This window comes from Dermacentor variabilis, chromosome 1 (genome assembly GCF_050947875.1).
Source record: "Dermacentor variabilis isolate Ectoservices chromosome 1, ASM5094787v1, whole genome shotgun sequence".
NCBI classification, from domain to species: domain Eukaryota; kingdom Metazoa; phylum Arthropoda; class Arachnida; order Ixodida; family Ixodidae; genus Dermacentor; species Dermacentor variabilis.
Window position 1 is genome coordinate 287,378,712 of NC_134568.1, and position 60,948 is coordinate 287,439,659.

General features: G+C 46.3%; 2 protein-coding genes across 3 annotated transcripts; both read left to right on the plus strand.

Moving 5' to 3' along the window:
* Positions 1–22,506: 22,506 nt before the first annotated feature.
* On the plus strand, positions 22,507–60,433 carry LOC142569399 (uncharacterized). The gene is made up of 6 exons (XM_075678610.1): positions 22,507–22,602; positions 48,208–48,419; positions 49,541–49,786; positions 55,428–55,518; positions 59,261–59,472; positions 60,049–60,433. Exons 1-6 carry the CDS (start codon positions 22,584–22,586, stop codon positions 60,295–60,297), a joined length of 1,029 nt encoding a protein of 342 aa, XP_075534725.1. The 5' UTR covers positions 22,507–22,583; the 3' UTR covers positions 60,298–60,433.
* LOC142566755 (uncharacterized) lies at positions 30,823–37,656 on the plus strand. Of its 2 annotated transcripts, XM_075677653.1 has the most exons (4): positions 30,823–31,114; positions 31,660–31,874; positions 33,470–33,619; positions 37,347–37,656. In XM_075677653.1, exons 2-4 carry the CDS (start codon positions 31,665–31,667, stop codon positions 37,377–37,379), a joined length of 393 nt encoding a protein of 130 aa, XP_075533768.1. In that variant the 5' UTR covers positions 30,823–31,114; positions 31,660–31,664; the 3' UTR covers positions 37,380–37,656. The 2 variants fall into 2 exon arrangements, with proteins under 2 accessions (XP_075533768.1, XP_075533761.1); XM_075677646.1 differs by lacking the exon at positions 37,347–37,656 and having other exon boundaries at positions 30,824–31,114; positions 33,470–35,458.
* Positions 60,434–60,948: the final 515 nt, after the last annotated feature.

Genomic DNA, 60,948 nt, shown 5'->3' on the forward strand with positions numbered 1-60,948 from the left:
CTCTTGGCATTTTCATCGATTTCTCGAAAGCGTTTGACCGCATCAATCACCAAACAATGTTAGCCAAACTCGAACACTATGGTTTTCGCGGAAAATGCCTTGACATAATTAGATCCTACCTCAGTTCTCGCGTCCAACAAGTAACAGTAAACAACGCACTATCAGATGTTAAACATATTTCTTCTGGCGTTCCCCAGGGAAGTGTTCTGGGACCTCTGCTCTTCCTCCTTTATGTCAACGACATAGTCTGTTTAAGTAAGATCCCAACATTTGTGATCTACGCAGATGATACCACTCTGTTCTTTCGAGCAGCACATGTACGAGATCTTGAACAGCAAGCTACAGAGTGTCTGCGCCGACTTCATGAGTGGTCTGAATCGAACTCGCTAATCATAAACACAGAAAAAAGTAAAGCTGTATTATTTAGGCCTCGTAACAAAATTGCTTCTACTCCACAGATCTGCTTAGAAATGGGTTCGTCGTCCATTCAAATAGTTCCCGTGGTCAAAAGTCTGGGTGTTTTCTTTAACGAAAATTTATCGTGGGACGATCACGTTGAAATGGTCAGGGGCAAGTTGTCAAAGGTTGTTGGTATCGTGTCCCGACTGCGATATTTCCTACCGAAGCGTGTTAAGCAAATGCTGTACAATGCACTGTTTTCTTCAGTCGTTAATTACTGTATCTTGGTCTGGGGCACCACGTCATTTACCAATATCAGACGGCTGCACATGCTTCAGAAGAGAATTGTTCGAAATATTGTTAATGTTTCGAGATTTGAACATACCGCACCGATCTTTGCGTCACTTGGCATCGCCCCCCTTCCCCAACTGCATGAAAATTTACTGTTAAGGCGGTATAAAACAAGTATAAGACAGAATAATACATTCATGTTAGACTTGGCAATGTTGAAATGCAAGGAACTTAAGTATGCTACCCGCACTGGCTTCACGTGGTTTGTGCCTAAAACGCGAACGAATTATGGTCGCCAAATGCTTAGATACATTCTTCCACAGACGTTAAATAACGCGCTGTGAATTGATGTTAATTTATGTACTGCTGACACTTATGTCATAGTGCTTTGTGCTTGCTTTTGTTTTTGCCTGTAATGTTCAAATACCGTTTCATTTGTGTCAATGTTGTTATTGCGTATGCTTTACACATGCTGTATGATACACTGCGATACTGTTGCCAAGTCATTGTAGGGTGCGTCGACCTCTGTCAAGCCTTTCTTCTGGCTTTTTGTCGATGCACCCAACATCCTCATGACGATGTTGAATAAAGAATTGAATTGAAATTGAAATCGTTTTAGGTGGCCTTATAACTTAATGTCGCAAGTTGTCCTCTGCTGTAGTGCTGACTTGCCGCGCTCGAAACAAATTTTTCTTTAATGTCATGGTAATCAAGAGTCGCTTAGAGCGCCCTAATATCTCCTACACCCCCCCCCCCCCCCGCCCCCCTCGATCGCATGCTCCTGGTGACATCTGCCGCAAGAGGGCGAGCGCGCACCTACGACCGTGCTCGCGCACGAGGCAGGAGCAGCGGTCGCGAGGGCAGTGCAAGTCTGCATATACTTTCTTTCTTCACTCCATCTGGGCTGAAAATGACTGTGCGCCTGCAGCAGAGTTGGCCCGAAATGACGCGATAAACGGGAAAACCACGTATATGCGGTAACGCGCAGACCTTGGCGCCCCCGTTATCACTCTTTCTTTTTTTTTTATTTTTTTTTGTCTCCTCTCTTTTAACCGGAGAAACGACGTTCCTTCCGGAGCGAGAGATAACTTTTTCCGCCCGGCTGATAGCGCGCCCGCAAGGTCGGCGAGGTGCCCGCCAAAGGTCGCCGCCAGTTACAGTCTGCGGCGGCTGTATAACAAGCTAACGCGTGACTCCTGGTCGCAGCACGCGTCGTTTGCAACACAGCCCAGACTATTACTGTCCGGAACTTGCCGAACGTCGGGACTTGGCACTCGACGAGTGGGATTATTTTCGTCTCCCGCTCTTGGTTTTCTTGTTCCTCTGTTACGTTCAGTCGCAGCAGGTTTCCAAGTGCGGCGGACGAAGAAAGCAAGTGCGAGGCGTTCAACCTGCACAGTGACCAGCGGACGAAATCATGAAGCTTTTCATTCGTTGGTGCTCTTTGTTATATAGGCCGGCCGCCTTGGCTAATATTATGTCCAGCGTCAGAATTAGCTGGAATTCGCTCTTACGAACAGTTCTAGCGTAAGAACACTTGTGAATACGGGCCCAGGGCCTGTATTCACAAAAGTTTCTTACACTACAATTTTTTTTTCTAAGAGCAAATTCCAACAAATTCTGACGCTGGACGTATCATTAGGCGAGACGGCCGTCCTATATAGCAAAGAGCACTTACGAACGAAACGCTAATTCGGCCCCTGGTCCTCAAAGCAACATGAAAAAGCGGGTGGGCGTAGACGACGTGGTGAAGGAGGAGGTGATGAGGCCAGCATGTATAAAGATTACTGTGCAGTGAGTTTACGTGCTTTGTACGACGTATTCTAGTTTCGCCTCCTCTTTTTGTTTGCTTCTTGAGAAGGAAAACCAGGTGTTCGGAGTGTTTCAAACGTCAAATTTAATGATGTCGTGGCACGACAGTGTCTCCATTTGCACTCTGTTTTTTCTACGGATGAAGATCACCGAAAATCAGGGAGGCATTCACAAAAAGCTCTTACTAGTTCGTAAAAGGGCAACTTCTAGCCAATCCTGCATGTTCGGCATATTATAAGCGGAGACGTCCGGCCAATGGCAAAAGGGACATGCGAACGAAAAGCATTGTGAATTCGGCCCCAAGTATGTTTGGCGGCACATGATCGCCATTTTAAGTGACGACCTCGCGTGTTCATGCGGGCCCTGAAACATGTCTTTCTTGTGCGAAACTGGAAACTATGACGCCAACGGGAAAAGTTCAGTTGAGGACAAACCATAGCGTCGCTGGGACGGAGGCACCGCATCTGCAAAAGCGGTACACGGTTTGGTGGTCGCTTCAAAATCTGAGGTTGCGGGTCACACCTTGGACACGATACTGTCATAAAGCTATGACGTCGGTGACAAATGTCTGCTGTCCTTCCTTCCTCTTCCTGTTTCGACAGCAGTGTTCAGAATCATTTTTGTAGCGGCGACAGGTATATGTATAATACAGGAAAAAAATCAAATTACAAGGCGTAAATCAAACAAAAAGCTGGACTCATGGCGGAGTGATGTTCATTAAAATTAACAATCGAACTAATTGTTCCTTACTTAATAATAAGTGGTTTTTGTTGGCGCAAGGGCTAGATATGGCCAAAGAGCGCCATAACTTATGGTGATGGGTTATCAATGCTTTGTGAATGGAGTGGACAATGAGTTGCAAATGGGAGATGTAACGTGGCGGTAAGTAGGCCTAAATAGGAGTCGCTGTAAACTATGTAAAATATGAGTATTAATATAATCACAGTGACTATGTGAGCTGTCAGCAGAAACGTTTCGTTACGAAGAGATGATATAACCATATGTTTAAGATATCACTAGGGCCTCAAGAGGGTCCTTTGCACGTGCTGTAAAAACTGTTTGCAGTGCAGCATCAGCCTGCAAGGCGAGGCTGCGCTACAGATAATCTTGCCAGATCATTTGTTAGGTCTGCTAAAAACTTTAAAACTGTTTTAAAATCGAAAAGTAGCTCATGGCTCAGAAAGAATGCTGGGTGAAGAGGGATGTGCTCACTGCATGCGGGATAAAAGTACTTTTTACTCTGGGCTTCTGTTTCAGGGCACTGTACAAGAACAAGGAGGACTGTAAGAATGTCGCCACACCGATCACATGTGGGAGGATTCCTTCTAGGAAAGCGGTAAGAGTGTGTTCCATAGGCATGTCCTATCCTTAACCTGCAAAAGAGCACTTCCTTGTGTGTTGTTCTTTTTTCGGATAACCATTTGCCTATTCCTGGTTTGATCACATGTAGCTTATTTTACACTTCCGCTTTCGAGGACAGACACCTCAAGGTAGCTTCGACACCTGGCACGCAGTCTCTCACTGACCAAGTGGAATTCGCCAAACTTAAGACTTACACGACTGCATCGACTAAACCCCTCCCTGCAACTCCGACCTCCACTCGGACTTCCTCGACGTGAAGCTACGCTTCTCTGTCGCCTTTGGTTAGGAGTTGCCTTCACAAAGGCATACTCTACATTAATTGGAGTGACTGACAGCGCAGCATGCGTGGTCTGCGGCACCGAAGAAAACATCGACCACCTGCTGTGCCACTGTCCACGATATGCCCCAGAGAGACAAGAACTTGCCAAACCTTTCCAAAAACTGGACACCCGGTCGCTTTTTGTGCAGGTGCTGCTGGAACACCGCCCACATCGCCCGTCGGCCGATAAAGCGGTGAAGGCGCTTTTGTGCTTCTTAAGGACGACGGGCTTGTGCGACCATCTGTGGCTATTAATGCCATTTCTGTGAGACCACACGCGTCAGCGAACTCACCGCAATTTCCTTCTTTCCTTCCCTCTTCTCTCTCCCCGTGGTCTTTGTTTTTCCCTTTCCCATTCCCCCCGTGTATGGTAGCCAACCGGACGTTATTCTGGTTAACCTCCCTGCCTTATGCTTTTCTCTTTCCTCCCTCGGTATCTCACTGGTCTTGCCAATATTTCCGCAACTCATGGCGCAGGAAAGGTTTTAGGTCTGTGGGATAGAGAGCTATGTTTGTGTCTGCATATTCAAAACCTACTCATGCAGCACTTTCGGCTGCAGCTACGTTGCCTTTAATGCCCCCATGGCCAGGTACCCAGCATACTATGATGACTTGGTTGCCCATGGAAGCTGAGCATAACAAGCTGTACAGTTCGCAAAAAAAACTAAGTTCTTGTGTTTTCGTAGACTCATTAGAGTTCTAACGACGCTCAATTAGTCTGCGAACACAACTGCTTTTGTAACATTCATTAGCTTTATGTGTTTAATTGGCGAGAGAGAATTTTGCGCTGTGTACGCTTCCGCTGCAAAAATACTTGTATGCGGATTTAGTGCACCAGATATTAAAAAAGACTGTCCTTTCTACAGGGCTTTCTACAGAATTTCTACAGAATTCCTGAAGGCACCTCTAGCAAGCCGGATACCCCGATAGTGAACTTGGTATAACAATTTTAAGGCACTAGGTGTTGCAGAGTTATAAACTATGGCTCCGTAGCCAAGGCGTAGCCGTAAAGGCTTTTGTATAAGATAAGGAGGCATCTCCTGTCGTTTCCCCAAGATATTCGTGACAAGAGCTTCAGAAAATTCACAGCCTTCAGGCACTTCGTTTTCAGATACTTCAGGTGCGGGAGAAAAGTTAGCGTGCAGTCTATAGCATAATACCCATAATACCCAAAATTTTATGTTCACGGCTCACAGATAGTCGTTCTCCCTTGATATCTATCACGGAGTCCGGCAGTATACCTCTTTTCTTCTAGAAGAGGACGCGCGTGATTTTCTGAGGGTTTAGTCTAAATCAATTTTCCCCGCCCACTTAGACAGTTTGTTTAGGCTAAGCTGTACCTGTCGCTCGCAGACAGCAAGATTACAAGACTTGTAACCGATTTGCACATCAACCACATACACAGAATAAAACATTGTGCGCGGTATGACAGTATGGAGAGAGTTAATTTTTACACCCGCCGTGGTTGCTCAGTGGCTATGGTGTTGGGCTGCTGAGCACGAGGTCGCGGGATCGAATCCCGGCCACGGCGGCCGCATTTCGATGGGGGCGAAATGCCAGAACACCCGTGTACTTAGATTTAGGTGCACGATAAAAGAACCCCCGGTGGTCGAAATTTCCGGAGCCCTCCACTACGGCGTGCCTCATAATCAGAAAGTGGTTTTGACACGTAAAACCCCATAATTTAAGAGTTAATTTTTACAACAAATAGAGTACAGCTCAGCACATCACCTTGCGGTACACCAGTCTCCTGCGTAAATGGATGAGATACGACGTTACCAACTCGAACACAGAATGTGCGGTTCGAGAGATAACGTTGAATCACGCTTAACAAGTTGCCTCGGACGCCCATTCCAGCCAGATCACTAAGTATTCCAAAACGCCAAGTGGTACGTGTCACATGTTTTCTCTATATACAAAAAAATACCTGTCAGAAAAATGGCGTATGCACAAACGCATCACGGATATTTGTCTCGATGCGGACAAGATGATCTGTTGTGGATCTACCTTCTGTGAAACCGCCCTGCAAGAGATCTAGTGTTTTGCTGCTTTAAGAAAACGGATAAGGCGCCGGTTAGTCGTTTTCTCAAATAGCTTGCATATGCAACTTATTAGAGCTACATACCTATAACTGGTGGTCGAAGTCGGGTCCTTGCCCTCTTTTGAGAATAGGAATTATTGTTCCCTCTTTCTAGGCAGCCGGGATTGTGTTTTGTGCGCTTTGTGGGTTTGAGAGTGCAAGTATTTGATCATGTTGTAAGCTATTCTGTCGCTTCCTGGCGCCGACTTGTTACAACTCAGTCAGGCCTGAAACTCCACCAGGTTAAATGGGCAGTCGTTTGATTAATTTTTTTTTATTTTCCCATCCTGGGGCAACAGTTCTGCTTGCCGCTGGTATCGTAGATGTGCATATGTTTAATGTGCCGAACTGGAAATATACTCGAAGTGGGCACCTAGAAAATCAGCCTGGTCTTTAAGAGTATTTCCCTGGGTGTTTAATTACTAGTGGTAGAGAATGGGTTTGTCGGCTACTTAATTTGTTAACTCTGTTCCAGGTCTTTATTTCGTCTGTGTAAGAGTTTATGCCTGAATTGCTTTTTTTTTAGCTTTCTCTTTTCGCACGTCGCCGCGTTATTCCACCTTCAGTATTTGTTTCCTTAAAGTTTACTAGGTTTCCTGCAGTTGGAGAGTAACGAAAGTGAACCCAAGCCTTATGTTGCGTTCTTCGCGCTTCCAAACAATCATCGTTCCACCAGAAAACACGTTGTTTGGAATGCGATCCTTGGGTTTCTGGGATGCATAAGGACGCTACGTTCACAATAAATGCTGTGAATTGTGCCACTGCATCGTCGATATGAAGTGTATGGATGTCATCCCAGGTTAGGTGCGTGAACTCTCTGTATTGATTCCAGTCGGCAGAGTCAACTTTTCCCTGGGAAACATGGGGAGAGGTTTCATCCCTTTTTGTTAATGTTAAAACAATTGGGAAGTGGTCACTCCCGTAAAACTTATTGATGTACTTGATGCAGTATTTAAATCTATAAATAAATATCTTCTGTTAATTGCCACGCTGTGGAATGTGGACTCTTTCCTGTTTACCAAGCAAGCACCTGTGGAGAAGAGCAAGTCTTCAATTAAGCGCCCTCTCGCCTCCCAACGAGAGTCGTCCCACAGAGTGCCATGTGCATTTAGATCTCCAACAATATATGGTTCAGGAAGTTCAGCGATGAAGCTCAGAAAGTCTGTTCTGAAAAGTTGATGATTCGGAGGGCTCTATAGAGAACTTATTGTGAGTAACTCCTGAAAGAGCACCAGTCGGACTGCAACTGTCTCAGGGGGAGATCGGATAAGTAGCTGCTAACAAGCAACACCTTTGTCCATTGTTACATCAACGCCGCCCGACGAGGCGAGTGCGTCGTCGAGGTCTTTGACTGAGGAATTTTATTTGTGTTGTTTTTAGGTGTGTCTCCTGAACACACAGCACTTTCGAATTGTATTTGTGTAGAAGTTCTTTAATGTCATTGAAGTTGTGGATAAGACCTCTCACGTTATAGTGTAATATTTGTGTATCGATATTGTTAGTATTTTTGCGCTGTGTGTCAAGAGGAGTCAAGTTGGCTTACGGAGCCTTTCCAGGCCCCGTAATCTGGGGTCTGTCTTTCTTGGAGCGGTCGCGAGAATCGCGCCGCTCCCGAGGCGCTGGGGTTGTGTTCATCGACTCCTGGGAGCCGCTGGACTTCTGATCACAAGAGCGGGGTATTTCCGGGTAGGTCCTGCCTCGCAGGGCAGGACCTGCGGACAACCGCAGGCAGGACCTGCGGACAGGCAGGATAAGCAGGGCCTTGGAGGCCATCAACCCAAAGGCCGATGGGTCCTCCTTCAGAGGCGGCGAAGCAGTGACGGCTGCTGTCACCAAGGGGAATGGTGGCACAGCCACGGCCATACTATTTGTGGGCCGAGCCGATGCTAGAGTCTGCTGCGGCGTTGCTCCCTTACGCGCTGCACCAGCATACCCTGCGGTATATAGAAATGAAACGCGCTTGGGCGCTTCTCGGAAGGAAATATTCTCCTTTACTTTGATAGTGACGATCTTCTTTTCCTTTTTCCATGTGGGATAAGAGCGGGAATATGCACCGTGTTCGCCATCGCAGTTCACGCAATGGAGCACAATGTTACAGTTATCTGAGGGATGATCGTGGTCACCACACTTAGCATAGGTTTGTCGGCCTCGGCAGCTTTGCGGACCGTGGCCATACCGCTGACATTTGAAGCATCTGCGTGGGTTCGGGATGTAAGGCCTTACGCGTATCTTTACATACCCAGTCTCGACTATCTGGGACAGTTCTTAGCTGGCATCCAGCTTCGTAAGCACATTGCGAAGACTCAGTATGCCTTCAGGCAGCAACTCGCTTTGTTTTACAGAATTCCGCGCGCGGCAAATCAGGCATAGAAGCTGTAGAAAAGCACCGTTGCCTACACGTGTTATAGTGCAAACGTGGAGTTCACTTGTACCAAAAATACGTATCAGATGTTTTGTTGGAATTTCTTTGTTCTCCCGTTTTATTTTTTCTGTGTACCTGCATGACGTTCCGGTCCTTCAAGCTCTCTGTGAGCTCTTCTTCACTCAGTTTCAAGAAGTCGTCGTCTGATACCACTCCTTGGCGTGTATTCAGTAATCGGTGTGGTGTCACAATGATTTGAGCATCACCAAATGCCACCAGATTTGAAATTTTTCCATGCTGCAGCTTGTCGCATACCTCAAGCAGGAGGTCGTCGCTAGTCATATTTGTCACTTCGTAGCCAATACCCAGTGTGTCGGTGGTGAGGCATTTAGCAAGAATGAATAGTGAAATGGTTCTGACAGTCTTTTCAGGGTTCTCAGTATGTATGGCATGGTATCGCGAAAAGTTTTATTTGCGTTGGACAAAAGGATTTGAAGTTCCGCTTTTAGAAAGAGGACGATCAGGTACCTTGGGGAACGAAGTTGATGCCATAAAATTTTTAATCAATTTCGGCAGTGATGCGAGCCGGCCACCACTGAGCCCAACATGGGGATATGACAGGCGTTCCTGCAACGCCAGCTGTACAACGTTCCGATAAACAAATACGACATAACCAAGACAGATTAGCCACACAAGGTTAATCCTTGCCACCAAAAAGAATTACAATACGAAGACAAAAGAAGACAGGACAAGTATGAAAGGAGAAAGTAAAAAAAAAAGGCGTAGAGGAAGAGGACAGGAACAGGTTACTGTGGACTTCCCCTGGGAGGGTCAGTACGGGAGTGCTGTCTACGTAAAGCGGAGGCCCAAGAGATGTGTCGCCTCCGCTAAGGAGCTTTAGAAGTCTAGACACTCAGGATCCCCTATTCCCCGGACTACGCCACGCACGGCTAAGCGTAGGAGGGTTCAACCCTCTTGTGCTCGGATCCATGGTGTCGCAACACAACAAACGCCTGCTTATGCAGATGCCCCTGAGGGGGATTATCCCTTAGTTAAATTCATTTTCAAGGGGTCTGGTACTTCCAGATGGAATACATTAGCTCTATGAGAAGACTAAACCTATTGCTCTGGGAGATATATAAAATCCCGAAAATGTTGTTTAATATGGGAAAAGCCGTTATTCCTGCCAAAAAAGTTACCAGCGCGCAGGCTGTAAACTTTATGGCGATTCAATAACGTGAACGTGCGAACTTAAGAACTTGAGCGTTTTTAAATAGTTGTATTTGTGTATTTCGTTGTTGTGTATATGTACTTGTTTGACGCCTGTTACCGTATGTATGTCAATATGTATTTACCCATTCTTGCTTAAGGTCTCATAAGAATAAAAAATAAATAAATAAAATTTCCGAAGAGTGCTATCAGCAAGTCTCAGGGAACAGCTGGAGCCTCACGATAGCTTTATGTGTTAAGCCCTAAAACCGCACACGTGTTATGAGTGACGCCTTGCATAGGGGAGGGCTTCGAATTAATTTCGTGCGCCCGGGGTTTTCTCAGCTTGCATCGCAATTCCCCAAGCCCACGGTCGTGATTGCATTCCGCCATCAGTGAAGTACGTATCGTGGCTGGTATCCAGATTTAGGCAGCTGCCACATTCAGCGTTAGTGCGTTGCAGCCTGCGTGAGCCTTTAGTCTCACTTTCACTTTCCCGTCTAATGACCTACTTTGCCACGACCATTTCTAGGAGCTGCATTGGGGCTCAATTTAGGCCAGCACTTTAATAGAGATTATACTTTAGAACGCAAACCGAAAGTAAGGCAATAAAATATACTACTATATTTAGGTTCCATGATATGATGTTGAAGGGATGCGCATGTTTAGTTCATATATTTCTGCGTGCAGAAGTTGTACATACATTCCTAAACGAAATGCCATACAAGTGTGTTGTCCAAGAGTTGAGTTCTTTGTGTTAGCTTGCAGGGCATGAGGACACACCGTCTTGTTTATTCTCAAAGTGTTAAATTGCGCACGCGCTTCACTTCTTTTGCCCCTCTGCAAGCCCCGTTATTCGAACTTACTGAAACCCTATTACCAGACATGTCCGCCAGAGGACTGACCTTTATAACATCTGTCTCTTACATTTCAATGGCTTGAACGAGCCTACCGAGTTCAACGGAACGGGAAGTTTACTACTTGCGCTTTGAAGGACGCCATATATTGGGGAGTCTCCACATGAACTTTGACCAGATGAGGCCTTAGCATGCACCGAAATTTCAGCACACAAGCGTTCATCGCATTTATTTATTAAAATTTCGTTTGATTCCATCTCCACTGCCTCTACAACCGGGACTTTGTCCACAGCAACCGAGCACCACGGTTCGTAACATTTATTTGCCAATAGCTATTCGAACTGACGGGCTAGTTTTTGCCAAAGAAACCACGATGTATGAAACGTTTGCGCAAATTTGCCAGATTGCTTCATTTTTCTAGAATTTCTCGTTCTTTTGGTCGTACAAGGCAATGAAATTTGGGACAGTTATATTAGTCACTGATCCCTGAAGACTCTGCCGAAAATAAAATGACTACCCTATCGGTGAATATTCGCCAGAAACCTGTCATGCTTCTGATACCCGTACGCACAAAGACACATTATTTGTAAGTTATTTACAAGTAAGCACAATGGAAGACATTTCGTTCTCGTGGAAGTTGACAAGTGGGAAGCTCGACAGCACTGTGTATACCCATGCGATGTTTACAGTTGCCTTGAGCCCATGTCAACTGCTACGTGCGTTTTATGTATGAGTCATTTCACCATTATGATGTGGAGCCGCGTGCCATGGGCCAGGCAAACATCTCCAGTAGCCATTAAACAATGTTTCTTCTTTCTGCGTGCTGCCGTGGTAAAGTGGACACAACCAGGCTCCCGTATATATCGGTCTCAGTTTCAACGAAAAAAAAAATCGTGTTTAATGAAAAAAAAAAAAAACTAAAAGAAGCGTTAACCCTGAGCACATCTAACAAATACGCAATTTCTGTGTATATTAATGCATAGATGAATAGAGAAAGCTCAATTAATTGCAATTGCAATGGTCTGCCACGAAAGAGGAGACGAAACATTGAGCTGTGGAAAAAAAACCTGATAATAGACAGCTGATAGCTGTGGCACGTTTGAAACGTTTGCCGTTCTAAAATGCGCTGCGCGTTAAGGATAGTCGGAACGCAACTGGCCAGTAACCGGTGATATACTTCAGCAAGCTGCATAGCGCTAGAGTTCGTTATGTGCTATAATTGCGCACGGAATTAGAGTTTCACGCAGGTCTGAGACGAAGGTTCTACAGAATGCTTTTGCCTTGACGACGGACAAGCATCCGTGTCACCATGTTTTGTGCAGCGAAAACTACACATCGCACTAAGCGGTACCTGGAAGTGAAGACGTGGGAGGCGCGGTCGCCTCCGTGGTGAGCGCCGCGCACAACGGCGAACTTGGCACAAGGAAAGGTGGTCCATCATCTTGTGCTCCGCCTGTTGCGACAAATCCGAGTCCATACACAGAGGCTACCGGGTAGGCATGCCCGTCATTCTATTCTGCCAGTCAAACTCTTACGTAATACACGTATAGTCGGTCACAGGTTAACAGTTCAGAAGCTGCTTTCACAAAAACAAACTATGTCCACTATTCGTGCCCCCGTGCTCGCAGAAAATAGTTCCATTAGAGGACACACAGGTACAAAAAGGAGGCGCTCCAGTGGTACAGCTACAACGAACACGCCTTGGTCACGCATAGTGTCGGCGGGTGGGTGGGTGGATATATGGAGGGATGGATGGGTGGAGGGATATATGCATGCATGCATGCATGCATATGCAACACGCAAGCCATTACAATTAGGCACCGCCTCGAAGCACACTTAAATTAGTATTAATCAGGAGCACACTCCGGATTAATTTTTGACCACCTGGGATTGTTTAACGTGCAACTAAATCTAAGTACACGAGCGTTTTTTGCACTTCGCTGCCCTAAAGACTCGGCCGCCGTAGCCAGGATCTCAAAAGCCGTGACCCGTGACCTCAAAAGTTAAGCAGAGCAACGCCATAGCCACTGGGCTGCCTCGGCGGGTTGTCACACCTCTAGCCCATCCCACTGAACGTTGCCGTCGTAATCAGCGTTCAGCATGCATCGTACACACCCTTTCCTTCGTTGCGAGGCATCAGACTAGCTTTGTGAGCACCTTGCATGGTTTCGGCTATCTGCCAGGTGCTGCCATACAAGTCCAATGAGGCTTCGGCAGGCCTTATCCGTGTACAGAAACAAAATGTACTGAATAAATTATTATTATTATTATTATTATTATTATTATTATTATTATTATTATTATTATTATTATTATTATTATTTACCGGCGCACTCATTGTGCAGTCACCCAAGGAAGAAGGGCAATTTCAGAAGCAGGCTTCTCCTGAAAAAGCCAATAATTGTTGTGAAGCCAGCTTTGCCAAGCGCCTATCATTTGCGCTCGCGTGCGCGGACATTCTTTTAGGCGCGTCGCAAGTGTCGTTCCCAACTGACCGTCAAAGAATGAAGAAAGTAATTTAAAAAGAAAAGTTAAAAAAAATCTTCGTGCTAGCGCGCAAACTATGCTCGGCGAAAAGACTGCGCTTTAGTAGACGTAGCGTATTTCACATGACATATCCACGACGCGTGTGCCTTGCTTTCGGAACGGAAAGTATTAGCGCCAGTGCGTTACGAGTCATTCCTCTGTCTCGCAGGCGATCGTTTCCGACGGTGCTCGCCTGGTGTTTCTTCGGGAACCCAGTGGCTCGGAGCCCAGCGGCGCCATGCAGGACCACGCTAGCTCTGCCTACTATATTTCCTCTAAATCGGCCATGGATCGCCTCACCCTTATGGCCGCTGATCGCATAAATATTTCCTTAACCACAGTCATACCGATTGTGATAACTGAGGCGCGTTTAAGTGATTAAAATTATGCCTCTAAACTTGCGTTCTGCCGTTTGTGCGGCATATGACAACGTTGGACGAAGCCACTTTACAAGTTGAGACGCTGAATTGCATTCGCAGCCCGCGGATCGACGTTTCGTTCCGTTTTCCTTAAATGATGGCGCGTCCTTCTTCTTCTTTATTTATTTATTTATTTGAACATTTTGTCTCTGGAGTTGAGTAGAATACCGACTGTGTAAAATGCACAGTGTGCTAACTGTAACCACTTGGCAATAAAGAAAAAAGCATTAATAACTTTCAAGATGAACAGATATTAGTGAACTAGCTCCATATGCAAGAATGAAGGACTCACAAAAAACTAATATTACACTAATAGGAAGAGCGTGTGTACTAATAGAGAACGAAAATATGCACACAAATAAACATTGTCACTGGCATATGACAATGACGTTGGAATGCATATATATATATATATATATATATATATATATATATATATATATATATATATATATATATATATATATATATATATATATAAGCGAGTTTATAATTCACTGTGATTTATAGAAAAGGAAAAAGAAACTGAAGACAACGAATTCGAATAGAAGAAATCTCAAGGCGAAGCATTCAGGGTGAAATTTAGCTTCATAGCTAAAGAATCCCTTCACCATTTTAAGGTCACAGTCAGAGCTCGCTAGAATCTCATCGATGCAGCACCACTTTGCGAATTCAGCCGCCTTTTTGACGTCGTTTATTCAGCCCTGCCAATACCAAAAGAGAAATCGTCTCATGCTTCACCTTCACTTTCTTTCGGCGTTAAGTTAGCTTCTACCCACTTCTTTCGCAAAAGAGTCATCTCAAAGACAACACGGTTTCCGTAAGGGCACGTGTCGCACAACGCGATCCTCCGCGCTGAAGTTCAGGGCGTGCAACCGGGGACCGGCACGCACGCTCCTCGTGTGGAGGGGGAAGCAGTTCTTGTGCACCATCAGACCCTTTTACACGAAGGTTCCTTTCTCTTTTCCTCAGCGAGGATGCGCCCGAAGGGAAGGAGAAAGACGGTGCTAGGAGTGCTACGCGTTTAAAGCGCTACCAGCGTGCGCGAGGAGGAGAGTAGGCGCGCGCATTCGGCCGTCTCCCTCTATCGGGCGGATGCACCGCGGTTGCGCACCTCCCGCCGTTACGATGCACCCGTTACGGAACGCGCCTAGTGGCTTCGCTCCGAAAGCGTCGTACGACCTGCGGGTCACGTGTCCCTGAGAGCCCGAAGCGAGACGAGGGAGCGTCCCTACATTATGCAGCCGCCGCACGAGGACGATTTCATCCAAGCTACACCGATGCCTCCACGAGGCCGCTGCCAAGCGTCTCGGCAAAGCACGACCACCAGGAGAGCGAAGGTGTGAGTGGCTCCAGCGGGCGCTGCTGAACGTGTTTTCTCTATCTTGATGTGTCTGTTCGCCTCTGCTGATGTTCACCCCGCACTCGTCCTCCCCTCATGGTGTCGATCTTCACGTTCACCGATAATAGAAGCAAGCGCAACAGCCGAGATTCAAAAGAAAAGAAAAGAAAGAAGGACTGAAAGGAAACTCGTGTATCACTTTTACAAAGACAAACTGAATCTTTCCTTTTCAAGCAACTGCCTTCTTTTTTGTATCCTATTTGTTGCATACGTTATTGCGAGGCTGCTTGCGACAACTATCATACTGTAGTTTTTTACGAACAAACATAACAAACCTAATGATTACACTTATTAGAACGCAACCTTGCTAAATGAAAAAAAAATGCTGTAAAAATACGATGAATCAAAACAGGTAGTGTAGCGGTTCTTTTCTTTCTTTTTTTCTAGTATCTCGCAAGCTTTCCGCAAAGTCGTTAAATACGCCACATGAGAGATAACCTCATTGATGCAACAACTTCATTTTAGTTAATGAAAAAAGAGAGCGCTACGAAGACAAGGACGAAAGAACAACATGTACGACAGACAAGGCGACAACAAGACAGACAAGACATTTTAGTGTTTCTGAACGCGTTGTCCAAGTTTTCCGAATACGACTGATGCCATAAATTGAATATCTTATCATTTCCACAACTGCGCAAAGTATGCGCACAACAAACATTGTTCGGAATAACTCAAATCGAATAGAAACAGTATGTTGCGACTGCTGCGGCGTTCGTTGCGATGTAGAAATTTTCTTGAAGTTCAAGGTGTCACTCAAGGTGGTAGAGACCCTTCATATAGTCCACCCACTATTTCATTAAATGACACCATTGTTTCTTTTATAGTTAAGGCGCTATTGACAATAGTGAACGCATTTGATAAATCAATCGAAAATCGCAGGCTAAAAAGATTATCGAGGCACACCTTCTGTATACCCGATGTTCCTTTAAGTTTACAGCGGGAGGTGTTGCTGCGGGCGGGAAATTTTACAGCGAATCTGTTAAGGGGACTTCTCCAACAGTTTTCGCGCGGTAGTGTGTCACGACGTAGTCGGTATCTAACGTTAGCCAGGGAACAGCTGAGAACGCAGTCTGCTTCGAAGCGACCTTACATGACCAGGTCGTCGGTGAGAATAAGCAGCCGGACGCCGGTGTCCGTGGTAAACCGCCGCTCAAGTACGCCAGAAATAACAGAGTCAATGCAGCGACGCCGGCGTCGCTAGATCCGGCGCAGGATGCAAGGACATGCGTCGGATACACCGGAGAATGTAGACGTACTAAGACCGAATACAGAAGCATTTGAAAAAACTTGCACCAGATTTGGTGAAGTGTTTGAAAAATCTTGGGTAGATTTCGGGTAATGGGCAGAACCGACCTCTATACGACTTCCGAAGGGTGTGTGAGAACTTCATTATACAGCTTTGCTGTTTTTCATGCACGTGTTGCACGGTTTGACATACATTTGCGAGGGCTTCTTTTTTTTTTCTCGTACCGATCACCCCTTTCCAACACAGGCCCAAACGCGAGCGATCATTCGTTTCGCTTTTTTTTTTCTTCTCTGGGTGGTGAGTCATAGACGGATGAATTCAAGAGCCTATTAATAGAGTATCGTACTCGGCAACTAATCTTGTAATGCGCCTTGTTAGGTTTTCACTAGAACAAATTTTGCGAATTTTTAGCTGCTCGTAAAAGTGTCACGTAAAAACTTGACGAGTGTGTTAAAAAACGCCCATTGCATGCAGTTTGTAAGACTCAGCTTTCTTTCATTATCAATGCATGATGACAGTGTTTCTGAAACATCCAGGACATAATCCCATCAGCAGCCAAACTTACGAGAGCTCCGTCCCAAGCATGATGAACTCTCGATGGATGGATGGATGGATCGATGGATGGATGGATGGATGGATGGATGGATGGATGGATGGATGGATGGATGGATGGATGGATGGATGGATAAATGGATGGATGGATGGATGGATGGATGGATGGATGGATGGATGGATGGATGGATGGATGGATGGATGGACGGATGGATGGATGGAACTTTTTTGTACGTCCGGCAAGGTTTAACTCAACCCGGGCTCAGATCTCCCACGGGGGAACGTCAAAGCCCTGCCTCAACGCCGCCTCACGGGCTTGCTGGACTGCCCACGTCTGGATTCCGAGGTCTGAGCTGCGCAGAGCGGCGGCCCACCTCGACAACAGGGTCTCCGGAGTAACTGCCATCCCTCCTATAACTACATTGCACTCCCACAGCATGTGTTTGAGTGTTGCTTGTCCTTCCCATGGCACAATTTGCACGTGTCGTCCTGATGCTTATCCGGGAAGATACGTTTCAGACAGAATAGATTAGGTAAGGTGTTCGTCTGGAGTCGTCTCCAGGCGACGGCCTGCCTTCTGTTCAATTTGGGACTCGGCGGTGGGTATATCCTTCTGGTGTTCAAATATGCACTGGTTATGTCGTTGTATCTGGTGAGCCTGTCCCGTTCTGCTCGAGAAGCGTTCGCTATCGTGCGAGAGGCGTTGCCCTGTTCGGCGCGGCGAGTCATGTCTCGCGCCGTCCGGTGCGCCGTCTCGTTTAGGTTCGGGAGCGCATCGCCTTCCGTGGTGACGTGCGCGGGGAACCATAAGAGCCTCGAGCTCGCGGTTTTGGATCTGGCCGCTTTGGCCAGAATGGACAGGGCTTCCTTGGAAATTCGACCTTTGGCGTAATTCTTTACTGCCGTTTGCGAGTCACTCAGTACGACTTCGCATTCCTGTTCTGTGAGGAACAGGAATGAACTCTAGAAACATTTAACAAAAAATAAATTGCTGCTGGACATGGTTCCCCAGGAGTCAAACGGCAAGTTTTCTATCGCACAAGACAGCATAGAGAAACGCGGAGGCAAGGATCCCACTTCAAGACCCACACTTGCGCAGACAATCACTTGCATCCACGAACACGCGAGTGATAGACAACCTCATATATCACCGTATCTTGGACGGGACACGTCACGGTCAAACTCAGTAAGCTGCAGCGCTACAGTGATAACGAACGTGTACCTGTCATCGAGCGCGCATGCTCCCCCTTCTAACTTGAAGTGTTCACACCTACTTCAACGGAAAAAAAACATGGTCTGCCGGCGACGTCAAGAAGAGTCGAGACACTGGCGGCCTTCCTACGCTTGTTGTGCGTTGGTGCATTAGCACCCACGCTCTACCATCCGAGTCGCTCAGCGTCGCAAGGATAATAGCTATAACCAAGAAGCCACATGAAAAAACGCGATAAGTCGGATGAGACCTCGCTCTCCCTTTTTAAGCATGAAATGCTTTTAGCTCCCGTTGTCGCCGACCTGCAAGAGACTTTGAGCCAAAATCGTGAGCCGTTATGCAGGCACTCAAAACGAGAATGGAGCGAGAGCATCGTTGCGAGAATAAAACGAGATCATCCCGGCAACTAGTCAAAACTTGAGGAAATGCGGCCTTTGGCCCCAGCCCTTTGTACAGGAGAGCATTCCATACGCTAGTTGCTGCTGAAGCAAGTGGCAAAAATTTTTACTGCCGAGTTCTTCCATATGCTTGTTCACAATATCACTCAAGCTGTAACTTCTAGTACGCTCAAGCGTTATTTGTTATTTCCAATAACGACGTTCGAAAGGCAGATACAAGGCACTATGCACTAGAGTGTCATCTTTTGGCGCTGAGCCAGGGTTGCTTGTGCTCTTTTCCGCGCTAGCGGTCCGTTAGTTCTACGGCGCAACCGGAGCGCCGCGGATGGCTGTTTGGTCAAGACGAGATTTGCAATGAGGTTCTGTCTGTGACAGGAAACTATTGCGTCCATATGGACTAGTGCACAGTATGGCGTGGTGCGAGGTGGTGCAGTGTGGTGTGGTGGGGCGTGGCGTTGCGAAAAATGCACTACACCCATTTTAAGATTGTGGCTAGTATCATCTCCAACCAATGTGCTTTGCCGGTAGCCATTTCATGCTTACATCTACTCTCGATTACGGGATAGCCAGCATTTTTTTTTCTGATTAGAACTTTTTACAGCGAGATTGAATTCCCTCGTCCTTCGAATTTTCCGGCTGCTGTAATTATCCTTGACCCCCCGCAAATGCATTGCAAGAACTGCAGCGCTTACCTTTGTACTAATGAGCAACGGTCCAGAGCGGAGGTAGATAAAATGGTAGAAAGGAGGTAAACAAAGGAGGCGGGCAGAACTGACGCAGTCACGACACGATTGAATAAAAGCTTTGCCACTCTTCGCTCTCAGCTCGCATACATGTTAGGAGTGCGGGAGAGGGAAAAGGCGACGTAAGAAGGCAAAGAAACGCTGCTACTAGACACCGCAGCAAATGCGGACAAACTGGATGAATTTGAATTCAAGGTACGCTCCGGTACATTTGTACTATTTCTGAAAAATAAATACTGTGCTATTTCTGAAAAATAAATACTGTGCAAATTTGTCAAGCGGACAACTGAAGTAGGGCGTGCGGACGCAAAGCCGTAAAAAAGGACCTCCGCGTCTAACGACACTATGGGAGCGGCCACCCATCAAATCAACACTTTCTGTACGGGCCGTGGTACGATTTTCTGGCAATGGCGTTGCTCGAGGTCGCGGGTTCGATGCCGAACGTGGCAGTCGCATTTCGACGAGGTTTAAGTGCAAGAACACTTGCGTACTTTGATTTAGAGGCACATTAAAGAATCCCAGGGGACGAAAATTAAAGCGGAGTCCCTCACTGCCACCTGCCTCATAATCAGATTGCGGGCTTCGTACGTAAAATCTAATAATTTAATTAAAGTTTAACACTTCTGCCACGATGCCTTGCGCCGTGGTGGCAATGACAGTGCCAACCATCTCGCAGGCTATGAACAATGGCGCACAACAACGCCTCAAAGAAAGACGTATCGCTGTGTGTTCTGTCCCCGCCGCGGTTGCTTAGCGGCTATGGTGTTGGGCTGCTAAGCACGAGGTCGCGGGATCGAGGTTCGGCGGCCGCATTTCGATGAGGGCAAAACGCGAAAACACCTGTGTATACTTAGATTTAGGCGCACGTTAAAGAACCCCAGGTGGACCAAGTTTCCGGAGTCCCCCACTACGACGTCCCTCATAATCGAATAGTGGTTCTGGCACGTGAAACCCCATAAATTATTATTTTTTTAATTTTGTGTGTTCTGTGTACTACGTAGACAAACAAAGATCCGCTGCACGCAAATAACGCTTAACATCAACAAGCCACTCTCGTTTTACGCTGAACGCTGACGAAGTTAAAATTTCGCCGTATGCACCACCGTTAATTATCGTCAGTCAACGCAAACGGCCGAGAAAGCTTCGCTTGCATCGATTCCCACACTGCTTGGAATCCGTGCAATTTGTTGTACCTAATATAGTTTATTTTCAGCTATAGATCTGCCTTAGCCTGCCATGAGAACGTTGGCAAATGATCAGTTAAATTTATCATCGCGACGAGTCCATCGAACTTCTTGCTCTCCATCAGCACGAAGAAACGAGGACCTTCCGTGACCGACCTGGCAGAGAAACGTCTAGGCGTCCTGTGACCCCTAACTTCGAAACATCCCCGCGGAGAACAGACTGTAGCGCATTTCGGCGCGACGTGGAGAAAGCAGATGCATGCAGGGTGGCTAAAGTTTTTTATTTTCAGCTTATTTTTTTTATTTGCTTGGGGTTGCCACGCGGCATAACTTCAGAATAACAATAAATATAAGCGTGCAGGTCAGGTTCATGCATATACTGCAAAAGCGACTTTTACAAGTACACTTCCGGGGGCTGTCGTTGTGCCAGGGCACGTCCAAAGTAGATGGCGGGCATCCGTTGCAGACGCACGAGCGGCGCATTTCGGGCACTGGACATCGCCTTGACGTGGCTGACCCTAAGCGCAAGTGATGGCTGGTGTAGGGGCCGCCCCGAGGCCTTCGGAGAGGGACTTCCTTTACTCGAGAAAGATCGCGGAGGAGTGAGCAGACACGCGAGGGGATGAGGGCACTCGTGTCACTCCCGAGGTAATCCGGAGAATGGATTATCGGCCGATGAAAACAAAGCGGGGGTTTCCTCCTTGAAAGAGCCGCTCAGGCTTATCAACGACCGCACCTCCTACATCCTGTAACTAGAACAATGGTGCATTAGTCCATACTCTTCCCTACGCTTTTCAGTACAGCGACACATTCATGTAATACAGGACCGATAGTCTGCTGACTCACAAGTCGTTCCGGGCAGCTATATTAAACGCTTCGATAATTTTCCTGGCGAATTGATCCTCGTTGATAAGGCCATTGTTTCGTGAGATAACGCTGTACATTCCAACTTCGAACAATGCCTCGTAAGCACGGGTGATCATATCCCTTTAATGACAGTCTGTGCTGTGTAACCACGTGTTCACGGGTGATCGAGATCGCGTACGTATTAGACAGAGGCCACGGTTGTTAGACCGCGAAAAGTGACCGAGTGAAAGCATTCACTCGAATATGAAGGAGCGTTGTTCAAATTGTGTATGTATACGTCGTTACCCCATGAAGCAAGCGCTTTATCTCAACAAATGAAGCAACTCACTGAAGAAACTGACAAAGTCATATGACCAAACGAAACGATGTGTGCGTCAGATATCATCAGTCATATTGTGCACAAAATTGTACTCATTTTTGCAGAAAACATGGTTTTCTAGCTGAGAGACAAGCTTTTTTTTTTTTTTTAGTATGTTGCGAACTAAATTATTTTCATCACGTGGGGAAGTGCTGGTTTCGCTTTCGAATGACATTTTATAGCTTCTTCTCCTTTGCTTCTGCATTGCATGTCATCTTGTTGAGGCGCGGTTCTTATTACGATAACAGTTATATGGATACTCCAGGCGAATTTGCGCCGTCACCGTGATGTTCGGGATATATATATATATATATATATATATATATATATATATATATATATATATATATATATATATATATATATATATATAGTGTGCGGATTGCGTGCGCCAACTTGTGTTTATTCGGGGACTGCTGTCATTTCATATTCAAGGTGCTCCCATATTCGTCTATGACATTTTCATTTTCTGTTACCTTAATCCAATCTCTGTCTGTTCGCCTTTCTTTCTATAAGCGAGGATAGGAAAGGAAAACCATCGAACAGGTGCTTGTATTATAATTGGGTGAACTCGCTAATTATACTATCCGTCTTTTTCAGGATAATCTAGCAACTTCTCATTGACGCCTTCATAGATGTCGCGATAAACAGCAGCTTCTAATGGTCGCTCTTGAAGGAGCGATACCACGCCACGGCAGCATATTAAAGATAGCACAGACCTTTCAGCACTACGTGAAATACGGTGTGCGAAGTTCAACATGCACACTGCAGCGTAAAAGAGGAATATAGTCGGGCGGCACCTACCGGCGCTGTAATCACACCAGCGGGAATGGTTCGTTTGAGAGCGGATGCCGACGCTGTTTCCGCGTTTTATCTACGTAAACTCTCGCCTCCGTATCGACGGCTCATCTTCCGACAGGTTTATAAGCCTCACTCCGCCAAAAGAAGTCACTTCACCCACAACTAGCGCTTCACACTCTGCACGAAATGGCCAACTTCTTCCAAGGTGAGTTCGACCTTTCTGAATGGTACTCGTCGTGCCGATGGCGCGGAGCTTCTTTTCTTTACGGCAACCAGCGGGTGCGCAAAAGTTTCAGGCACAGTGTTGAGCAAGTACACTGACTTGACCATCCTTGACAATTCAGACGATTACTACGTCAGTGGATATCCGTTATTGAAGGCGTGAAAACGCGTTCGGGTGTTAGAAAACGGACTTACCAGCCTGACGACTATGAGTGAGTGCTAATGGACAATACCTTCCACAAGTGACTGTCGCAGTAGGTACACGGAACGGGTCTGCATGATTTTATTTAACTTTATTTCCTCGTTACGCCGCGTGGCAACCTATGAAAATAATAATAATAATAAAAAAACAGAATACAAAAACAACAACAAGAAGAAAGAATAGGATAGGGAATTTGGATAACAACTTGCGCCCCAATGAAGGCATGTTGGATCAAGGGAGGGAGAAGGAAGGAAGGAAAAGCAGGGATGTCCAGTTTGCTACCCTATACGTGGGGAGGGGGATCGGCGAGTGAAAGAGAAAGAACAAATGAATCTTGATCACACATTCATGGTGGATGAGCCTTCGTTCAGTTCTAACGCGCTGTCTTATGTTGTACAGGTTTCAACAGATTACGCTCGCTTTCAGCTGGCGGCGGGCAGTTAAACTGGAAAAGAAGGTTGACGGTATTCATGGAGTCTTGACGGGTAATCCCAAAGGGCATTGTCTTAAGTTCGTCTGGCAGCTTTGTTAACGATGTATGTTTCCTTGCATGGACACCATTCCAATGTAAAAATCCTCAAGATAAATAACTTTTGTGGGCTCGGGAAAAGGAGCTTAAAGAAACTTTATCGGTTCGCTCTGCGTACAAAAAGCAGAAGAAATTTCGAGGTAAATATTCTGTGTGCTTAGAAAGATCCAGGTTCTCATTTTGCCGCACTTTGAAACACAGTGCCAGCAACTTGAATGGCCGCGGGTGTGATCGGATCAATAGTACGAGCTGCTGCAGCAGCCAAGGAGCTGGGCACATATTCACAAAACGCTCTTACGCTCGAATTGCTCATAAGAAAAACTTCTCGCCAATACTGATGTTGGATATATCATTCCAGCAAGCCAATGGCAAACAGCACTCGCGAACGAAAAGCTTTGTGAATTCGGCCCCTGAATTTCATCGAAAGGTGAATTGTATGGGTGGCCTCCGCGCATGCAGCGTGGCAAGCTCAATTTCTTAATTTCAGGTTTTAAGTTTTTTCGTAACCCACGCTTTCTTTTTAATCACTACATTATGGTACTTTTGTTTAAGCGGTCATGTACGCTGAAATCTACACTTTCTCGAAGTAAACGATAGTGAGAGCCTTTGTCGCGGAATTCAGTAGTGTCAGAGATCTGGTAATTCTTGCTGAGAAGAAGAATGCCTGCTGGGGAAAGCGTCCTACAGTCCACACCCATCGTGCTTCGGCCCACCGGATATGCCCGTCGGCGTTGCTTCCCGCGTTGTGCTGAAACATGATGTCGCGATCAACGCCCGCTGTGACTGCGCAGCGCGCAGCTGGGCGACGTGTGTGCTTCGCAGCGTCAACATGCCTCGGTGCTTTGGCATCGGCTGTGACGCCCGCATTCCTTATGGATAGACACCCAGGGGTGTGAATGAATAATGCGCACGTTCCAACGAAATATAAAATTTACGTTGTTGCGCGCCGAACGAGAGCCTCTCGCTCGGCTTCGCGCAGAGTCGGCTTCCGAAGACAAGCTAGACAGCGATGAGAATTTTTCGTGCTACACATGCGCTACCTGGCGGGGGTCAAACAATACAGAAAACATGAAGAGGTCGACTGCGAGCTGCTCGAATGGCATTTCAGTTGCACTGATCTCAGGATCGCTAGGTTCTGTAGAAGGAAATCTACAAAAGAATAAATATGGGTTGGAGCGCGCACACGGCAGGTATTACCAAGTCAGGATCAAAAGCCTATCGCTGTCCTTGAAAAGAAAGGTGTACAATATTTACATGCTACAGGCACAAGCATATATATAACAAAGACTTGGAGGTTGACAGAGAAGCTTAGGAAGAAGGTAAGGACTGGCGCAGCGAGCGATGGAACGATAAATGATAGGAATAACGTTAAGAGACATGAAGACCGTGGCGCAGATTACACGGAAAACGGAGGTAGCCGATATTTTAGTCGACAATCAGAGGAAGAAATTGAGAAGGGCAGGCCATGTAATGCGTAGGATCCAATCGAGGACGGCAGAAAATTAGGTCGGGCGATGAAATGGGGAAATTTGCAGGCATATAATGGTGTCAGCTGGCGCAAAACAGAGCTAATTGGAGGTCGCTGGAAGAGGCCCTTGTTTTGCTGTGGACATAAAAGATGATGATGATGATGGTGGTGGTGGTGACGACGACGATGATGATGATGACGATGATGATGATGATGATTTGCAAGGAGAGGCGACGGAAGATAGTCCGAGCAGCCGCACTTGGCGCAAGGGCACCTTCGGTCGCCTCTTTCAACAATCCCGCCGCTTGCGCACGGCTCGAATTGCACTCGAGTTTATGGGAACGTGCTGCTGCGCCAGGAGCGAGAACTTAGCGTCAGCCGCTGCTTGGAGTCAGGTTCGAGCCGAGGACTGGGAGGCACGTCGAACAATGGTCTCGGCGTCACGTTGACGATGCACAGCGTATGCAAGCGCCGGCACTGGAGACCACGTGCGCATCCTTGTAAGGCTTGAAATCGCGGCCCGTGAACGAGCGTCTGCTTCCTTTTTGTAGGCATGGCTGTGCAGGCCAAAACGAATTTGAGCTCTGCATCGGTGCGATCTCAGTTATCCGATGTCCTATAAACTGCATAAAGAAAGCATGCCTAGACCGCGGAGGAATGGAATGCGTATTGTTACGTCTCGACACCACCAAGGCGTTATTTCGACGTTTGCCACGAGTCGAACCACCACCCATCCATCAGCGCCTATCCAAAGGTCAACGCAGCGTGAACACCGACTCTTGAAGGGCCTCACGAAAGGCCCTCACCCCATCCTTTGCCTGGCAGCCTGAGTGAAGGATGAAAAGGAGGAGAACAACGTCGACGACCTGAGAGGCGCAGGTTGCTTTCTTGCCATATATTCCAAACCAGTCTCTACGGAGGCGGAGTTACTCCGGATTATTGTGAGCATGTGCGTGGTATCGCTACGAAGTCGAGGAGTGTGATCTGCTGCTGGACAGCCGTGATATTCCGTATAGTCGACTCGCCTAGGGAAGACGACGGGTTTAAAAGCGGGTACTTTCCGAGAGGGAGGACGGAGGGTCCTGATGTGAACTGAGACGTTTAATTTGCTCCTGCATGGAGTGGGCTTCCGTAACTGGAGCCGTGTAAATAGGTTAATAAACCCTTTTTCCTTCAATTTCTAGAACCTGTCGAAGCACTTGAAGGGCATGGTGGATTCTTTGCCCTAACGCCACCCTAAGCCGCAACAGTTCGCAATCGTCCTAACTGCACATGAGGCTCGATCTTTGGAGCATCATTGCACAGTTACTGTAATATACGTACTACCGGTTTAAAAAACAGACGAATCACATCAAACTGTACTGCGTTTTTGCGACAACTAAGTGCACACTGCACAACCTTACCTATTAGGATGCGCACGTATACATTATTTCCTCTCCGTTGAACTCTACGCGTGCCTCCTTGACAAATCCGAGCGCCAATGAAATTATATATATTAGCGTAAGACTGCGGACATCAGGAACTATAATATGGATAGAATTGAACAGGCTCTCAGGAACGGAGGAAGCCTAAAAAAAGTGAACAAGAAACTAGGAATAGGCAAGAATCAGATGTGTGCGTTAAGAGACAAAGCCGGCAATATCGTTACTAATATGGATGAGATAGTTCAAGTGGCTGAGGAGTTCTATAGAGATTTATACAGTACCAGTGGCACCCACGACGAAAGTGGAAGAGAGAATAGCCTAGAGGAATTCGAAATCGCACAGGTAACGCCAGAAGAAGTCAAGAAAGCCTTAGGAGCTATGCAAAGGGGGAAGGCAGCTGGGGAGGATCAGGTAACAGCAGATTTGTTGAAGGATGGTGGTCAGATTGTTCTAGAGAAACTGGCCACCCTGTATACGCAATGCCTCATAACCTCGAGCGTACCGGAATCTTGGAAGAACGCTAACATAATCCTAATCCTTAAGAAAGCGGACGCCAAAGACTTGAAAAATTATAGACCGATCAGCTTACTGTCCGTTGCCTACAAAGTATTTACTAAGGTAATCGCAAATAGAATCAGGAACACCTTAGACTTCTGTCAACCAAAGGACCAGGCAGGATTCCGTAAAGGCTACTCAACAATAGACCATATTCACACTATCAATCAAGTGATAGAGAAATGTGCAGAATATAACCAACCCTTATATATAGCTTTCATTGATTACGAGAAAGCGTTTGATTCAGTCGAAACCTCAGCAGTCATGGAGGCATTACGGAATCAGGGTGTAGATGAGCCATATGTAAAAATACTGGAAGATATCTATAGCGGATCCACAGCCACCGTAGTCCTCCACAAAGAAAGCAACAAAATCCCAATAAAGAAAGGCGTCAGACAGGGAGATACGATCTCTCCAATGCTATTCACAGCATGTTTACAGGAGGTATTCAGAGACCTGGAGTGGGAAGAATTGGGGATAAAAGTTGATGGAGAATACCTTAGCAACTTGCGATTCGCTGATGATATTGTCTTGCTTAGTAACTCAGGAGACCAATTGCAATGCATGCTCACTGACCTGGAGAGGCAAAGCAGAAGGGTGGGTCTGAAAATTAATCTGCAGAAAACTAAAGTAATGTTTAACAGTCTCGGAAGAGAACAGCAGTTTACGATAGGTAGCGAGGCACTGGAAGTGGTAAGGGAGTACATCTACTTAGGGCAGGTAGTGACCACGGATCCGGATCATGAGACTGAAATAACCAGAAGAATAAGAATGGGCTGGGGTGCGTTTGGCAGGCATTCTCAAATCATGAACAGCAGGTTGCCACTATCCCTCAAAAGGAAAGTGTATTACAGCTGTGTGTTACCAGTACTCACATATGGGGCAGAAACCTGGAGGCTTACGAAAAGGGTTCTGCTGAAATTGAGGACGACGCAACGAGCTATGGAAAGAAGAATGATGGGTGTAACGTTAAGGGATAAGAAAAGAGCAGATTGGGTGAGACAACAAACGCAGGTAAATGACATCTTAGTTGAAATCAAGAAAAAGAAATGGGCATGGGCCGGACATGTAATGAGGAGGGAAGATAACCGATGGTCATTAAGGGTTACGGACTGGATTCCAAGGGAAGCGAAGCATAGCAGGGGGCGACAGAAAGTTAGGTGGGCGGATGACATTAAGACGTTTGCAGGGACAACATGGCCACAATTAGTACATGACCGGAGTAGTTGGAGAAGTATGGGAGAGGCCTTTGCCCTGCAGTGGGCGTAACTAGGGTGATGATGATATATATATATATATATATATATATATATATATATATATATATATAAAAAGAAGGGGGATCTTTAGGGACAGGATTTTTGTTAATCACAGCCATATGAAGCCAAGGAGTGCATGGGGGCAGTTATTTGTAGCTTCACACTAAGAACAGTTTACACCCTTTGGCTTGCCCCTTCTGCCACACAAGAATAATCGTCATCTGCCTTGATGCGTTTCCTTTCTTTATCGCTGCAAGCCCGGAACTTTCCAGTGACGAACGGCACGCGCGTTATCAGAAGGGGCACTCCAAAGGGTGTAAACTGTTCTATGCTGATAACGCGCGTGCCGTTCGTTACTGGAAAGTCCCGGGCTCGCAGCGATAAAGAAAGGAAACGCATCAAGGCAGATGACGATTATCGTTGTGTGGCAGAAGGGGCACGCCAAAGGGTGTAAACTGTTCTTAGAGTGTTTAATTGAAGTGCAGAAATGATAAGCTAAGGTTAAATTAAAGTGATCGAAACCAGAACGTCCGCATCCATTACACGTGCGTTGCACTACCCCTTGTGCTGCGGCGGAGGCTGTTCCCACGTGCAGATTCTTGAGTACTTATGCATGTGTACGAGATCTGACCACGGAAGGGTTAGCCAGCACCATTCATGGCCATGACGGCGGATGTGGAACATCCGTCAGACCGATGGTGCTAGCTGACGAATAAACCTTCTATGCTACCTGAAGGCACACGAGGGTTTATATACATGGTGCTTGAATAGATAGAACGCACCAAACGAAAACATTTTATTTTTCCGAGGATTCGGCCGGGATCCGGCCTTCACCGGGTATAGGACGCGTCTCGTGCGTCCGATCATTCGAGCACTTGAAATCACTGGATCCAAGGACACGTCTGACTTCATATATGTACAGGACTATACAAATCCAGCATGCAATGAAGACAGAGAATGGCGTCGTTTTAGCTGTGGTTGAAACTGAAATGTAGAAAATAATGGAGAAAAAGGAAAATGAAAGTGGACGGAAAGATAACTTGTCGCCGGTGGGGAGAAAACCCACAAATTTCCCATTACGCTCGCATCGCGAGCGTAATGGGAAAGTATACCTGGGCCGCGTCGTCCACAACGGCGCGCTCACCACGGCAAGGTGCACCCGTAGCACAGGTGCCTGTACGACCCGCGAGCACCACTACATCGACTACGACGTGTTGGTTTGCAAGACGATCAACTTCTGAAACGGCACGCGATGGAATATGTTGAGAACATTCTGTACCTGTAGGACCAAATAGCCTAAAGCTGCGTCAGAAAGTGAATGTAGTCAAATGGTCTTCATTACTTTTTTCTTTACTGAACCGTTCCAACTATAGCATGAGGGAAGAAAACGAATGACTGCAGCTAAGTCGCTGTGCAACATCCTCACTTCGCGTCAAATGACATCCGTCAGGAGGCGGCGTTGTACTTCTTAAATGAAGAAAAAAATATTGTCGAATAGCTTTTTTTTTTGTTGCTCTGCTTCTTGGATAAGTGCGATGTCGGAGGCTGGGGATGAACAGGTGCCCTGAAGGCTTCAAGTGAAATGCGGCCGCCGAGGCCAGAATTCAACCCCGCGCCCTCGGCCAGAGATTAGCAGCGCAACGTACGCCACGGTGGGTCATCTTACGGTGAACTTCAGGAGATATCTTTATATTATTATTATGCTTCAAATAGGACATCGATAATAGTTTTAGTCTTTTTCTTCGAGAACTTACTTAATTTTCTGTAAAATGGTAACGCTCTTTCCCTCCTTATTTAGACGCGCAATGTTTATTCACTTGCATAGGATGTCTGTCCTGTTGAATATACCTTCAAAGCTGAACCGTTTTGCGTAAGCGTGTGGTTTATATATATTTTATCCTTGAAAATAAATACTTGCGACTGCAGAGTATTGTCGAGCAATCGAAATATAGCTTTACCCCGAACCCCCTTGCCATTGTGGCCAAAAATATGTGTATATATGATAGTGCCATAAGAATTATTATTATTATTATTATTATTATTATTATTATTATTATTATTATTATTATTATTATTATTATTATTATTAGCCCGTACCGAATGAGTGCACTGCCACGCAGCGATCAGTTCGCATGTAAGGAACCTTACATGCCGGGTGATCGGCGCAGCCGGACGGCATGTCCTTGTCAAATAGCTTTTCTAAACCAAGCGTAAACATGGCCTGCCTGGTGCATGCACCAACAGAAATACGGCTTCACGAAAGGGAACTGCACCACCGGAGGTTGCGCCGAGTGGGCCCGTATAATGTATCGATTCCTTTCGCTCGATTTCATTCCTTTCCCATCGTCCTCAGGTCGCAATCGGCCGATAGTGGTAATAATAAGAGCGCCGTTTCGACCACTGACGATGCACGAAAATTAAGACTTGCAATAGAATCGTTACAATATCGCGTCCCTGGTTTCTTGTGCACGTAACTTAATTCCAACCACGCTCTAATGTCGACGGCCGCGGCACGCGCTGTTCACGTGCGCCAGTGACGGGTTCAGCGAGGCGCGGAAAGAAAGAGAAGCATATTCCAACAAATCGCTTGCTGCAGGCTGCGGACAGCTGCCTCTAAGAGCGCGCGTCCACATTCTTTTCACGACTTTTAAGCAGCTGTTCATTTGTATACGCATATGGCGGGTGCAACGTTTTTCGGTGACCTGTCACGCACACACACGTGTCGGGCACGGCACATTGTTGAGACGTATCAATATATTTTCGCTTTCACTGCGTGAAACCGAGCGCCGCCTGGTTTCTGCTCCTCCCAAGCGGAGAGCAGCAAATTCCACAAAGGAAGACGGGGGGTCCGTGCAATGAACTGCGACATACACGCCTATCCGAACAGTTTCTTTTCTCTTCCGCGCTATCGTTTTTGAGAACGATTATACCTTGGAATATCCTTGGCCTCTTCCAGTCGTTCAGCTTTACTGCTTAGGGAAGTTAGTGCCCACTGCAAAGAGTCACTTTTCCGTCGCAAGTTGCGTCGCACAAGCCACAGTCATAGCCGGATACGAAGGTGAGTTTTTGATTTTTCTGTCTGTCTACCATTCAAGCCGTGTCAAGCGTGGTGCAAGAAAGCTCTTTAATCGGATACGAAGCAGCGTATTAGAAACGCACGCGCCGGTTACAAACAAAACATATGTCCATGTATTTTACAAAGCTGACTATTGTTTCTAATTTGTTGAAAAATGGGCCCGAAATTCGATCGTGTCACGGCATGCACACGTAGTTTCAGCTCAGCGCGCTTGGTAGCATGCGTCACAAGGGCCGAACTCAAGTGTTACCCTTCAGCTGCAGTTTCCATGGCGTAATCAACGCGCGAAAACTACGTGAGCACCATGCTACGCCATCCTGCGAGTATTATTAAGAGTACATTATTATTCATCGAACGTGAGCGTTGCGGGAAGCGCACCGTGCAGGAAGAACAGCTGAGCCATGCAGGGTTGTTGATTGATTTAAACACTGTCACTCCGCACCAGACCCGTCACTCTTCTAGTTCTAAGGTTTCATGTACACTGAATTGCCCACAACCGGCGACAAGAAGCTTGGCCTGCATTGCAGCGACCATGTACAAGCCCCCCTGCCACTGGGTTCAGTGCCGCGGACAGCACATACCGCATAACGCCGTGCCAGGAGGCACGGACCTGCAAGGCGAGGACATATTCGTGGGGCGTGCTGTGCACAATGGCGACGTGATACCGGGAAAGGTGGTCCGTTCCCGCGGTGCCTGTTACGTCGCTTATGGCGCGTGTGAACACTGCTACCAAGACTACCAGGTATCAAATTAGATATTTTTTGTCATCAAAAGATATATGTAGGCGCGGACAAAAAAGTAATTATGAAGGCTTGATTATGTGGACAAACACCCCCTATAAACATGCACAAACAGTCAGCCTTTGGTGCACACAAAAAATACCGGTACAAAAGCACAACACACAGGGTTGCTGCAAAATCAGCACGAACAGAAGAATACAAAACGCTAATTACACTACTGAACGTTATATAATACGACGGAAATGCATAGTAGAACATTAATACCTAATATGTAAGAAGACAGTTCACAAAAGCAAATGAAGTTGTTCGACAATTATATGAGATTTTAGCAAACTAGGCGAATTGTAACGTCTATATATAAGTTGTTCCCGCTTGTGGTACCACCTTGTAATGCGCAGTGCGTGTATTATGAGCGTGCTGTTTGCGTTCTAATTTGAACAAACGTATGAAGAATTCATTCTGATCTGAATTGTAACGTGTAAGTAAAGTAGTATAATTCTAGAACTGGGGAGTAATATGAGGTGCCCCTAAATCATCACGAGCGCGGGCGTGTTCAGGAATATTAACAATGTTATTTCCTAACTGCGCGTTTATGAAAAACTCTCAAATGATTTCGATTTGAAAACGTTACCGAGGTCATGCCAGTTAATGTACAGTAACCAGTGATAAAAGAAAACAAATTTGTAGAAAACATGCTTTATGTACTGCGGCATGAAGCGTAGAATTTTTGATAGTACGTCAACGGAGGTGAGGTAGCCCCATCACCCGATACAGTGAATCAAACCAACGTTTAAGCTTGTTCGTTCATTAACAATTTTCCTATAGGACCACGTTGACACTTGAAAATAATATTGGTTGAGCAGGAACCGTTGGTTGTTTGTGCATAAATCTTGCGCCCCCTGAGATCTTTGGTTCCATTCTTTCGCACACAGTACACAGGTTCAATGTGACCTTTAGAAACGTTCGTTGTATGTAAAGCACGATGCACAAATCACCACGATTTGACACCGGGAAGCACACCTGACTTGAAAACGAATACAGAGCCCACGGGCGGCGCCCTCATTACAGTGTGATAGCATAATTATGATTTGAGACATAATGAATACACCATATATCAACTGTAAGTTCAAAGATTTGAATTCGCAGGAGGCTTGAGGTCTCTCTCACGATATTACGTTGCCACAATGCTCCGCTCCCATGATCTCTTACTTACACACTGTTTTGGTTCGTGCCTTTCCATATACGCTTTCTTTTTCTAACAAGGACGACTCAATACAACAATTCTATGTTGTCGCCGCTTTGCTATTACACGAAGAAGAGCATTGAAACTTCCCTTTTGAAGACTTGGCCTGGATTTAGAAGATCTTATTCTTTCGTTAGAAGATTCGAGTATGGGATTGCTGCTCTTCTCATTAAAACATAAAATTTCGCCTTTACACGTCACTCACCCTTTATCAATAGTCCTGAAAATTTGTCTCCGATTACCACTCGCAATAATCTATCCACTTCCGGGCCAATACTCGATGTTGGGTGCGAGCGACATATTTACTTAACAACAACGACGACGACGACGACAAACGATGCCGCTTTCTTACAGATGCTTGTCTCTGATGGGGCTTCTCTGAAGTGGCTATCGGCATCCGATGACTCGCTGCCGAGCGGAGCCATTCAAGGCGGCACTACTTCCGAGGGCGAACCGCTCTACATCGGCCGCGCCCGCCACGAGGGCATGCTGATCGTCGGCAAGGTCCAACTGTCCCACAAGTGCATGTACATTCCTTTAGGCGGTCAAGAGTATAAACACACCAACTACGATGTGCTGGTCTGCAGCACAATTAACTTTTGAGAAAATACGAAGTTCCCTGCAAAAGCTGCAGCCTGTATTAGCAGCAAAATGCAGATCGCAAATGACCGCCCGCACCATAAAACGCAGAGAACGATGTGTGCTGTTGTGAAAGCATGGTGTGTTTGTTTATGCACTTTGATGATGTAGGCCATCAGACAACATTATATTTCTTTTTAAGATGGTGGTCAATGGTAAACTAGCATTGCACGTCTAAAAGGAAAGGAGTGCGCGGTTAATATCGGCACTCATGTGACCATTGATGTGTCACGGCGACAATTCATGCTGAAATCTCTTTCTTTTCTTCTTTTTCAAATTTTGTTTTTTTTCTGTCACTTTGTATTGTCGATGATCACTTGTGTCATTTCTTTAAGGACCTTGCACTATAAAGGTAACCATGGATTTCTTAATGTTACCAATGAAACGAATAATACACCAAACATCAATCCGGCTGCGAAACAAGTCATATGGGCAAAGAAAGGTGGAAATGCTAAGAAAGCAGTGCTGCGTTTGCCCCACGACTAAGGTACGGAAACATTGTGATCTGCGTTTTGAATTGAAAGACCATATTGAAGAACCTAGACACAAATATTTAAATGTAACCGTGAAAAGGCTCTTATGCCATTTCCCCCCAAAATGACAACCACAGTAGCTTCGCCTCCATGTGTGTGTGTTCACTGAGTAAAAGTGTGCAGTCCAAGCTTGATAAGTGAATTCCCATTCGTCTATATAATGACTGTGTGTGCCTGAGAAAAGCGAGGTGTCACTGTTCTTCAACGTTCACCCTATGAAAATCCTCAGTGCTCACGGCACACATTCTTTTGCAATATACGCGAAGTAATTATGCCTTATATTTGAACTGTCTTTGTCCGAAGTACAGAATCAGTGCAAATTAACGTACATCGCTAGCGGCCTTCCAGAGATTTCAGGAAGGGGGCAGTATTGTTGGAAATTATTTGTTGTTTGTATACCTTTCTTTACCCAAATTCATGTGAATTTCTGTGACCTGATTTCGTGTCTTCTGTATTTAATGTATCTATGAAAGCTGCATGACTTTACGTTCTAGTGTGACCTCTGTTGTAATTTGTTTTTATTGTATTTATGTGAACATTATGGTTTGGTTTGTTTTGTTACCTGTTTTCTGAGTTGTCTTTCCTACTTTTGCGTTAGATGACTTAATGCTCCATTCGGTTTCATGTAATTTTTGTTATGAACTGTTTTTAGTACATTTATGCCATCTCGCTAACTTTTTCGTTCTTCATACCTTTCTTTTGTTCACTGTGCCAGCTTATTTCATTTTTAGTGCATATTTGTTAGATGTGCAAGGGCGTAACCGGCGTCGCCCAAAGGCGCCATTATCTACTAACTATTACGTATTAAAAAAATCCAGGGAACACACGTGAACTACAGGAGATGGAAATTCACGACGATGAGCGAAACGAGGACAAGGTGAAAGCAGGAGACAACGTTTCGACCTGTGCACTTGCCTTTTTCATGAATATGTCCTCCTCGCCTCCCCCCCCCCCCACCCAGTCGTCCATACCCCTTCCACAATTACCTCACATTCCTCCACCGACGTTCAGCAGCACACTTTTCTTTTCAGTTCTACACCCTCGCCGCTAACACACCCTCGGTCATTGCCTCGCCCACCCAACTTACCCTCACCATCCTTTAGAAGAACCGTGCCTATATACAGGGTGTTTTTTTTTTTAGCTGCACCAAATTTTTAAAATTAGAAAAATATAAATCACGGTAACGTTATGTTTACCATTCGCCTGTACGGATAGGCAGCCTCTAGATACAGGGCAATGTCCGCAATTACGTGCGTAATTAGCGAAGTTACAGCAATTCACTTTCTAATTATCAACAATAGGTGACTACAGCAAATGAGTACTTTGGGGCCCGTCCTCGACACTATACCTATCCCAACGATTAAATGTTGAATAGCGAATTTCATGTGGGAGCTACGCGAACAATTAGTTCCCTTTGGCAGGCTCCTTGAAACCGAAACTGACTCGAAAAAGAGCGTGTGTGTCGTCAATGTCACCGCCCCCCTGCCTTTCGTCGCGTCTCCGAGATCACCATTGGTCCGGCCCCGCGAGCAGCTTAACGTTATTTCCTTGCTGTTTACGGCATTGGCCTAGCGCTTCAATGCCGGCGGGCCGCCAAATTTACTTCGTCATTCCGTGGGGCCCCTGAAACGGCATTTCGTCGGTGGAAGTGGACACGTGGCGCCCAACGGAATGACGAAATAAATTTGGTGGACTGCCGGCATTGAAGCGCTAGGCCATCGCCGTAGCTGCTCGCGGGCTGGATCGGCGGTGACCTCGGAGACGTGACGAAAGGCAGAGGGGCGGTGACATCGACGACGCAGACGCTCTTTTTCCGGCCAGCTTCGGTTTCAAGGGGCCTGCCTGGAACCCAACCTGGAACTAATTGTTTGCGCCAGCTCACACATGAAATCCGCTATTCAAAATTTGATCGTTCGGATCGGTAGTGTCGAGGACGGGCCCCAAAGTACTCATTTGCTGTAGCGACCTATTGTTGATTATTAGAAAGTTAATTACCGTAACTTCGCTAATTGCGCGCGTTTTTGCGGCAATTGCTCTGTATCCAGAGGCCGCCAATCTGTACACTCGAATGGTACACATAACGTCACCGTGATTTACATATTTCCAATTTTAAACTTTGGTGCAGCTAAAAAAAAAACACCCTGTATATAGCCTCAGCTTCTGCAGAAGCGGCAAGCCCACTACACAGCCAACTGTTGTGCTAGTGACAATATACTGTGCCGAGGAGAACATATGTCGCCTTGAAATAGGCAAGTCCACTTGTCGAAACGTTGGCTCCTGCTTTCACCTTGTTCTCGTTTTGCTCATCGTATTAAAAAAAAATTATTTGTACACCTAAAGGGCACAAAAAATTACCACAAGCTACGTTCTCCAGACTCACTTCATTTCCTCGTTATGCAACAACTAGAAAACGCAAAAAAATATTTAGACATATCGTTATTGCTTGAAGTTAAGTCTATCACAGCGAATGTGTGTTTCGTAAAAAGGTTGCCAATAGCGGCACCTTTTCTCGAAGGAATGCACTATTTCTCAGCCACCATTATTACTTATAAATCAAACTGATACGTTTTACACTTACGAATGGCACCATGATTGCAAGCGGAATGGTCTGGCCGAGTTGGTATTGCCCGTTTTAAGTAAAGGAAGAACAAACCGGGAAAAAAAATATATGCGCAGCCTCCAGTTACTTTTTAGTTCCCTTGAACTCAATTACAGCAAATCGCAGTTGTGAAACCCGGTTCATGGATACGTTTAGAGACCCTCATGTAATCTTAACAACCGCCCTCCCTCTGGCACTCTTCGCAAGCTTTTAGATAACTCGGGTGCCACCCAGGAACTTCTGATAACTCTTAGACAACGCTAATCCCCCTAGTATGACGCGTTCAGGGCGCTGTCCACAGCGTCATTCATAGGCACATACGATATGCAACACAGGCCCTTTTTGTGAGCATTATATTTCGCCCTAAGATGATAGATTCAACGGTAAACTAGAGTTCATCTGAAGTTTCACGCTTCGCGTCGCCACACTCATACATTTTCAGCCTCATTTTTGTTTTCAGGGCAGCCTCAGAGTGGAAGTACTTTCCCCATGAAGTTGCATCTATCAGTTGTCCGTCACTGTCTTTTTCAAGAGCTAACAGAACTTGTATTTCAATAAAACAGCCACATGTAATCCCATGCCTTATGTAATAATATTGTTACCTAACCTCCCTGCCTTTCGCATCTCATTTATTTCTCTCTCTTGTTGTACGTAAATGCACGAAGTGATCACTTAATTCCCTGTTTTACACACACACACACACACACACACACACACACACACACACACACACACACACACACACACACACACACACACACACACGCACACGCACAGTCAAGTCCAACAGCTGTGAAATCACCCGCCGTGGTTGCTTAATGGCTATGGTGTTGGGCTGCTAAGCACGAGGTCGCGGGATCGAATCCCGGCCATGGCGGCAGCCTTTCGAGGGGGCGAAAAGACCCGCGTACTTAGATTTAAGTGCACTTTAAACAACCGCAGGTGGCCCAAGTTTCTGGAGTCCCCCACTACTGCGTTCCTCATAATCATATCTTGGTTTTGGCACGTAAAGCTCCAGAATAAATTAATCGAAAGTGGCGCCACATTAAGAACTCTCGCTAAAAACACGATTTCTCAATACCACTCGGCCTTAATTTCACACTAGCAACACACGCCCTAAAGCAAATAATTAAAAGGTTTAGCAGTACTCTTTAGACACCTGGGCACTGCAATTTAAGCATGGCATTTGTAAACATGCCGTTGTAAGCATGCACTGCTGACGTTTTCAGTATACAGCACGCATGAAGTTGAAAGGGAATTAACCGAGGGCCCCAATTTTTATTAGTCATATCATAAGAAGCCAACAAACACTGACACCGAGGACAACATAGGGGAAATTTCTTGTGCTTAATAAATGAAATAAAGAAAGGATAAATTGGTGGAAATGAAAGTGCATGAAAAAACAACTTGGCGCAGGTGGGGAACGATTCCACAACCTTCGCATTTCGCGTGCGATGCTCTACCAATTGATCCACCTCTACCAGTCCTTGGTGTCGGTGTTTGTTGGCTTCTTATGATAAAGCATGAAGTTGGGCATTCTGCAGGGGTTTGAATGTCCAGAATCACTTTAATTTTCTTAAAATCTTCGACGGTATTATCGTTCGTATTGAAAATCAGAGTATTTGCAGATGGCCGCGTAATACACTATGAAGCTGTTGTTCCCAGTCACCAGAGAGATAGAAACATTAAGATAAAATGGAGCAAGGTAAATTAAATTCTGGGGAATTGCGCGCTAAAATCTTGATTTGATTATGAGGCGCGCCCCATACTGGGGGACATTGAATTAATGTTCACCACCTGGAATTCTTTGAGACGCACCCAATGCACGTTACACGAGCGTTTTCGCACTCTGCCCCCGTCGGAATGCAGCCGCCGCTTCCTGGATTGAACCTGCGACCCGGTTCTCAGCATCTCAACGCCATGGCTACAATGCTGCTGCGGCGGTTTGCAGCGAGGTTGACTGGAGTAACTGTCCTATTGGTTACTCTGCAGTGGAGGAAGAGGAAAGTGTAGAAAAGACAAGGGGAAGGAAGATATAAAGATAAAATTTATACTTTTAGAACATTTCAGAGAGCACGAGTAAGCAGGGCAACTGACAATGACTGCATTCTTTCAGGTGCAATTAAATAACACTTAAATGATCGTACAAGGATGGCGCAAATTGTGGCAATTGAAAGCTCCCTTTAAGAAGCCGTTGTTGTCGCAAAATGAAGAAAGTCTGATGCACTTAAACTTTCATACTGTATTCGTAAACAGTTACTGTGCAGCTGCAGTAAACGCTATCCTCATACCTTAGACGGAGTGATTGTGACAAACGAGATTAATTCCGCGGAAAGTGTGCAGTGTGTCTGTGTCGTTCCGGTGTGTCGGTGTGTCTGTGGGCTTCCGTTCGAGGCTGTTGTTCGTTAGCCCAAAGAGTCGAGACAGTCGCGGCCAGATACCCCGGCTCCTGTCTTTCTCGATTTTCGTCGGCACGGCAGTCGCTCAGCGATTGCCTGTGGTCTACACGTCGCCTAGGGATCGCTGGCCGACGCCGTTGCCGGGTACCACGGAATCTGTGAGGCAATAAGCGCTCAGGAAGGGTCGGGAATCGCAGTACTGGGCTGGCTAGCGCGGGAGGCACATCAGAAGCGGACTCCCAAATGGGCGCTCCGAGCCTTGTGTGCACGGAAGCAGTGCAGTGAGAGAGAAAGAAATAACTTTATTGGGTCCAGCGGTTTGGGGAATAAGTGCCCGCCTAAATGGCGGCCAGAAGCCCTTGGGCATTGGCCGCGTGAGTTTACTCAGCGGTGCGAGAGGCTTCGATTACCGCTGAAGGAATAATAATAATAATAAAAACGTTCACTGACCTCATCCTCGTCGACTGAAGCCATCGACCGCATCACCGTTGGCCTTAAAGGTGTCCGTCTCAACACCTGCACGTCAAGACTCATGATTGGACCAACTTAGCTTCGCTGAAGTTTCGTTTGTACATACTTGTTTCAGAGTAATTAACGCGAATTATTCTTCTCCGAGTCAACCTAGTGTTTTGTCGTGCATCAACTATAGCCTCTTTCGCGAAGTAGCCAGTAAGGAACAGCCAGTACAAAACTAAATAAACTGCGGTTTGGATAGTCATTGTAGTAAATAAGGTCTGCCCGAATTAAATTAAAAGCTTTACGCCCCAAAGTGCGTACAACCGCACAATTAACCATGACGTCAATGCGCCTCTTCAGGAGCTGCTTTACATAAATGGCCGGACACCCTTGCACTATATTCGAGTTTGCACTTGATGGTTGGCTGGGGCGCCAAGCGTGTTGAGTGTGAGCCCATCGATTACTCTCGTGCTCATCGAGCCGCTGGTCACTTGTGTGTGCCACTGGGCATGTGCTACTCTTCAATGAACCTCTTTGACGCCATCTTTGGTCACTGTGGGTACCGCAACACTGGCAAACAACACAATGCGCTGCACTCCACATCCTTTCGCAACACGTCGCAACAGACAGACAGACAAAGAACTTCATTTTCTTGGTCCTGAGAAGCTGTGCCCCAGGGCAGAGCTGCGGGCCGCTCCCACGTGGGTACTGGTAGGTCGATCTTAACCGCCGCATCTTTGCCGTGAAAGTTCTCAGCTTTGGATGGCAGAGCTCCATTCTTCTTCCGTGATGCGATTCGGTCCCTGCAACGAGGGGCATCGCCATAGCATCTGTTCGAGATTGCTAACAGCCCCACAGTCGGGACAAGCAGAGCTAAAAGCCTCTGGAGTGATCGTATGGAAAATGGCCAGGTTGGGATAGCACTTAGTCTAAAGCATGCGTAAAGTGGACGCCAGAGGTCTAGACAGTTTGCTATGAGGGGGAGGATAAGTCCTCCTACCCAGGTGATAGTGCTTAGTGATTTCGCAGAAGCATGAATCATTCGCTGCAGAATAGTTATATGATTCAGGAGAACCATTCTGTACCAAACCGTGAATGCTTCGCATTAGGCAGATGTCAACCGGAGTTGAGCGCGCTTAATTTTTGTCCCTCCACATTGCGTTGTATCTTTACCTTATAATGCACATTTATGCAGAAAGCGTTTAGTGTTTACATTAAGCTGTTATTCTCTTTTGCTGCTTGTGATGTCCTTTCGGTTATGCCACGCGAAGTGTTTTATTCATCTGATAGTTCGAACTGTGCACTTGTGCCTTGGATAGTGCAATAACTTCGATTTCGCATGTGTTTGTTCTTCCTCTTCTTAGTTAGTGTGTTGTCACTTTGCCGTTAGGGCTTGTTGTTGTTGTTGCTGTTTCTCCTCGCGTTATTAAAATAGTTGCTTTCTTTCACACGCTGTGCTCCCACCTAGATCTCTATATTTCACGAGAGAGATAGGAAAGAAAGGAGAAATGCAGGAAGGTTAACTGGAACAATTATACAGCTTGCTACCATGTAGTTGGGAGCAGGAGAGCTATAAAGTTAAGAAGGAACTAGATGGAGAGAACACAGAGCACATGTACATAATCACATCCATTCACAGCACGGTATAACAGTTATCACTAGTCAGTGATAAAGTCGCTTGTGCAGGTACGTTACCCTTAAGAATTGTAACAGTGCATTCGTGGCCCTTTGCTGTGTCGGTTTTTGAGATCTTAATTCCAAAATGATTTATTCGGACGATAGTCTGGCATCAATGATAGCTAGCGCAGTCGCGAGCGATCGTCTCTGTAGTACGTTGTGTCGAAGAGAGCCACGCAAAACGTGTTCAATGGTCTCCTCGCAACTGTCAGTCATGCTGAGTAACAAGCTGTGTTGTCAGTCATTCCAATACGGCAGGCAAAATATTCTGTTAAGGTATACCCGACAAAGCTGAGTAGAGTCGTGTTGGCAGAGACCCATTACACTAACTTCAGCACACGTGCTCACCGCATGTGGCACGAGCGGCTGCAAAACTTTTCTTCTGCCTTTCTGCGAGGTATACAGCGCCAGAGGGGCAACTGTAACGGGTAGCCACTGTCTTAGTGCTGTTGCCGAACAGCGGGACCTCGCAGTTATAGCAGTGATCACGTTCCTTATGTAAACGACGGCAGCGCAGGCTGACACAGCAGAAGTAAGTCGCAGCATATTAAGGTACTGTTAAATTTAAATTAAATTGTGGGGTTTTACGTGCCAAAGCCACGATCTGATTTTGAGGTACCCCGTGGCGGGGGACAAAGTAAACTGCCTCGGAAAATTCGTAAAGTACGACTTACACGCAAGCTGCAGACGTGATAGCTTCGGATTGTAATTCGAATGCACCAGAATTGCGGCATCGTCACTTGGCGATATCGCCTGACGACGTAATCTGATGACGTCATGTGATGCCTCTGCGCGCTTCCCGCTTCTTTTCACTGTCTCCGGAATCGGCCCACACTCTCTTGTGTGAGCACCACGTACGTGGACACACATTCACACTATATATATATATATATATATATATATATATATATATATATATATATATATATACATATATATATCAACCAACTAGAGGCTAACAGCTTCGCTGTGAAAAGCCGCGAACATTTCACCACTGCTTGAAACACAGTACAAGCTTGATCCCGGAACTGAACATTACACCGGCCGCCACTATAAACACGCTGGGTGGGAGGTTTGTCTGCACGCTGACGCTCTTCCGCTTCTGCATGAGCCGAGTTTCCGCTCTATCTGTGCAAACTCTCGCCGCGACCCGACACCTCAGCTGTTGATATATATGCGAGCCTCACTCGGGGGCTCAGCGTTCCTAGACCCGCAACGAACGAGCCGTACTCCATAAGTCCAAATGGCTAGCTACAGAGGTGAGTTTGACTTTGTGATTTTACACATTCATGTCGTTCCTGTTGCATTTTGCTCGACGACAAGGTGTACTAATGAGTGCGCAAAGGTTGGCGGATACTATATTATAGTGCTTGACAATTCAGCGCATCAGTTATACAACCACAGAGTACCAGCCGCAGCCGAAGGCGAGACTCGACGAAGGCGGTAATTGCAATGGGACCAGTAATAATAGTAATATTAATAACATTAATAATATAAGCCTTGCTATATCGTCTTGAAGACAGTCAAGTTCCAGCATTAGCAAGTGTCACTGGGCTATATGCTACGATATAGAGGATTATAATTCCCGGTTGTGTATCGTCTTCATGTTCAGGGCACTGAAGCGACCGTTTGGCATTATTTATTTATTTATTTATTTATTTATTTATTTATTTATTTTATTTATTTATTTATTTCCGCAAAGGTCTCTTGTTGAGACATTACATGAGGGATTGGGTGGTTAATGGCAAACAAAGATACTACAAGTTACAATGGGATGTTTTCGATGAGCCGCTTGAATGCAAATGGGTCGATGATAGTGGCAACTTGCGGGTATAATGAACGTGAACGTTGTCAGTAGACGGGGCTGTACAAACCGAACGTGGCGTTCCTTAAAAATTATGGGGTTTTACGTGCCAAAACCACTTTCTGATTATGAGGCACGCCGTAGTAGAGGGCTCCGGAAATTTCGACCACCTGGGGTTCTTTAACGTGCACCTAAATCTAAGTACACGGCTGTTTTCGCATTTCGCCCCCATCGAAATGCGGCCGCCGTGGCCAACGTGGCATTCCTCTCCCCTCCAAGGATGTGGCCGATACGTAAAAGGCCGGGACTTTATCGCCCATTGCGTACATCCATAATTTCAAAAACTAGAAACTCAAGCCTCGCCCTCTCGAAACCATCAAGCCAAATTTTAACTCCATGTGTAAAGAGCAGGGCACAAAGATCAGGACAGAAGAAGAACACAAACGACAGGACCGGCACCACTCACAACTAAGTTTATGTTCGCAACAAGCCTGCCTTATGTAGGTCAACCAAACCGAAGCACGCACGAAACATTAGAAGTAAAATACAGCAATCCTTCGAACACTCAGGAATCATATCTGGCACAATAGATCAAATCAGCAAAGGACCACACGTGGAGCAGTACAGGAAGCAATTCATCGAGTGCAGTCATTACCAAGCCAACGGGTAGAAAAACGAGAGAGAACAAGTACCAACTACGCTTCACTAACAAACTATCCAAAACATATAACACCATTCAAACGCCTAAGGACCAGTCAGTGATAAAACCCGCACGACTATGAGAATAATGACCAACGAATAACACGGAAAAACATGAAGAAAGGGCGTCTAAAGAACCGTGCGTCTGCGTAAAATCTAAAATCTCTAAAGTCACTCACCGATAAAATTAATAAAACGTGTGACCGCGCGGAAAATGAACCATGTGACAAACAATGAAATGGACAGAACAGTTGAACGATAAAGCGTCTAAAGAGCAGCGTCTGCGTCAAAACGAAAGAAGGCGAAAAAAGACATGTAAGAGCACTAGAAAATCCTCAAAAATAAAAAATGGATATAAAGAAGACAGACAGAAAAACCTAAATGAAATCACTCTAACATGAGGCCTAAATGAAGCCTTCTAAAAAAGTAGTCTCCTTGTCACTAAACACAATGGACGGCCTGCTGACGCATTTACATGTTTCCCTCTTTTTTTTTGATGAAATAAGCTTCCACAATCTCCCGCTCGAACCTGTCTCTTCCAAACTTCAAAAATTTAGTTTTTCGAACTGAGGGCGGCAATTAGTGCAGTCTCTGCAATGTTCTATGCAAGTGATGAAGATAGTAGCAATCCACAGCTCACAGTGGTTTGACTGAATGCAACTTGATTTATTAAGTGAACAAAAATAAGGAAGAATGCTCACAGGGAGCAACGCAGGGGCTCAAGTTCGTCGCACAGGAACTCGCACATAGCGCCCGTCGAACGCGCACACGGTCTCTCGCGCTCACACTCGCACAGCCTCGTCGTCGCACGATCGAATGCGCACTTCCGAACAAAGTCCCGCCATATGATCCCACCGCCACTTGACGCGTCTCGGCCGCAGATCGTGGTGTACAAGGTAGGGGGCGCTTGCTAGCAGCTTGTGAAATAGCCAGCACAAGGAAGCTCCCTTCACTGTTGCGCAGATTACGACAATGTTCAATTGCACGCTCATTGAAACATCGACCTGTTTGTCCGATATAGGTGCGACCACAGCTTAGAGGGATTTGGTACACGACACGTGTCCTGCATTTTACTTCTAATGTTTCGTGTGTGCTTCGGTTTGGTTGACCTACATTAGGCAGGCTTGTTGCGGAAATAAACTTAGTTGTGAGTGGCGCCGGTCCTGTCGTTTGCGTTCTTCTTCTGTCCTGATCTTTGCGCCCTGCTCTTTACACATTCAAGCATGAACCAACTAGCTCAAGCAAGAGTTTTACTTTAATTCCATGCCCAACTCTCTATATAGCATCCATAAGAGAGCTGGACAGTACCCCTGCCGAGCCAAATTCCTGGTAGCGCCACGGAAAATGGCGATCGAGAAATATACGCCCACGATGCAAAACATCGCTTTTCGATCATCGATAAAAGCGATGGCCGGCAAACGTACCAGCTTGTCCCAATACAAGACAGCAAGAACATTCACAAAGTCGACAAAATGTGGCCACCATATTAAGTCGCACCACCAAACCTAGGCACAGTGATGGGCGGCCTTTTAAACTAGCATCACGAGCTTGGTGGAAATCGGAAAAGACCCAAGAAATGTTGCGTGGGTAGGAACGGCGCGCACGTATCGCTTTGTTCAAGATACAAGTTCTATAGTGCCCAGCCGAAACGCTGCGAACTGCTGACATGGGTACACAGGTCTGCAGTGAGTCGAACAGTCTCGTGTATCGGCAGAATACATCGTAGGCGTGCTTGCCGACCTAGGTTGGTCATATATAGATCAAACGTCTGCAGAAGCGCTGTGTAATTGATGCTCGATTCATCCGGATGTTCCCGAACGCGAAAATGCCATGCAAACGCAGTAAATAAGGTGACGGAGCAGCTATTCAATGCAAGTGAGCAAACTCGTTTCTTGTGGACGCACAAAAGCACGTGCACGCTCATGGGAAGCTTCTTTTTTTATTATTTCTTCTTTTCTTGCCGCGTACACAACCAAAACTTCTTACAATGTTGCGTTCCCCTTTTACATAGTAGAATAGTCCGGCATCAAAAAAAGTCGTTTGTGCAGAAAGTAACCTTCGTTTTACGTACAGTGAAGCGTTCCGCGTCAATTATTTGCAACAATGAAATGAAAAGGTGATTATGAGGGAGAAATGACGGTTCCCTCTAATTTTAATTTTATTCGTGCGCCGTAAGCAGCTGAAATTTGGCGAGAAACACAAAAGACATCGCGTAATTAGTTTCGATAGTTTCACACCCACCTTTCTGCACTCACACGCACGCCGCCTCAAACACGGACAGCAGTACAGGCGAAAAAGTTCCTCACATCCTAAAAGCAGCTGAGAGGTGCACCGCAGTGATTGCATAAGCGGTGTGACCCTCTGGCTTCCAGACTGCTTATAGCTACAGGCTGGCGAACAATTAAGTGTTGCCGCAGCTATAACGCTGCTCATACGCTTCTGCCCTCGATAGTATATCACGTGTTTATCTTTAATACATAAGCAATAAGATGTTCTACAATATAGTATTTTGCCTCACAAAACAAGGGCAAGGAACACGATGATACAAGTTTTGCCGCGGAATATAACAGCGTGACAAATCGCATCCAACAATGCTGTAAAAAAAGGAAGAAAAAGAAAGGGGGAAACATTCTCTACAGAGCAACTCTCACTTTAGAACCCATCGTCCGGCGGCCAGCGGATACGCCCGTCGGCTCCCGCTTCCTGCCAAGCTCCATGGAATTAGAACGTCGCGGTAAACAACCTGTGCAGCGTCGCGGCGTGCGCGCTTTGCGTCATCAGGGCAATGTAACGATTCTACACCGATTCTTTTCCTCGCGCTTTACCAGTCGCCCGAGCGGCGCTCCGCGTATTCGTTACCACCTGCACCGGCCGGTTCAGCGGTGGGTGATAAGAAAGCGACAGAATCGACCAAAAAAGAATTGTTACATATATACCGGCCCAGGACGTCCTTTCTTTCTTTTCATGCAATAAGGAAATTAAGCGTCATACAAATTTATGCATTCTGCGTGCGCAACAGTTACACAAAAAATTTTAAGGCAGCTCTACGACAATAAAAAAAAAAAAAAACCCGAGGAGACCGCAAAAAAGAGCAACATTGGCAGGATCCGTAATTATTAAAATATTTAATAAATATGAATAATTTATCGTTTATTTATAAATTAATAATAATAAATATACCTCATTGCGATATTTTGATTAGTGCCAGCATCACAACCGCGCAGGCCCCCTGGGTGTCAGGTCCGGGCTTGTTTCTCTTACGTGGCTAAGCCATGTTCTCGGCGTCGCACTGAATTATTCCGCCATTGTTTTTCTTCTAAGCAACTTCATGCTTTAAATTTTATTTTCCCGCTCCTTCCAGACATTAGCTCAACACGTTCGCGCTCCTTACATCATTCCCTTTATCTCACCTCTATATGTACGATCATATATTGCTGCATTTTTTCTCATTTTCGCCCCTTCCGCCTCCAAGGGACTTTCTGTCCCCTATCCCATTTCTCCCAACCTTCCGAAGTGTCATCTTCATAGGCTGGATCCATTCTTAAAGCTACAAGTGCCATCAAGAATTTCCCGCTCTGAGGCGACAGTACTGTACCGCCTCTGGCTCGGGGTGGCATTTACGAAGGCCTACTCGTTTCGCATTGGAATGGGGGATACGCCCATGTGCGACTCTTGCGGAACCACAGAAACGATTGAACACATCCTATGTATCTGTCCCCAATATGACGTCGAGCGCGAAGTTCTCCGGACAGCACTGAACCAGCTGGACACTAGACCATTTTCCGTAAATAAGATCCTTGGACCCTGGCCGTACGCGTCGATGTCACAGAAAGCCACGAAAGCGTTCTTGAAGCACCTCAAGTCGACAGGTCTTGGGAACCGTTTGTAGACATGGTGCGAACCTTCCACTGTGCGCGAAACTGTGCTCTTTCCTCTCTCTCTCTCTCTTCATCCCCATACCCTCTCCCCCCAGTACAGGGTAGCAAACCGGACATGCGTCTGGTTAGCCTCCCTGCCTTTCCTGTCTTCTCTCTCTCTCTCTATCTCTTTTCTCACGCAAAGTATAATGTAGGCAGCTACATACATGCCGGCGGAATTCTCTGAATTTCATTAAAGAGCTTCCTCTCTCTCACTCTCTCACACACACATGCACTGCTTCTTCCGAGGCTCCTGACTGGAACCTCATTACTGACTCCCAGTGCTTTCGGTGACCCAGAAGCAGACATCTTCTAAACATCCGGCTACTCTAGCCCAAGTTAACATACGTTCCACGTACTGTCTCGCAGCATACCAGCACAAGCCCGTCTGCCAGTGGGTAATGTGCTATGGCAGTCACATACCATCTAACGCGGTGCCTGGCGGTGAAGACGGCGGAGAGACTGCCTTCATAGGACGCGCGGTGCACGACGATGACGTCATCCCGGGCAAGGTCCTACCTTCGCACAGCTGCTGCTACGTCTCATACGCCGGCGTCGAGCACAGTCACAGGGAGTATCAGGTGCGCAAACGTTTTCACCAATTCCAGTTCTCCTGAGCCCCATATTCATGAAAATTCTCTTACGTAAGACCATTTCCTCACTAGGCCCCAAGTAGAAAAAAATTATTCCGGAGCCCTCGATACTACGGTGTGCCTCATAATCAGACTGTGGCTTTGGCACGCAGACCCCATAATTTAGTTTTTGTTGCGGATAACATGAGCTTTCTCTCTAAACGATTCTTTTCCTGGGGCATTCATTTTGCACTCAGCCATTGACAAAGAAAATCGCTGGGTTGAGACAAATAGCGTGTCAGCGAGAGTTGTTCGGTTGGCAGGTTACTGTTGAGCTGCCTGTTTTCCGATTGGGTGGGTGATTTGGTAAAGGCGGTCCGGCAAAGCCAACTGCAGAGCAAGAAGCACTCAAGTAACTTCCAGCCCATCTGGCAGCGCGTGTTCAGAGTAAGTCGTCTCAAACAGACGACTACGGTCGCGGCGGGAGGCGGCGCAAACACATTTATGAGCGTACTGCTCTCAGGAATGTGTGTTGGGAACTCCGAAGCCGAGAAACGATGCTCTTTGTCCTCCTGCAGGCTTCTAGCAGCAAGCATGTTGCAGGCGCCTATACAACAGAACCTGACGTCAGATCAAGTATATAGCTTCGAAACATTCTGTAAACGTAGTGCATGAATAGTATGTGCTGGTATAAATTAAAGCTGGCGCTCAGTGCAGCGCAGATGCGAACTCCGTTGAAACCGAAGCGCAGGCGCAGAGGCCGCTAAACGGTTGGAGTGCTTTTGATGCTAAAAACACTCAAAGCTAATAGAGACCACTATTGCTGCCGAGTAAAACATTGACGGGCGCTGAAGTTGATGCATTGATGGGCGCTGTTCTGTGTGCGCCTGTCTTCGTGATTAGTACTGTGATCTGTGAATTCCAGTGATTGCATCTGTGCACCAGCTAACCCTAGAACAAGTTCGACTGAAGTACCGTATTTACAAATTCATTCGCACTCAAGTATATGGTTCGCAAGAAGGACAGCGAGACATCTGCGAAGGGGCAGGTCAAAGATATGAAAAATGACATGCGAACAGATCCCCATTTCCCAAGCTCATTCGTCAGTGAGCTTTTTTGTTTTCTTGCAGGTACTCGTCTCCGACGGCGCCCCGATGGCGTGGGTACCAGCTTCCCACGGCTCCGTGCCAAACGGAGCCATCCAGGGGGGTGCTTGCGGCAATGGGGAACCGCTGTACATCGGCCGCGCCTACCACAACGGCACACTGACCATCGGCAAGGTGCACCCATCGCACAACTGCCTGTACATCCCGTATGGTGGTGACGAGCACCGCTACACCGACTACGAAGTGCTGGTTTGCAAGACGATCAACTTCTGAAAAGCCGTTGCACCCCTCCTATACAGAGTTTCGGAATGGCCATTCCGGAGTTTCATTGCTTCCGGAAGCAGATGGAATGGGAAAGGAATGAAAGTCCGAGGTTCCGGAATGGAGTATGAATGGAATGGGCACATAGCCCTGGAACGCTAAATGTTGAGAGTTAGAGCGAGACAACCAAACCGGCAAACTTGTCATTTAGAATAAAGTAGACTTGGCCAATATATTGTATTTCTCCTACCGGTTCTTTCAATATCTACCTATAGGTGTCTGCGGCGTTAATCACAAACAACACTATACTCTGCACATCCTACACTTCTGAAGACATGAAAATCTTTCAGCGTTAAAGAATGAAGGGTCTTCAAAGACAGTAACTTCTAGTTGTCAAGAAATATGATTCGCTTTAGGAAGTGCACACTTGACCTATATGACACAAGGATGGAGGCAAAACACATTGCAAGCGGCCGTACCCTGCACGGCTCCACGGTGATTCAAAACGCACGCCATGTCTTTTGGCACACTGTTTATTATCCAGAAGGAGCGATAACATGAAGGCAGAGATGTTTTCTGGATAATGTGGTGCCCGTTAATATGCCAGCAGATGTGAGACAAAAAAGATCGCCTTGCAAAACATATAAATGAGTTTCGCTTTTTATTTTAGTCCTCAAAGTGACAAAATAATCTCGTTGAATGTATGGCATATACAACGGTGTAAGATTTTTTTTTCTACTTTGCCTTACGCATTTGAGTTTCGAACGAATAACAGATTTTTGAAAATGGTGTATCTTATTTAGAACGCAAGCCTTGCTTGCGTCGCAGCGTGCGATGAGTTCGTGAAACGCCTGACCCGTGTGCAGCTAAAATGAAGCGAACTTCATCGGTCACAAGCTGGAATAATTTAGTATTTGAATAATTAGCACGCCATGATGTCAGAAATTAGTGTCGAGTTTGGCTTCATCCGAACGTAAACAGAAACCGTGTAAAATCGACGAGGCATGATTTTAGTTATGTATGAAGACCTCGATTATTCTAGACAATTTTTGAAATTGTAGTTTTGAAGAAGCCTAGAGAGTGAGCCTTCGCTTTGTCCCTTCGCTCTTTCTTTTTTTCGGCGTAAAAAGGGAGGCGCTTATGAAAAGGGGACAACAATTCAGGCTGTCACCGCAAGTTAGCATGTTTGGGAGACATTTTGATTGCAAGAATTTAATGTATTTTTCAATCACATCACATATTCTAACCCGCGCTGCTAAAATGTTTGTTGACGCTATTGGATAAGCAAGACAATAAAATGTATGTGATAATATTTTATATATTTATTTGTCTAGCCTTGATGCACGTGTAATTGTCTTGAGTGCGCATTTTGTGTATTTATTTGTGAAATAAGGCTGCTCATGTATTGATATTGACCAGTCGTGTGTTCCACAGCCCGAGTGTTCGCGCAATGCCTCTTTTGAGGGCTGGTGATCCTTTTCACAGCACACAGGGTGTGCCCGCAATAACTTTAGCCAGAGTTTTAAACAACATGCGAATGCCACGTAGCTGGACAGAACAAAGGTAATGTTGTTTTTGCCGTCGCTTGGAGATACTCAGTGTTTTTTTTTTCAATTGCTTTTTCAATTGTTTTCAGTGTTTTTTTTTTTCAATGAACCAAATAATTTATCTCCAAACGACGGCAAACAACAGTATTCATTACCCATTCTCTCTCGTTTTCTTGTTTGAGCCGCAAGCATTCTGGAATGAGGTAAGGCTCACTTTTGTTTCGGTGATGGTGAGCTTTGGTTAAAAGTGATTTAAACGTTATTTAGCAAGGAAACGTAACACAGCGCACAGTATACTTAACACTACTGTGTGTTGGCCGTGTTTGTATACGAACTTCGCTAATACTTGAGCGCAAGCGAACAAGGACAAAAGGGAAACGTAGCGTGTCGTGGTGCCTACGTCGCCCTTTTGTCCTTCCTTGTCTTCTTGCGTTAAAATGTTATCTAAGTTAGGTATACTTAAGTTAGCCAAGTTTACTGAGTTACGTGCATACCTGCCAACTCTCCCGACTGGAGACTCGAATTTCGACCAATCCTACCCATTACACAAGCACGGCCATAAATCTCCGGAGAAATTGCCCCCAACCCCACTGCGAAACACACACACGCGCGCAAACACACACGCACGCGCACACACATACGTCATGCATTACAGCGCATCGTAATTGTCATTGTGCGCTAAGTAGCCAGCCGAAGTCAGATTTAAATCCAGGCCATTTGTGTGCAGGTAGTGCACGCCTAACTCAGTTCTCTTCAGATCGAGACATGCGTTGAGGGGTGCATGTGAGACAAAAGTGTAATATGCGTTGCATAAGGGCCGGTTTTTTTAGGTCAGCGTCGGCGCAATACAGCCATGTTACGCGGTGAAGCGTGCGCAAAATATTGCGGTGAAGCATATCAAGGTTGAAAGGGGCCACTGTCACGTGACACAGTACGTGTTGCCTAATTACACACGCGCGTACCCGCCGTTTCCGGTCACAGTACAAGCATGGTACAAGTGCCGAGGAGTCTAATAACTGCACTGGCATCTATTTATAGCAGTTTCTGGCGTTGCTGTGGTCTAAATCTCATAGGTTATTTATTACTTCAGACGGAAAGCATTTCAATTATTTGCAAAAAAACTTCATAATTTGTGAATAAAATTTTCTTGGCCTTTTTTTTGGTATATGTTTTATTTCATTGTTTCCAGAGACATATCTGCAATCACTTATTTTATAATGTCATACTTGCTAGTCAGACTAACTTAGCCGCGACAAATTGTTCGTGAACATCATTTATTCCACTCTCTCAGTCATGCATTGCGGCCAGATTCTTAAACACAGGCTAGCTTAAATGTTTTACCTTCTTCAATCACTGGAGGGATTTCGCCCACCAGTATAAATAAATAATTAAGTAGGTTGAACTCGTTTCATTGCTCTTAACCCTTTGAGGGTCGACTTATTTTGAAAAAAAACTTTCCCAGGTGGTCAAATTACTTTATTGCGGTTCTTTAATGTACACGATGTATAAAGTTAGGAATAAATAGTAAAAAAATATTAGGAAGAGTATTTTGGTGTCGGCATCCCTCAGAACTGCAAAATTTTCAATAGTATTTCAGAGTGTGGTACTCCTTGAAACACGGGTTTTCGCACAGCGCCTTATCGCAGTCTGCATACCTAAAATGCGCGTATGTTCTTCTCTTGGAGTGACGAGTTCTTTTGGCGCACACATGACATCTCTGCGTGCGTGCGGCTGCCTTGGGCAGAGGTCTGAGGCACCCTGTCGCGTAAGCGCGTTGCCGCATAGAGCAAGAATACCTCATGAGCGGCGGTGATAAACAAGCTAAGAGCAGCGCCAATCAAGATAAAAATCAACTTCCGCCGTACCTGCGATAGCGTGACAACAAAGAGAAAAATCACGTTTTGCGCGGCTCCGTTGCGATCACGCGCAGGAACCGAAACCGCGAAAGCGCGTTGCCGTTGAGAGCGAGAATACCTCGCGAGCGGCGCTGATAAGCAAGCTAAGAGCAGCGCCAGTCAAGATAGAGATCAACTTCTACCGCCCTGCAAGAGAGTGCCGACAAATAAAAAAATGACGTTTCGCGCGCCTCCGTTGCGATCACGCGGCGAAACCGAAACCGCCAAAGGGGCGTTGCCGCAGTCTGAGCGACGCGCTGAAGCTAGCAATCAGCTCTGTTTATCTCCCCAAGAAGGTAGCACCAATTTCAAACGCATCTTGTAAGTGCTAAGAGGTGGCAGCACCTCTCGGTGAGCACGCATCGTAATTATGGCGCGAAATTTCAAACGGAGGGTCGGAACCGTATCAGTACGGAAAAGCCGTACATGTACGGCCAAACCTTCAAAGGGTTAATTGCAAAGATTCATAATGTTGCACCCTCCTTAGGTTAAGACACGTATTCTAATGGCCTTCACCCAACCTTCAAACTTGCTGCTGCATTCATTAACCTATCTTATCGCGCTTTAGTTATTGATCCGTTGTGTCAAAAGCGAGTAAAGTGACGAATGGGCAATCATATACGAGATGCTGACCTTTATTTCAGTGCGTTTTATGTGTTACAAATTGCAGTTGGTATTTTTAATGCACTTTTTCTCATGGAGAGAATAACTTCCGATGAGAAAAAGATATATAGAGTGTGAAAAGGTAAGTTCGCATCCACCTGAAAGTGCAAGAAAACAAAGTTACATTTTCAATTTATCCTTCAAAACCTAAATAACAACGGTGAAATATAGTGGTATCTACTATTTAATGTATCTGAATGTTGTTAGGTATGCCACCATAAGAGGACGAAAACATTTCTCTGAAATTGTATGTCCTTAGTTTGCACGTGACTTCCCAAAACTGTGAACAAAAATTATTTCCCCAGTAATATATATCCACAGCGCCGGTGACATAGATTACCACCGCATTACACTTGCAGGGAAATGAGGCGACTGGCAGACTTGCTCGAAACGCCTTAGAACTCCAGCCAACAACAAAAAAATGGCTCCTATAGAGATCCCTAACGCATTCTAAAACAAGCCGCGGGCAGTCATTTTCGCTCTTCGTGGTAGCCACCTCACCGGCCCCGTGAGACAAAGGGAATGCGCAGGCCAGAGGCAACCCTGCCGCTTCGCCTCCGCACGGGGTCAGCGCGCATACCGGGCCTGCGTGGCTACACAAGATCGGCCTCGCCGCGTCTCCGTTATGGGTGACTTGTACATTGACTTTAGGTTATGTTGAGCACTGTTTGTTGGGGTTGTTACGGACTTGTTACAGAGGGCAACTTTTTTGTTTGAAGCACTCCAGCGTCTACACTCTGCACGTACTGGTGCGAACAACATGGTGTTTCCTCGTGGGCTCCGGACATTCAGGAAGGAGGTGTGCTGATTTCTCTTGAGAAGTTTACAAGTGCTGTAGGCTTAGCCAATGATTGGCAACGTTTGACGGATTCATTTCAGGGAGTTGTGTCGGGAGGTGGGCGGCCCTGCGCGCAGGATGGATAGCATGCTGTGGGCTTCTGTCCTGTTACTGCGCCTCGTTGTGCGCGTCGTCGTGTTCCCCCGTTTCGTGCTGCGTTTCTGAACACTGACGAACTTTCCTGAAAGAAGGCGCTCGGGCGGAGGAGCACTTGCCGGCATGCCTTGCAAGGCTAGATCCGCCTGCAGCCTCCAATATCCTCCTCCGTTTTCCAAATATATCGGTTAACCCTTACAATAGAGTATCACGGCCTGCTGATGCACAATTTCGAAACTCAAATTTCCCAGTGCTCCCAGGATGTATGCACAATAGGCTTCATGCATTGGCCGCATGGTTGAGCCTGACAAATGCTCTCGTCATGAAGTACCTTTATCGCGTGCTTCTACTTGTATATCATTGAAAGAAAGTAAGCTTGTTGAAATGATAAAAAAGAAGCATGTATATACATTCAACGCTAAACAATGACGACGATCATGGTCGCCTTTTAGGGGAAGGCAAAGCAGCAAGGAGGCACGGCAGGACAGCAAGGTGCGCCCGCTGTTCTGACGTCAGCGTCACGTGGAGTCTTGCCACAGCGTTGCACTTGCTCCGCGGACCGTCCTCATCGAGAGTTATCTGTACTTCCTCCGCATGCCTTATCTTAAACGCCTGTATTTATGGGCGTCATTTCGCGGCAGCCAAAGCACTCCTGCCTCTTAACAGTTCACTTCGCTCGGGACGCAATGGAGGCTTTCGGTGGTAAGTTCTTAACATTTCGCACTCCTCCTTCTCACGTGGAACAGTCCGATGGGTTCAGTTCTGAGGTTTGGAAGCATTAGCTTACCGTTCTCTTTTCCGCGTTTGTCCTAAAGCAGCCGCTCTGCTGAAGACGCCAGAGACATTTATTGAACGGTAGCTTCCTGGCCTCACCGTCGATGATGTCATGCACTCGATGACGGCACCCCAGCGTCATTCTCTTCGTACATTCACTCAAATTGATAAAAGGACGCGTGCGAGGTGGGCTACCTGGCTCGCAGCCACGCATAGAATAATATATGGGGCCCATGATTTTGAATATGCTTCATTCATCCCGGCCGTTGTCGTATCTTCTTTTGCTTTGTCATTGCAAAATATGTCGCACTCTCAAAGCACGTAGTCTTCGTATGCTTTCCGCTACTCAGGGTTAAAATCTAGTTTGTCGTCTTGGTGATTATCTCTTCTGTGTTCTTCGCGCGGTCGACATACAAAAGCGCTAAAGGCGGCAGTAATAACTAGCTGATAAGAATACTTATGAGCTGGCTATCACAAGTGTAAGTACACACTTATACCTGTAGTAGTTACAAAACACACACGCACACACACACACACGCACAGCATGTTAGAAGCTGAAATTAAAACGTTAAATTAAATGTTAGCGGTATGGCGAAAAGTGAAGACGACCTGATGGACGATTAAAGTGGGAATGGGGGGGGGGGGGGGGTTGCATAGTTCAGGCATATTTTTTATCCGTACAGGAATATTAACAAGGCAGCGAACTTCAGCAACCTACTTCTGAGGTCAGCTTGCATTTAGCGATAATCTAAGTGCGCTCATTACACTCCTATACAGCGAATGTCGCTTTCACATTGTTTTTGGCAATTCCACGGCAACACCAGAGCGCGCTACGCTACCAGAAACTTGTGCGGTATCAATCGTGCCTCGCACACGATCCCAATATGCCACTTACAAGCATCTACACTTCACGTTTAACGAACAACACTCGGAGAATGCCGCTCGCATGGAAGAGTGGCAACGTGTACAGGCTCTTCTGGACATATCTCCAGTGATTCTCGAGTCTATCACGATTTCAGGACATCCTTTTGGCGTGCCTAGCCTGCCCACGCATTGATTCCGGAGCAGCTCGTACGTACATTATCTGTTCGCGGGAGATACCGCTGCATGTGATAAGCTCGGACTTTCTCTAGGCAGCCGGGCTCTTCGCGGAACATCATTTGAAAACGCCGGAGAGTTCTGAAGCCGACCCATATTTTATAGCTTCAACCTGTTTATTCAGTAACTCCAACCCAAGCACCTGCTAACCGAGATTCGACTGATGCGGTATAACGTCCCAGGGCAACAATGGGCTTATGAGGGACATCGTAGTGGGGGGCTTCGCGTTTTGCGCAGTTCCTTAACGTGCACCTAAGTTTAAGTGTACACCTGCAGGGCATTCGCATTCCTCCTCCATCGCCATGTGATAGGAAATCGCACCTGCGGCCTCATGCTCAGCACCAGAACGTCATATTGAACTACTGTAACAGGCACTCGCACTGTGAAACATGGCTGTGAATTGTATAGCTCTGTATTTTGTGTGATTGAAATCCACGTCGAAATAAAAACATTCAATCGCTCACTCAACTCTGCAGTGAGCAACCCATTGCGGCGGAGCTCCGCATACTCCAAACACATTCCGGAGGTAGCATAAAATTCGGCTTTCCCAGTCCGCTCCAGCTTGCGCATTCAATTTGCACACACGGGACGAGCAGGAAACATTTGCGACAGCGGCCTGCTGATGGAGGAGGAAGCGATACTCATCATACCTTGCTGGTGAAGCAGCGCACTGACACGGACACAGAGAAGACACACAAGAAAAGACGACACTCGCTGCTACTCGCAACTATTTTATTTCAGAACACATACTTCATATTTATATACCTGCGCACCCTCAGGCGTCAAAGAAAATCTTGTGTCTTCTCTGTGTCCGTGTCAGTGCGCTGCATGCTTCACCAGCAAGGTATGATGATTACTCACCAACTAGCCCAACTTCCCACTTTACTGAGGAAGCGATACGGCTGCCAAGGTTGGCCCGCCACAGTCGCCCCACGCTGTAGCACAAAAAGATCCGGCTACGGCATGCACAGCGAAGTGCAGTGAGGCGACAGCTCGCGTTATCGAGTATCCCCGCACGTCAGCGCTGATATCCACGAGTCGAGTTCTTGTACCACGAGAAGAGTCTACTTCCTGCTGTCACTAGATTAGCTACGCATGACAACGGGCCTTACATGCCGCACACGCGTAACAGTGCGCCGCTGGCTGCTCTCACTTTCTTTTCATATATTCTTACAGGTTATGTAAAGTTAAAGTAAATAGAAGTAAAACGCCACTTGCCCGTTTAGAACCATAACCGCAAAAGTTATTCATCACGTTAGAACGGATGGAATTAAAAGCTATAGCGGTACGCAAATAATGAGACCAACGTGAAATGACGAAATATAATCCGTAGTGCTGTGTTGGTGACAAGGTGTGTTGCTTTTGCGCGCGTACGCAACACGCATTGTCATATCCGCTATAGTCGCTTGCACAAACTCGTCCAACAACGCGAAACAATTAACAGCGCCTGGTAGCTCTCACTTTTGGTTCTGGTTTTATATAAGGAAGGACGAAACCAACCGTGTTTCTGCACAACGATCGATGATAAACATCGCCGTATGTTGTACTGAAGAAGAGATGCGATAAGTGTTTGAGATTATGAGTTTCCATGTGCGTTGCCGATAAGTTTGCGGCATAATTGATGGAACCTATAGTCCCAAAGCAAGAATGTCGTACAGTGATGGATTTTAGGCTAATGTAATTTTAGAACAATGACAGCAGCTCCGTTTTTTCACTCTCTCTCTCTCTCTCTTTCGCACACACACATACGCACGCACACGCACACGCACATACATGCGCACACATGCGCGCGCGCACACACGCACACATTGCTTTCTCAGCGTTTGTACATGGCGGCTTCGTTCAATACGTTGCACAGAGCGCGATACAGTTCTGTCAGCATAATGACACGACATATACGACCCGTGTTTCCCGAGAGGCTTGTCTAAGATTGCATTAACTCAACGTTTTGTAGCACCTGCTAATCGCACGTCGTTATCAAGATTGCCAGAAACAACTTAATTGTGCAGTTGAGTGTCAAGGACAGGGTGCGGGGTGCGTGCACAGCCTATAAGACGATGCGCCCTTTGAAATGTGCTATGCTTAGAACAGGTATACTGAACGTCGACGGTTAGCCGAAATTCTTGCATATCGTCGCTTTTTTCACAATGTGAGACATCGCGACAAGTGGTTCGTAAGGCAGCAACAATTATCGCTCCTTTTTTCTTCAGTAAGCAAAGAAATTGACTGTTCGACCAAAAGTCACAGTAATAACGATAGAACAGCCGCCGCGGTATAGCTATAATAAGATCGTGATTTTGGCGCGTAAAGTCGCACAATGTATTTTTTAAATAAGAAAAAGAAACACACGCGGCATACAAAGCCCATCTGGGAAAACTAATTCCAGCTACACAAATCACCACGTCGCGGCTACTACAAGCTACTGCAATTTTTAATAAAACCCTCCGGGCGCAACTGCGCTCAGTACGCTCAACCGCAGAAAAATCGGGAAATGTGGAGGCGAATGGCACAGCGCAAAGCCCGCGTAGCGTATGCATGCCCTCGGGTTGATGGACACAGCACCGTTTCGCAGCACCCACGTACCGGCCCGTGTGCGAGTGGGTCATGTGCTTCGAGAACCGCATCCCGTACAACGCGGTGCCCGGCGGTGAAGACAGCGGAGAGACCATCTACATCGGCCGCGCCGTGCACAACGGCGAGGTGATACCGGGCAAGGTGGTGCCGTCTCACAGCTGCTGCTACGTGGCCTACGAAGGCGCTGAGCACAGCCACAGGGACTACCAGGTGCGCAGGAACCGTGACTCTTGCTTGGACCGCAGCAGTGGGAAAAAATCCGTTGTAGCAAGCCATATACCCTTTTTGCCCCCTTCCTTTAGAAAATGGCATCTATAATGTCCGCAAAAGCATTCTCGGTGGTCCAATAACGTTCTCTCACGCCTTTGAACTAAGTTTTAGGAGACGCGTTTTGGCTCAGCTCAGTCAGCGTTTTAGCCGCCAGCTTGACCGCGCACTTGCTATACTCAGACATGCTTCTGCCATTAGTAAATGGCGGTAAGATAAATTCTGTAGTCAAAAAAACAACTCATCCGAGCCATCTTCTCAGATGGCCACTGCGCTACCACCGAATTACTGCCACTGCCCGGCAGAACTGGTACAAGGGGCAGCGGTCGGACAGCAACAGTATATGTTAACAGATTTAGAGTTACCACCAGCATTAAAAGAAAGAGAAACTTTTCGAAGGTTCCTATTCTATACAAGGTAGTTAGCTTTGTATAGGATAACTAGCAGACGCACGCGCACACACACACACTACATAATCAAGCAAGCGTCAGTGTGATACGGTTATCGGTCCTGTCGCAGGCTCTCATCTCGGACGGCACCCCGTTCACATGGGCGCCGGCTTCCGACGGCGCGATTCCCACGGGAGCCGTCCAGGGCGGCGTGTGCGCTTCGGGCGAGCCGCTCTACATCGGCCGCACCTACCACGAGGGTACGCTCACCATCGGCAAGGTGCAGCCTTCGCGCCGCTGCCTCTTCATCCCGTACGGCGGCGAGGAGCACTGCTACAGCGACTACGAGGTGCTGGCGGTGCAGACGGTCAACTTCTGAGACGCCCGAGCCTCGTCGAGTGGCAGACGAAAGATCGACGTCTGAACTGAACGCTCAAATTCGTTTAAACCCGAAAGAATCGTCTTCTGATCTCGTTTTACGTTCTTGTGGCAATAAAACATGGCCATAAATCGCGTATGCTTTCTTGACTTTATCTTAAGGCGAGTGCCTTTTAGAGCATACACAAGGAGCCCCGGACTTGTGACATGCAGTTACGTGACCTCAGAATTGTACTTAAGAGGAAGCTTTAGCTCGGGTGCTCCTATATAAGTACAGGCAAAGGAGAATTCATTTTTCTCAGCAACCACAGCACCACATTTGGCGACGTTTGTTGCATTTAAACGAAAAGCCTAAAATCTAGAGACTTTTGATTTCAGATTTTCGATTTAGGTCGTCAATTTGTTTATTAAGAAGTGGCAAAAATCGAAAATTTTCAGTAAACGAAACTATCAAGTTTACAACTCTGCAACTCAGCAATGAAAAACGATATCACAATTATGTGAATTGCATCTAATAGTGCATATAAAGCGCACGAAATTGATATGTTACACATGAATCTAAAAAAAAACTTAGTAATACGGAAATACAGCTTTTGCAGAACCCTTGTAGACAACGTAACAAATTCACGTAAAATACAAAATGACACGCCAA

Bases quoted from the DNA above. Each gene is read 5' to 3' on its own strand.
- LOC142566755 (XM_075677646.1), top strand. From the start codon at position 31,665: ATGTACAAGCCCCCCTGCCACTGGGTTCAGTGCCGCGGACAGCACATA. The intron at 31,875-33,469 runs GTATCAAATTAG...GCTTTCTTACAG, and splicing joins ACTGCTACCAAGACTACCAG to ATGCTTGTCTCTGATGGGGC.
- LOC142569399 (XM_075678610.1), top strand. The intron at 48,420-49,540 runs GTGCGCAAACGT...GTTTTCTTGCAG, and splicing joins ACAGTCACAGGGAGTATCAG to GTACTCGTCTCCGACGGCGC. The intron at 55,519-59,260 runs GTAAGTTCTTAA...ACCGTTTCGCAG, and splicing joins CGCAATGGAGGCTTTCGGTG to CACCCACGTACCGGCCCGTG.